Genomic DNA, 72089 nt, shown 5'->3' on the forward strand with positions numbered 1-72089 from the left:
AGGATGAAGCTAAAGGGCTTTGCCGATGATCATAGAACTTGAGTTAGAGCTAGCTAACGATTGTTTTTCCATCAGTTCACTGTCTGCAAATGCCCTTAAAAAACTATTATGCACACAAGCCTAATTTACTTGTCGCGGTGGTTGCCATGGCTCCAACCAGAACCATGACAACTTTACCCTGAAGTCCACAGAATCTGTTTCTGAGAATATCTGAGCTGAGAAATACACAATATGGTTGCAGGATCTTGAATTGTTTCAGATTGACAGCAGCTAATTCAAAAGTTAACTGTGTCCACTGACACGGACAATGGAGATCAATGATTGGATCTTTTTTTATTAATTCAATGCTCTTTGAGTTGAGACTCATAGTTGACTTATGTCCTGAAGCTGGAATGTACATATTCCTTTCAAAGAACCCTGATTGTTTTGTAAAGAGTTTTAATTCACCAGTCTGAGGCAAATGGAAATGCCCAAACACACCCATTCAAAGAGGATCGCTTATGGGGAAAAAATAATTGGATCTTTACTTCCAGAACCGAAATAACCGCCACTTTCACTTTTCACCCCTCTATTAACAGAAGCTAGCAAGAAAAGTTTGAAAGCAACACAACATCCAATGATTGTCATACCCCCCAAAAATGGGCAACATTTACATATCCACAGTTAAACTTGTTTTCCATAAAGTAGAAATGAGCTGCCGATTGAGTTGATTTGTTCCTCTGTGTGCCACAATTTGGTTATCTCAAGAAAAAACGCTTTGGAGTTGCTAATACATCAGCAGACAGGTGTTTGTCTGTGCCCCAGGGGCCCATCTACCATGTTAATGTCTCAGAAAACAAAGCCAAAGAGTCTTCCGGGGCCCGTCTGGTGCCTATTCATCCCGTGTCACTTTCAAAAATAACCCAGCCACGGCGCGATAATGGCTGCTATCAATAATTGACGTTCCCTCCCTCGCCGTGCGAGAGTCCCAGCCCGGTGACGCGCAAAAACAGGGCCCCCGCCCTGCGCTGCACCGCTTACGATGTTTACCACCCGGCTGCAAGCGAAAGTGGAGCAGACGGCTAATGAAGCCTACATCCCTGCGTGTCATGCTCTGCACTTTGCGTATTTAAACATTTTGCTGATGCATCAGCGTTACCTTAGCTGCTAATTGCTCTCGGTTCCAAGGGAAAAGGCCAGATCCAAGTGTTGTAAAATGCTATACTTTATATGGAGCTGAGTTAACTTGAACTCCTGAGTTATTAAATAAGATGTTTGCTGCGGGTGTCCTTGTTGTTGTGGATTAACAGTCCAGATGTAATAATTTCTTCTGAAATCTTCCCAACCAACAATGGATATCACCCAAAATATACGGTCGACTATATCGAGGCTCACACAATCGAAACAATATTTCTGAAGACCCGTCGAGTACCGAAATACTCCATCCAGGGCTTGGTTATAGAGGACTCGAATCCCAATTATTCTGGAATTTGGACGTCATGTCGGGTGAACGCATCCGGAGGAGAGATTCTCGCTCTCCCTCTCTCTCTCTCTAACCCGCTCTCTCCCTCTCTCTCCCTCTGGCTCTCGACATTAATGCTGCACTTGATGCGGCGCTGGTGTCGGAGGTGTCACTAATCTTGCCATTGACGACTTCCCAATTCTGAATGCGGCATTAATGGCCGTAAAATAATACAAGTCCTTAAAAGTCCAAATCGTGATACGGCTCAGTGAGTTTCTTCAAAGAGGTTGACGAATCTCACCTTACAATATTGATTTAGTCTCAGCTCTCCATCAAAACAACGTGCCTTTCAGTCTCGGATGTTCAGATCTTTTTTCAGAACCCCCGATGTTTTTACACACTCCGGCATCAGAGATGCTGTACCGAAATAAAAAGGAAGCCTGCCTGAACAAGCGAAAACCCCTCCCTGATCCTCTGATCCAAAATGAAAAGTTTTCAGCCCTTAATCCGGCCGAACCTTCAACTCAGCGACTATTAAAAAAACAGGATTTCACATTGAATTCCAGACTTGAAAAAGGTTTGTTTACGAGCTTGTTCGTGCCGTCGGAGCAGCAAAGTCAGTCACTACCGTGGCGCAGGCAAAAAAACCCAGAGCAGCGGAAGCTACCTCTCAAGAGCTTTTAATCCTGAATATTTGTCGCTCTTTCGACTTAGCATATCCCTGCCTGCCTGCCACCCCAACAAAGGTGGCGCAGCAAGTTGAGGAACATCCACCCGAACGTTTTTTTTTTTTTTTTTTCGACATTCACAGCCCGTTCAACAGAAGTGGGTCACAGTGTTTTAATACAAAAGTCCCCAAAGGGATTTAGTTGTTATCCTTGCAATGCCAATGTCAAGTGAATGCAAAATAACAACATTTGTTTATTTGGGTTATATTGGGTTTGAGGCTTGCCGATACAGAGTAGGCCACCAGGTGTGAAGTAAAAGAATATATATTCTAGGAAGGAACAAATAAATAAATAAAAGGAAAAAGGGTCAAGATGACGAGCTTGAGGTGGAGCTAGATTGCACAGCAAGAGGCAAAGCAGGGGGGAAAATATATATATATATAAAATAAAATAAAAACATGGTTGGAAGTGGGACAGGGAGATCCATTAAATGACAAGGCAAATAATATTATCTTGGAAAAATATGTAATACGGGAAGGGCGTGCTAGTAGATAGTGGTGTGTGTCTGTCTGTGTGTATGTGTGTGTGTGTGTGTGGGTGTGTGTGTGTGTGTGTGTGTGTGTCTCCAAGGTGGTAAGAAGAAGGAGGGTATATCGGGTATACCGTCCTATATATTGTATTTGAATGGATATTGGGCTGGTAGGTATACAGTAAACCAGCACATCCTCTCCCTGCACTTGAGGCAGAGGAATAGAAAATCCCCGCAGCGTCTATCTGATGTTACCAGAAAAGTGTCACGATCTTGCGGCTGTCTCTGAAAGTTTTGGGACAGCCTATTTGGGAGTGTTTTGGACCAGATCTCCGCCCGTCGCACCGACGCAGCGTCTCAAGGTGACGACAGCTGTTCCCACCCCAGCGATCTCTCCTGATCATTAATTATTACCCCGAGTTGATTCAAAGAGAGTGAACGAGATGGATGGAACGACATCGAGGAGTGACTCCAATGTCTCAAAAGACTATGTAGACTCCGCCACCAACAATAGAAACAACATATGATATACTGTATATAACACATGGGTAACACAAATACCTCAAACAGCTGTTTCTAATAAAGCGCAATTTAAAACCGGGTCAAATATTAGATTTCTCAACAAAATTGTAACCAAGCAGTCTTGTGTATTGCCACTTTAATTACTGAGAAATGATTCTAAGTGATAATTTTTCTAGGAGCGAGGGGAGGAAAGACCGGATATCAAAACTTTTTTTTTTTTTCTTTAACCAAGTCCATAACACGGTTTTTCCTGCAGAATCATCATCTGCATCCGCATTGGGGTTGGGGAATCCATCCTCCCCTGGTGCATATCAGATCAGCGCCACAAGCAACAATCTGGTCCCTGGGGGCTTTTGAGTCAGGTATTAAAGACCACCCCTGCAGGAATTTTTAAACGTGACTATTTTTTAACTCTCATGCCGATTTGCCTCAGTCTCCCCGGCTGATTACCACCAGAATAACTATGCTAATTGTTTAATAAGCGCACTTTGCTCTGCTTCAAAGGAGAGGTTTTTGCATAATATTTCCCATAAGTTCAAAGCTGTCTTTACGGCGAACAAATGGCTGAGAAGGCTGCTGCTGCTCCATAACCGGAGAGCTGTGATTGAAGGCGGTCGTGTAATATTGTCATTAAAACAAGGTCATCAAAGACGAAAAAAAAATTATATATATATATATATATATATATATATATATATATATATATATAAGAATCCATAGGCTTCCCGTTCGGTGCTTAGGGGGTTTATGGATTGCGATTTTCTTCTACGGACGCAAAAAAGGAACGGAACTTTTTCATCGTAGAAGGAGGGGAGAAAAAATCCCAGCACCAGTCGACTGAGTTTGGGTCCCCAATAAAAAATAGAAATCACAGAATCTAGGCACTAGACGGTCTCTCTTTAAGCAGAACGGTCTCCACCCGCGGCGTGGTCACTCCGGGGGGGTGGGGGCAGGGTTTTTTTTCGGCATGACGGGCAAGCCGGGCTCTTTGGTTAAAGGAAGCTGCACTAACCCCGTCGGAGGGCCACACGGAGTGGCAGGTCGTGACGGCAGAAGAGAATAAAAAAAAGAAAAAAACCTTGTCGCATCGGCCAGGATGCTTCTGTGTTAATCCCACTTCTTTGGCCTGATTTTCAGCCGCTGACATTTTCCGCCAGAGCAGCGGATTACATCATCACACCTGCCGTCGCTCAAAATAGAGGAGGGAAAAAAAGGAAGGCGCAGAATTACCTTCACCTTTGCCACCAGCCTGGGAAACGAGCATCCCGGTGAAGGCGGACGGAACTTAAAAGGGTCTTTTTCGTCATAATCATCAACCCCCCTGACGGTTGTTTTCATTGGAACGTCCATTTAGGGGGGAGCCAATCGCCCGACGGGCTGCATCAGATGGGGCCGAAGGAAGAGCGAAAGTAGACGTTTCATGAATGTTCCCAAATTTCTTCTTCTCCTTTCTCCTTGTTTTGTTTTGTTTTTTTTCCCCCTCCATTCCCATCAGCCGCCCCTTCACCATTCCCTCTCTTCTCATTTTCCCCCGCTGTTTAATGTTTAATTTAAGCCTCTGGGTGCTGAGCGGAATCAACAAGAGGGCGACACGATCGCCAGGCGGGAGGCATGGTTCCACAGTGCCCCCAAATGGATCTTTGGGGAATTTCTTTTTCTTTTTGGGGGGGGGGGGGGGGGGGGGTCCTAATGATTTAATTAATACGATCCCCTCCCCCTCCTCCTCCCACCACCCACCCTCCTCCCCTGTTTGCTAAGGAGGTGTAAGGCACAGCAGGCGCGGTTCAGCCGTAGCCCGCGGGGGCTTTACTATGTTTGGTCTCCGAGCCATTATGTAAGCCGTCATTACACACACCTCCACCCCGGCCCGCTTCAAACCATCCCCCCCCCCCCCCCCCCCCATTCTTCTCCTGTGACAGACAGCTGGCGTGAGTGTGCGCTACAGTCGGGGGGCCTGGGAAGAGGGATACAGCGAAGGGATGGAGAGATGGAGAGAGGGCCGGGGTGAGAAAAGGTAAATGTGCTTTAAAGCCATGGTTATGGGCACCCCGCCCCCCACCACACACATACACACACACACACACACACACACACACACACACACACACACACACACACACACCCAGTCCCGACAGTCTGAGGCATTCATCAGCCCTTTTTCATTAGGCCCATCAGTGTCATCCCTGGCTCCAAAAACCCTTCATTATCAAAATAAACAATGTTCAGCATTGCCACTGTGTCCGCAGTGGAGTTCCAGTTCCAGCACAGCCAGACATTTTTCAGGAGTTCTCCTCCTCCTCCTCCTCCTCCTCCTCCTCTTTCGTCTCCTCTCTGTCTGGCAGCTATATTGGATAAATCGTGATCATCGGCATCACTATCTTAATCATCGGCGGCGGGAGTCTGACAGCTTCCGGTGTCGAGAACCATTCTGCCGAATTAGCCCCACCACCCCAAACCGCCCATCCCAACCCCACATCGACCGGGATATCTTTATCTCCTCCGCCCGTCACAGGGGGAGCCCGGAGTTCCGCTGCTTCCTCCCGGGTCATCGTTGGGGATAGATTGTGGAAAATATTTTGCCTCATTACCTGGACTCATCCACGGGTGGCTGAGGAATTGTGCTGTCAAACCAGGCCTAAAAGCCTGGACTGGACAGTATAAATGGACTGGAGGGGGAAGCTTTTATCTGCTCCATGGTCTTTATAGACCTTGAATGTCTTGAGCCTCCTAGCCTTTAAAAAAAAAGGCCCTCTTTGTCGAGTCGTCATTACATTCAACCATGCAAAAAATAATCTCATTAAAATCATCTCTAAAATGTATGCAAATTTGGTGTAAGCGTGGATATAGAGTGTCGTTTAGAGGATCCCTCTTGTGTCTAGGTGTGACCCATTTCGCAGACAAAACTATACTGCCCTCCTTGAGATGTTCGTTTTTAACTATTTGAACTAGCTACTATCAATTTGTCTCTTCATGTGCATGAAGTAATGAATGATGAGTAAAACGGAAAGAGATAACAAACACTATACCTAGGATGTGTACATAATTACACAGGTAGACAACAAGTCCTGTCAGACAACTTGACGTGGCCACATGCTTCCACGCCCTTATGGGCCGACCCATTTCAGAAGCCGATCCCTCCTGCCCTATCTGCTTTGCTGCCTGATTGCTCGCTTGACTTTGGCATTAAACAGTCACAAGTTGCAGCACAGTTGCGTTATGAACAATCCCATCATGTCTGACGTGTTGTTTATTCTTACATTAGATTCTGCATGATTTAACCACATTGCCTCTAGCATTGTTTGTGAAACTGAGTGAAAGCTTTGTCTTGAAAATGCCGCGTATCTGCTTGACTACAGTGATCTGTGACAATGTTTTAAGGGGAAGTGCCAATCTCCACTTTTCACCGCAACATCATTCGAAAAAAAATAAATAAAAAGATTTTCAGTACCATAAACCCTAAATCCTAGTCCAAATTGGAATTGCTTGGGGAGACTTTTCAAATTTTCTTTGGGTATATTTTATATTGCTTCTATCTGAAGTCATGGTTAAAAAAAGACCTATTATGTGTTTGGAGTTTTCTCATTAACCCTTTTGATAACAAAGGGTTTTGCTCATTAACCTCTGTACAGCTTCTAATATTAATTTGATAATAAATCAAAGCAAACAAAGCATAGCTCATTTCTAAGGCACGGAATTACAGACAAATAATATGCAATTAATAGAGGCGACCAATGTCAAATATAGCATTCTATCTTACAGTGTAGGATATATTTTGGTTTAAAATTGTTGAAACTTACAATAGAGTTGAGGCGTACAATACAACACTTCTTGAAAAATAAACAAAATGCAGATACATTTTTTTCATGATTTACTAATATTTGAGTTGGGAAAACAGCATGGAAACTGCAAACTGGAACCTTTATTTAACCTTCATTTGAACTTTGCGACAATCAATGAGAATATGAATGTAGACTAGCAAGTTTTAAGAACAGATCCGCTTTTAATATGGAGCATTAACAACCGTAGTTCAGTAATTACATTGAGGGAACATAGGGCCCGGGAGCACAGAGAAGCTGCCGCCATTGCATTGAGCGTCGAAGGTCAGGGGTTCCCAATCTGGGGTCCGCAGCCCATTAGCGGTCCTGAGAAAACGGTATGAGGTCTGCAGAAAATTTAACCCAGGGATCCTTACATAGTTGCCCCTTACTGCTCCAATGGGATCCCACCAAGGGAAAAATCCTTTCTAGCTGCTAGCCCAAACGACCTCAGCCAGCCAGACTTCCTATGGTCTGGAGGGAAGAAATTGATATTAGGGCCATGTCAAACAATGTTGATTTAATGCCAAGAACACTTACACAGCCCCTACTTGTCCCTCCCTGCTTTTTAAAACATCACATGTGACTGCAGTAAATGTGTCCTCTGTTTTCGCTCCTCCCAAAATTCTGGACCTCCCTCTCTGATTGCTCTGAGATTTTATGACACACCCCTGGCTCCTACAAAAGGACACTTGGTACTGGGATTGTGATATTTGACGGATTAAGTGTGTTTGATGGCAAATCCGTAATCGCATCAGATAATCGGATCCTCCCCTTGTGGCCATCCGTTGAACTGTATCTGAGTTTGCATCACAAAAATGGGAGAGCCTGTTTTTTTCGGTTACAACATGTAGTAGTTTGATCAGCTGCACATTTACCATTTTTCCATAAACAAGAGTTCAGTATAAAACTTCCTTTATATACTGTGTGCAAAGTACACACAACTGACTTATATAAAAAGAGATTTATTGATAGTGAATATGGCAACATCCAACGTTAATAACATCATTATTTTAAATACGTGACTAATTTACTTCATTTTAAGCCCAATTCCAATAAAAGCCTTGACTGATGCCACTTCTGGTAGTATTCGCATGAGTTAAAAAAATTTAATGCATCCCGGCCAGACGCAAAATTTTTGCACTGCAGCATATCTTTTTCTTGGGCGGAATCCAGCTCTCCATAGGAATTAATGGACTCCGGTTTTTTTCTTGTTGTTTGTGGGGTTTGTCATAAACCAGGCTTAAGAGAGGCAAATAAACAGAGAGGTGATACCGGAGCACAGGGAAGGGAAGTTATGGAAAAACATCAATCAATTGCAAAACCAATACAGAGAACAATAATGAAAGCACATGGAATAACCTTGACAACCAGGGGCATGCTGTAGGTTTGGAGGTAAATCAAGTTATTGATTCTGCATTTAAAAGCCTGTGCAAAACCACACAAAAAAACCGCATGCATTACACTTGAAGTGACTTCATACCTTCTCACCTACCCTTGACCTCATTGCTGAGTCTGAGCCATTTTTATCTGGGTGGATGGTTGGCCGGCGTTGCGTCTTTCCTGCCACTCTGGGCTCTCTACACCTTATCGGCTTGTGTGGCAGACTAATGCTATGAAGAGAAAAAGAACCTTCTGTTTGAGATTGATAAAGTCAGGGAGACTCGCAACCCTCAAATACTCAGGTCTTATCTGAGGCGTTTTGTCTCAAGAGGATGTCACGAGAGTGGGGTGGGTGGTGGTACGCTCCCTCTGAAGAGTACGTGATGGCCCACTGGGCATCCAGGCAGTCTGTTTGAATGGTTTGGATCGAGGAAAAAGGAAAAGAGACCTCGCTTGTTTGACATGGGTAAAATTCTCCTACGTACCTGGGTCCCAGAGAACCCGGCCTTATTTATAAATCAGCACTTCTGGCGCCTCGGATAGTCGGCTCGCTTGCAGCGACAGATGGCTAGAAGACGTACGCTGCTTGGAGACAATACCAGCTTTCCCACACAGAGGCTGTGCCGGGCGCTGCCAGCACTTAAATACGTGTGGATGGAGCTGAATCACCAAGTCATTTGTGAAAGGAGGACGGGGTGTGAATTGGGAATTGAAGATGTAAAAATGTCGATTTGAATCGGTTGCATCATTGAAGCTACATGTCATAGTATACTGTATCATAATATTATTGGATAATGAAAAATGACACAGTGAGAAACACACTCGGACGTATACACAGCCTACTTTCTTGTTAAAGCTCAAACAAAATCAATTGAAATCAACTTAAAGAATCCTCAATGAATATCTGTTTGCTGATGCCACTGAATGCCACTAAAATCTTGGCCCATAACCGATGCGCCAGCGGCCACAAATATGCATGCTGGCTGGGTGTGTATAATTTTCCATTTGAAATGTTCTCGCTTGTATATGATTAGCTACGCTGTCCTCGCACATTCCCGTGTTCCGCACTGAGTGTGATGAACGAGGTCTGTTTTGTTTGTTTTCAGATTGCCCTGAAAATAAAAAGAGCCGCCCCCACAAAGTCTGAGAGAAAGAGAGTCAAAGGACTTCTCGTCTCTTTCACTAATGAACCTCGACGGTGTTGAGCAGCATCGTGTCGTGTGAAGTAAGCCCACTCAGAGGATTCTCACAGTTCCAACACGTTCCCCCCCCCCCCCCCCCCCCCCAAAAAAAAAAAAAAAAAAACTTGCGTTGCGCCCAAACATTCCAATCCAATGCCTCCTCCCTTAAAAATCAGAATTTTCTCGCCGAGGCGCCCGTTTTATCGTGGGTCTTTAAAGTCAACATCTGGATCTTGTGCAAACATCAAGTCCATCTGTAAACATTTGTTTCATTAACCTTGCCAACGGCCCCATTCCTAAAGTGAATATTTGCCTTTCAGCTTTACCTTCGTGCCGAGTTTGAACCATCACAGCCACATGACTTTAATATGCAAAGGGACCCATCTTGATGTTCAAGAGCTAAACACGCTGTGTGCAGGGGCAGACTTTATCATTAGGCAAGGCAAGCAACCGCCTGGGGCCCACAGCAGCCAGGGGACCCCTGAAAGGCCCATAGCACTTACGCAATACATTTTTAGCGGCATTCATTTTTTGACACCGTTAACTTTCAGAATTTGACCTAAACACACCAGTTTTACTTTGGTTGTGTTTGAACAATGTGTTTGAACAATGGAAAAAAGTAGCCGCAGCCTCTTCCAACCCTTCCTTTAGAAGCATTCGCTGACGTGCTCCCGTTCAGTAAGGTCTCCTGAAAACTCTACACATATTCAACCAATTACTGCAGGAAAATTATTATTTTTTAATTTTATGAAAAGAAATATATACTGTATATTGCCATGTTTTAATATAGCATTTCATACAAACAGGTTTACTTGAAAACACCCTTACAGAAGGTATTGGAGGCAGGTGATCCGCTGTGGTGACCCCTAACGGGAGCAGCTGAAAGAAGAAGAAGAAGAAGAAGACTTGAAAACACCCTTTAATACATTTTGAAGATTTTTAAGTATTTCTATTTTCAATAATCAAATCATAGTGTGGCTATAATTGAAAAGCAATACTTTTTAAATAGAAAAAATGTCTTGAGGGTAAAATTCTAGTAAACTTAAAAAGTGTGATTAATCACACAAATGTCCTGTGATTAATCACAATTTATTATTATAATTTTGTTTATTTTATTTTATTTTCATTGTTTGACAGCCCTTTAATATAATATATAAATTCACATTAAAAAACACATAAAAAAAACACAAAAAGATGATTTACAAGCTGTTGCCATTATTGTTTCTGGAAATCTCCTGGCAAAGGCAAGCTCTTTATTATCCATTTTCCTCTGGACTTTAGTATATTGATTAAATAACTACAAGTCATTAACATTGACCTCTGATACCTTTGGTCAAAATATCAATTGAAAAAAGCCAGAGCTGAGGGGGCCCTATACGTTTATTTGCTTTAGTCCCCCAAATCACCCCAAGTCCGCCCCTGCCTGTCTGGAGTGGGGAGTTAAACCAGTTATAAAAAGTAAAAACTTTTTTTAAGTATTTAGAAAATGCCGCTGTCTTAACTACACTCAAGATGCATCAAATTCCCTCTGAGATTCTGTGCAGAGTTTCATATGCGGTAATAAAAAAAAATTGTATTTTTATTAATTCCCTCCTGTATCCATCTGGTTTAATTTTATAGCTCCTTGGACACAAGGAAAAAAATAGAAAGCAAGAAGGCAACGTTCAAACGGGGACACGGAGGAACGCATATAGACAAGAGACGGAGCAAGCGAAGAGGAATTACAAACCGTCGGGGGGAGATTTTCTTTTGAAATTACCGGCATTATTTGGTTTGCTCAAAAGCGCCGTCACTTGATTATGAGCCCGAAGGAAGGAGACCTGTGTTTTTTTTTTTCTGTTTGTTTTTTTTTTCATATCAAACAGACTCAGCGGTTCTTCGTCTCCTCTGACCTTGTTCTCAGTTATGACATAGCCACCCCCCTCCCTCCGTCCCCACCCTCCTTCATTGTCTTGGACAGAAGACAGAGTGTCGCAGTGGTCCCCAACAACACCTGCTGGGAAGCATCGTTAACAACCGGAGGCGAGGAAGCGACATCAGACCACGGGGGGCTGGGCTGGGCGGGGTCAGCCGGTGAATTTGCAATGGCATTTGGAAAATTACACACTCGGTTGGCCATATTATGACAGAGGTCAACAGATGCGAGAGACCAGTCCGGTCCGGTCCTGTGGTACGCGTCCCTGTGCAAGAGGGGAATGTCACAAAATACTCTCCCAAGAACATCCCCCCATCTTTCCCCCTTGGATTGTAGTGGGAGAGAGCACTAAATATCAGCATCCACAGATTATTATTTCGGCCTCGACAACAACGTCCAATGGTGACCAAGGATGTTGTAAGGTAGGCATGTGCGCAACAGTGCGTAACAGGTATACTTCCTCACTCAGTCTCTTGCCCACCACTCCTCTTAACGTCTCTGCATGGGCCTGTTGTGAGGGAATATTTTCAATTTCAGAGAGTACGCCTTGATGATACAGTATGTCACAGCCTCACAAAGGCAACGCCGCCTTCATTGCCGATTGATCGATCATGTTCAGAGAGGTTAAGCCTCTGAGCCAGATCAAAGAGGACACTTTTGTCGACATCCACAGTAGAGCTTCATTGCCGATTGGACTCTCCTAGGCTATAAAAATCCATAGACCACATAATAAATGGGGGGGTGGGAGGAGATTACCTCATACCGAATGACGCGTGGATTTTTTTTTTTTATTATGAAAAGACTATTTACTGCTCTGTCCTCTGATTACTGTGCTTTCAGTTTTGCTTTGTTTTTTTCCTAACTTCGCTTTGACAGACAAGACTAATGAACTGAGCATGTGATGGAGTTAGCTGATATCGCTCTACGCGCCAATTGTTAACATAAGAATGGCCGAGAGGAAGATGAATGGATCATGATTAAATCGCATAAGTTGGAGAATTCAACAGAACCTTATCTTTTTGCTTTCTGCCTCCCGACCCACCCATCCATCCATCCATCCATCCATCCTTTCTTCTTCTTCTTCTTCTTCTTCTTCTGCTTCCCGCCGTCGTCACCTATTCACGCGGCTTGAGAGGAAGCTTAAGGAGAACCTCAATGGCATTGTGTCGGAGTGAGAAATTCTCTCACAGCTTTAGGACATGAGTGCAAATGTTAGGCTACCTCACTTTAAATATAATGCATATTTATTCCATTCAGGCCGTAGATTGCCTCAGAAAGCCGTGCCGTCCCATGAATACTAATATTGTCCACACTGATATGCATTGCTAATGCGGCCCAAAAAAAAGGGGGGGGGGGGATTTGTAGAAAGGAAATGGAACCCTTACTTATTGCCCTTGAGTGAGACTTTCGCTGTTGACAGAAGCCAGCTGAGGTGACTCCAGGCTCCAGAGCCACAAGCTCAAGATGAGTTCCAGAATACAAGCTTTTTTCAACGGGCGACGCCTCGTCTGTCGTCGCCTGTCTTCCGTGCTCTTTTTGTGAAAAGTCATCTGAGGCTTGAAGACAGCTGTGTGTTGAGTGTGGGTCAGTAGCATGATTGTCTTGAGCTTCCTTCAAATAACTCACCCCACCTACCCCCCTTCTCTTACAAGTCTAGCTTGTCGCAGTAGTGCGCTATTCAAAGACAGTTTTTTTTTTTCATCCTCTTCAACCAACCATCTTTAAATAGCTAGTTCAAGTCTATTTAGCCGAATATTCAATCTTTTTTCTTCCTTTTTTCCCCAGATTAGATAAGTAGCTAATGCTATTTGAAAGGACCTTTTTTCATCTTCGACAACCAACCATGTACAGTGTATATATTTCTTCTTCAAGTCTATTTTCGGCAATATTCATTCCTTTAATTTTTTTTATTACATTAGAAACGAATGCTTTTTGAAGACAATGTTTTCATCCCCTGCAACCAACCATCTACGACTATCTCGTTCAAGTATTTTTTTTCCTGAACATTCAATCATTTTACTTCCTTCATTTTAGATTTTATTTTAATCGAATTACGACAGCCCTTTTTCACCCTCTACAACCGACCATGTGTATGTATGTATGTATGTATGTATGTATGTGTGTGTGTGTGTGTGTGTGTATATATATATATTATTATTTTTTTTTTTTCTCTTTTCTCAAATATTCATTATTTTTACTTTACCTTTTTTACTTACCATTTATTTTTGTTTAGATACGATAAGAATCACGACATTGTGTTTTTCAACCTCTACAACTAACCACGGATATTCATTATTTTTACCTCAATTATATTGGATTCCATTAGATGAGCTAATCCTCGACAGCGATCAACAGTGTTAATATATTTTATATAATGCTATTTTTTTTTCCACAGTGGACCATGCAAAAATAGGTTTATATGTCCATACGAATTATTTTAACTTCCTTTGTTTTGTTTGTTTTTACACTTTCTATTCATTTGTTTTCATTTCCCTGTTTCAATTTTACTGGATCAATTTTCTACGTCCGCGGTTGTTGTGTCGCTTAACTGTCAGCCACGCCCTTCTCCTCATCCCATTGGTTAAAAACGCCGGGCATCTTAACATCGATTGGTCCGTTTTGTCAACACTGGAGCCGGCCGCTTCCTTGTTGATGTGGGCGCAGACAGGCAGACGGGACTGCAGCGGGACTGGGTGAGGCTGGCGGCGAACGAGGGGGAAGAATGGGAGAAAGCGGCGAACTCAACCCTGGAACGAATGGAAAATCACCCAGTTAGCCGGTGCTGGAAACGTCCCTTTGCTTTTTAAATCACAGTTATCTACTTGTCTTTGTCTCCACGTCTAATGCCGTATTGTGTAACTCGTGCTGGTTGGGTGCTAGCTAAACGGGCTAACGCTACGCGTTAACGCGCTATCGCAGTGCACCTGTCAACAGCCAGTGATGGTGGTCTCCGCTCCTTTTCCCATGTCAGAAAGTCATTTTTTTTAACTTGCCTTTTAGTTTTAACAGAGCCCAAAACACAAACAGTCAAAGACATGGCATCTTCCAAAGCAAAGGTTGGATTCAACACCGACCCCAACTCCCTGAGAGAATGTAAGAGTAACACCGGGGTGTCAGCGGAGGAAGCGTTGCTGAACACCCGGATGTACCGCCTGGATGACCTGGAGACCATGGCCACAGTGGGTGAGTTCACAACAAAACAGTTTGTTAAACCTCGGATCACATTTAAATCGCAGGGTTGAAGTAAGGCCAGGGCGGGCAGGACTTCATATGACAATGTATGAGTCACTAACACACTCATCATCATGTCATTTATTGTCGTACCCAAATGGTAAGATGTAAGAATTGGCCAATACCTCATTTTCACGGCTGATTTACAACAAGTCTTATCCTTCTAATGCTTTTAATAGAGTAAGTTATTATTTCGGGTTTGTTAGAACTTTATGATTGACCCTTGTGTTATTATTTTCACCCCAAATTAGGTGTTTATCATAATTAAAAGTCTGGTTAACATGTTTCAGCTTGAGGCCAGGTGGCTGCCTAATTTGGTGTCATGAACTTCTATACAGAATATTGACATCTTGATGTTTTTGTTTGTCTATATGTCTATCAGCACTTAGCACCCTATTTTGATGCCTTGACCGGTTTCGGCAACAAAGGAGAATAGCTCTTCATGGACTAGCAGCTAGTAATAATAACAGACACACACACACACACACACACACACACACACACACAGCTCACATAAAGACCATCCCTTTTTATTTGAACCAAAGGAACTAAATATATTTGATCTTCAGAAAGCTTATCAATGCCTCAGTCATGAAATGAGACAGGTGCAGATTATTATATATCACAAACTTATATATATGGGCATACATATACAGTATGTAGTGAAATGTAATTGCAACGCACCCGGAGATTATGCACAATAAGTACAAAGACACAATTGCTAAACAAATTAACTAACTAACTAAACTAACAGAACTGAACTAATGGATTCCTAAAAAGTAATTCAGTTAATAAATAGAGTAAAAGAGCATAAAAAGGTAGTATACTAAACAGGGATGCGGAATAGAAATAAGAGGAATAGACTATTATGTATATACAGATATGTACAGTAAAGTGGCATGTAAATAAAGTGAGGTAGTGTGTGTCGAGATATACAGTACAGTATACCACAGTATAAACCAGAGAAAAGTACAGTATGCAGTACAATGTGCAACATACATTCAAGTAATGCAGTGGGGGCTTATGTATGTGTCTCAGTGAGGGCACCTGGTGAGGTCAGCGTTGACAGACCTTATGGCTTTTGGGAAGAAACTCCGTCTCAGTCTCTCTGTTCTTACTGCGTGACTGCTGAAGCGCTTGCCCAACCGCAGCAGCTGGAACAGTCCGTTGTTGGGGTGGTGAGGATCCTTCATGATCCTGCGGGCTTTGCTGCTACACCTCCTGGTGTATAAGTCCTGCAGGGGGGGAGGGTAGTTCCAGTGGTACGTTCAGCTGAATGCACCACCCTCTGCAGGGCCCGCCTGTCCTGAGCAGTACAGTTCCCAAACCAGACAGAGATGCTCTCCACTGCTCAGATCAGATCAGCCACCTCCTTGCAGTAGGCCTTCTCGTCATTGTTGGTGATCAGGCTCATCACAACAGTGTTGTCAGCAAACTTGATCATGGTGTTGGAGCTGGACCTGGCCGCACAGTCCTGTGTGTACAGGGGGCTGAGGACGCAGCCTTCGGGGGATCCTGTGTTTAGGGTGAGGGAGCTGGATGTGTGCCTCCCCACCCTAATCACCTGGGGCCTGGCTGTGAGGAAGTCCAGGATGCAGGCACACAGCAGGTTCAGTCCTAGTTCCCTCAGCTTGACAGTCAGTCCGGTGGGGACTATGGTACTGAAAGCTGAACTGTAGTTGATGAACAGCAATCTCACATAGCCCCCCCTTCTGGCCATCAAGGTGCGTGAGCGTGGTTTGTAGTACCTGGGAGACTGCGTCGTCCATGGATCTGTTCGGCCGGTACACAAACTGCAGTTGGTCAATGGTGCGGGGGAGGGAGGTGCTGATGTAATCCTTAATCAGTCTCTTGAAGCACTTCATAACCACCAAGGTAAGGGGCCACCAGACGGTTGTCATTCAAGCAGGCTGGAGTGGCGATCTTTGGCACAGGGATGATGGTGGACCTCTAAAAGCAGGATAGGACCACCGACTCGGCCAGGGAGGCGTTGAATATCCGAGTGAGCACAGGGGCTAGCTGGTTAGCACAGGTCTTCAGTACCTGCCCAGATATGCCATCTGGGCCTGCAGCTTTCCTGGTGTTCACATGCATCAGAGCCTTTCTGATGTCATGCTCAGACACTGAGAGCACTGTCGCAAAGACAACCGGATCGCATTGCTTTTGCTCAGAGTGCTCTGCGTGAATGATCAACACCACTTTGGAAAATGAGAGAAGAAAGAAGCATGTTCACTGAAGAGGTAAATTGAAGTTGTCACAATTTTAGTTCAATTTTATTTTGTTGCGCAATCATAGACATACACTGTACATACAGTAGACACTGCATTGACTGCTTCGGCTCGTAGATGTGATACGTCAATGTCACCGCCATATTGGAATGGGCAAGACTGGCCTGTAAATAGGGAGCTGCAGTTTTTCTGGATACATTACATTTACATTTACATTACATTTAGTCATTTAGCAGACGCTTTTATCCAAAGCGGCTTAAAATTGTTCAAAGACCGACGGACGCAGCCATCAGGAGCAATTAGGGGTTAAGTGTCTTGCTCAAGGACACTACAGCATGCTAGCAGGAGGAGCCTGGGATCGAACCAGCAACCTTTGGATTACTAGACCACCAGCTCTACCTCCTGAGCTACCACCCCCACTTTAACATCTACATTTCTCAACCAATTGTGTATGATCTACCTGGAGTAGATTGTCCACCGTCCGCCATTTCTGCTAAAAGTTGCGGCTTGGTTGAGGCACTTCCTGTGACGCATTGCTGTATAATACAATCAATAATTTTGCCAGGAGTTCGTACCCGGTGGCATTCTGAATTGCATAGTGATATATATCGAGGATTATCGAGGAACCAATACAAACGCAGGTGGTGCCATTACACAGTGCAATCAACATAAACTTCATAATGATAAGAAAAAGCAAAAAAGTTGTCTATTGCTCCTTCAATATGGACAGCTCCCATTGAAGTGAAAACATTGGGATTTTATTCTAATCACTGAATTATGAATGCTGATCTCATGGCTCTTTGTGTCAGTCCACAAAACATTAGCAGACCTGCCAACCAGCACGCATTTTTTGTATCAACTACGCAATTCTAAGTCAAAATATGCAGGTATGAAATGCCAGCTGAAACAACGCAAAAAAAAAAAAATATATATATATATTTGTAATTTAATGATGGAAATCAATCAGGAAATCAATGAATGTATAAATACAAAACAATACTGTACATTTATTGGGTTTTTAAACTACATCCGTCAGATTGGACCACATGCTATGACCTGTGGTTCTACAGGCCCTCCCTCTCCTCTCACTCAACATACACAGCACACTGAGCAGTACTTTATTATCCACCAAGGTGAACCACTGCATTGCTGATGTAAAATGAGAACTGGCTGAGCTATACTTAAGTACAAAAATGTGACCGTAATGATAACATAAAAAATGAGATGCACCGATTGATTGAGATATGTAGTTGATGCTCAAAAAAAGACAGCAAAAGAAAGAAAGGTAAGCTGTTTGAAGATTCAAGACGTGTATCTGTCATGTAAATATACATACTAGCATACATATATGTAGTGAAATGACAATGCAACGCACCCATTGATTATGCACAATAAGTTCTAAGTGGCACAATAGCTAACTAAGTAACAAACTAAACAAACTGATTAGTAAATACAATAAAATATGAGTAAAAAAAAAAAGGGTAACAAAGTAGGAATACAAAATAGAAATTAAAGGAATACACTGTATATACAGATATGTGCAGTAAAGTGGCATGTGAATAAATTGAGGTAGTGTGTGGAATATACAGTACAGTATACAACAGTACGGCACAGCAATACAGTAACACAGAACAGCAATACAGCACGGTATACTATAACCCAGTACAGTGATACAGTATGCCACATACAGTATAGTAAGGCTGTACTGTAAGGCAGTGGGGGCCTATGTGTGTGTCTCAGTGGGGGGCCCCCGGTGACAGTTCTTATGGCTTGTGGGAAGGAACTCTGCTCAGTCTCTCTGTTCTCACTGCGTGACTGTGGAGGCGCTTACCTGACCACAGCAGCTGGAACAGTCCTTTGTTGTGGTGGTGAGGATCCTTCATGATTCTGTGGGCTCTGCTACTACACCTCCTGGCGTATAAGTCCTGCAGGGAAGGGAGGGTAGTTCATGTGGTACTTTGGGCTGAATGCCCCACCCTCTGCAGAGCCCACCTGCTAGGTACTTCAAGGTAAACAAAGAAGATTAGATAAATTATGAATTTATCTTATTAAAATAAATAATAATCTAATCACCTGACAATATTCTAACATTGTGCTGTCTGCGTATCTATCGCTGTCACAGTGGAGCTCCGCTCATGATGAAAAGTTTGACTCTTTTTTTAAGACTTGGTTCTTGAGGAGTCACTCAGTAAAACAAGTCGTTGGATTTGATTCAGTTGGTTTATTGCGCAGTGAGGGAAGGAAGACTTCCAGTAATGAATACTAAGAAGAGTCAGCCATTTATTTTATTTGTTTATTTTTTTGTAACGAATGCAATTTATTTGAAAAGTACTGTATAAATATAATATAAATGTATATTTGCACTTAAAGTGAAAGAGACCTTAATTTGCAGTTTGACCTGGACATTTCCATATTAGTTATGTGTTGGGTCCTACTAAAACTTGGTGAGTTAAATCATACTGAAACTTGGACAGTCCGATATTAAATGTTATTGGAACTCAGTGACATTCACATGTTCTACTATTGTTTCATGGTGAATAATGAACAATAATAAACAGTGTCAAAATCAGCCATCTCACTATTGTGGTAACTGAAAATTGCAGCGGTAGTCCATACAGTATGTGCTGCTGTCCAATCACGTGAATGTGATCAGATCACGGAAATGTATTTGTCATTGACGCACAGCAGATCGGAAATTGGAATCTGCAGGTTAGACTAAAAAATCTGAAATAGGAATTGGCCAAAAAATTTGCAATCGGTGCATCACCGGTTGGTAAACATGTTCGGTAACTTTACGAGATGAGGCATTTCAAGGGGTGTATCCTAATGCGATGAATTTGTAAACTGTATATGCTATTGTTGTATGTAATAGCTCGCATGGATGTGATTGAACTTGTTACGAGATGACTACGGTGTGAATAACGAATGTTTTTATAGTTTTTACTAAATTGCGTTCCAAAGCAACCGAAAGCAACGGGGAGACGTGCGTCCCGACAGTGGACGCACAGGTTTTTTTGAAACAGTACGGAGTAAGGACTTGGACGGTCCCCTCAGTTGTGTTTTAAAAAATGCAGTTTCATACATGCAGGAAATAAACGGCAATTAATAGATCTAAAATAAAAAGACAGGTACGGGAGCCGGCGCGCACTGCTGTCTGGAGGAGAAACAAATAAAAAAACATTCTGCTCCAATTCTGAGTTAGGTTATTGTTTTTCTGCCTACCTTACCCTGCCTACCCTACCACTAGGTCATCCTTGCATTATGTAACTTTGGTGTTCGGTTACGAAACCGCGGGAAAACTGCATTATGCTTTACGGCACAACGTCACTTCCTTGATGTTTGGCTCCGGTAATTCAATTATTTTTGCCTGGTAAAATGTATTAAAATAACAACCTATCAATTATAAACTTGCAGGGCAAAATATCCGGTTATAATTCCCATACAAAACGTAGCCACTTCACCTCCCCGACAGTGCGGATGAGATGGGCCAGTGGTGCGCCCTGCATCTCGGCCCAGCACTCGCTGGCACTCACTTTCATAACCGTTTGTTTCACTCTGTGATTTGGATGTGCAAGCTGATCTGCCAGGCCAAGCACATCTAGTACCTACACCAGTAGCAGGGGGGCAATCCCTGTGCAAGGATGAGAAAAATTAGCATTCTGATCGATAATTTACTTGCTTCCCTTTTCCAAATCCATCCACCTATTTTCAGCCCTACTACGTGCCAACAACAAGGCCTTGTTTGCAGCTAACAGGAGTTGCTCGTGCGTTGGCGTCGAAAGCAGCAGCAGGGTCTGCTGATGGATCCTGAAAGCCCTTTTTCATTAATCACACTGCCTTTTAACGCAATGTTTTGCAATGTGTATTCCTAATTTATGCCATTTCTTTTCATACTTTTATGGTTGACATCTAGCTGAACAATGTCCATCAGGCGCTACATGCAGGCAACACAGCACAAGCATAATATATCTGCCAGGGAGATGTGCCGCAGAAGCAAATGGCACTCATCCCACACTGTTGGGAGAAAGCTTGCGGCTTATGTGCCCGCATAAAAATCCAATTTGCCAAGCCATTTTGTCTGATGAGAGGGATTTGCTGTCTAAAACAAATCAGCTAAAGCTCTTTATCTGCTCACCGTTGTTTAATTGTCATTGAAATTATGAGGCAACTCTCTTGTGCCATTAGATTTATTTTACTGTCTCATGTAAACTACCGCAGTAGTTTACATGAGTGAGTAAAATATCACAGCGGGACTACCAGTGCATACAGCACTTTGAGAGCCATGTTCCTGTCGGAACAAATCAAAATTCCAATCATTCGAAGGAAGAAATGTATGTTTTTATTGTATTTGCTGCATGTACAGATTTTGAGGGATTTGTTGATTAGCACAGTATTGTCTCAGACATTACACACTGCAGGAATTTCAAGCCCCACAGATAGTAGGTAAAACCAGGGTGTCACAGATGACCCACTTTCTGGCGGTGCTACTTTTTGCCAAGTTACCTTTCAAAACCAACTCATATTCCTGGGAATTTTTTCCCCTTACCTTTTCCTGTCAGAGAACTTGGCACAAGAGTGCGCCTCTGTGTCTGTCTACCCTTGCATATGCCCGACACATCTTGTACAATTCACCTTGAGCAGCACTTCCACAACTTGGCGATGACAACTGGAAACGACAAAGGCCGCCTAAATTTCCTGTCCTGCCGTCCTACTCAATTTCTCCAAATGAAAATAGTAGTGTGCTTCGTAATTGAACTTCACGCATGAGCAAAAGCAGGGAACCAGTGATAAAAGAAGCAGATTCTCCCCAAAACCAGGCTACAAGCTGGCATCAATATTAGAGAGAGAAGTTGGCACTTGCAGCAGTGGGTGCCATATAGTCCTGGGTATTGTTTAAAAAATTACGATACCGGTACCAGTACCCTAAAAGTGATACCAATAGAGTACTTCATTCGATACATTTTTTTTCTACTATACCCATCATATGAATGTAAGCACTCAGTTGCCTAAAATGCCATCACTCTCCCCATCCAAGTTATTTTCACACAAATACATTTGAAACATTTTTCAGATTAATTAAATATCTATTTAATTACTATCCAAAACTGAACAATTAAGTATTGGGCAGTGTCCTTTTCAACAAATACCCAGTACAGGAGGAATTATTAAAGCTTGGCTGGCTTGTAGCTGTTGTGGTCCTGGGCCAATGATACGCTTGCAGTGAGGCAAAACTATACAGGCCGTTTTTTTATTTTTTCTAGATCTGGGTACAAACACAATCGAATGCCGGTATTGTTTGACTGGAGAAGTTTTGATACAACTTGGTATTATGTTATTTCAATTGATACCTTAAATGTATTGAGTACCAAAACTCTATTGCCCTATTGCTATAGGAAGAATTTTAAATGGCAAAAACAAGGTTCCCTTTAGAGATGTTCCGATACCATCTTTTCTTTATCGATACAGAGAATGAATGCCATAGAACTTTATTATCTATTTTGACAGGCAGTCGTCACTGAAAAAGAACATAAATAAATAACTCTAGGAATAAATAAACCTATTATAAACCAATAAACCTCTTGAATCTTGAAATAACAATGATAAATAACGATTCATAACATTCCTTTTAAAAAAACTATTGAAGTGCAGCCACAATTTAGTAAAATAATAGACATTTAAAATTTTAAATAGTAGAGTAACAATATAAAACACTGTAATAGCAACTTAAAAACTAAACTGTTTGCGACAGTGTAGTGGCTGATTTTCTGTTGTGAACTATGTTGATTTAATGGAATAAGCTGTGACTATGGCTCCGGTCTCATTATTCAACATAACAATCATCACTTGATAAATTTTGTGATATCGGATGGCTGCAAAGACTCACGCACTCTCGGATACCTGATCCAGCATTTTAGGCCGTATCGGAGGCATTTAAAAAACTGGTATCAGAACAACTCTAGTTGCCTTTGGCAATCCATTTCAGCAGATTTTCAAGGGTGTTAGGGGTGGGAACGATACCTGACAGACCTTTCTCATGTCTCCTCCTCATGAATAAATAATGGTTGGGAAACCAAAAACAACAAAAAATACACTTCCCCTGCTGTTTACCTTCCCTCCTGGTTGCCAAGGCAGTGCCCCGGGGTATTGTAGACAACAGGACCGTTGTAGGCAAAAGCCGAGTGCACGCAAGACAACCCGCATTCCACTGTGCAGTTGCGACATCGGATTGGGCTTTTGACTCTGACTCACACCACTGACGCAATCCCATGAGCCATTTCTTCTCAATCCCAATGTAGCTCATGATACAACATGACACAACCCCCGCCCTTCTCTTTTTGTATGTACATGACATGACAAGAAAAGTTGTAGGTGTAATGGTCGCCAGGGGAACTGCAGTGTTTACCCAACCTCAGCCGTTGTGAATTCCTGCCCACTACTCCTTCCCTGCCCACTACTCCTTCTTACTTGTATTGAAAATGAAAAACATTAACCTAACTCAAATAATTTAAAAAAATAACCTTATTGGAGGCATGCGCGCTGTCGATGAAAATCAGGGAATTGCCAGGAGAGGGCTGCAACTCTCCTGCAGCACTGTCGACTGGTATCTTGGTAAACAGGTTACAACACAGTGACAACAACATGTAAGGTTTCCAATGCAATGTTTCCCAGAGGAATGCTTTACATTCCATGAAGGAGAAAGTTCCAATGAGTGGAAAGGTGACCGTGGTGACGAGACTGCTGATATTTAAATTAGTTAAATCCTGTGTGATCTTTTAAAGAACATAATAACAATGGTGACGCTGACGCAGTTTACATGATGGAAAATGTTAGCCTAGATATGTTAGTGGGGGGGAATGAGAGCCTCCAAGGAAAGAGAACTCAATTTGTACGAAGGCGACACGCCCCCAACCCCCCCGTTGACAGTCCATGTCCCGACATCACCTCCACCCAGTAAGGGAACATTTCCACAGGACACGCTGAACTGGCTGTCGCCAAAATTCCCATCCCCATTTTAATGTGCACACCAAAGCAATAATTTCACCTTTTAATTCAAAATCAATTTTACTCCCTGTGCTTTTCTCTGTTCTAGGGTGAGGCAACATATCGATATTATATTATCGGGTGTTAAAGGCTGTAGTACAGAAGCGGTGTGCAATTTCTAACTGCAGCTTCTAGGCTGTTCTCTGTTGTAATCAACACATCACCTGCTAGGTCATAATATCCACATTTCTACTGATTGTTTCTCAAATATTTCTTATTAAAGCACCAATAGTCATACCCAAAATATTGCCAAATAATCAATTATGATGTTACAGTCAAAAATACTATGATAATATCATTTCACCCAGCCCTGCTTTCTTCTGTGTTTTATTTATTTTTTCTTTGTTTCTTTAAACCTGACAGCTTGTGTTTGTCTCGCCCATCGCGGCACTTTCCTGTCGCCCCGTTTAAATCACCCACTCCTCCGCTCTCCGCCGCCCCCTCAGGCACAGGGACCTTTGGTCGCGTCTTCCTGGTCAAGGACAAGAAGAGCAGGGCCTTCTTCGCACTGAAGCAGATGAAGATCCCCGACGTGATCCGGCTGAAGCAGGAGCAGCACGTCCACAACGAGAAGGAGGTGCTGACGGAGGTCAACCACCCCTTCCTCATTCGACTGTGAGTGCTTATTTCCTTCAGCGGACTATTCCTTTGAAGGCAATAGTTCGGATTTATTTTTATTTTTTTTATGTCTATCCTAGTTTCTACCTACGCCAATGGCCTTAAAATCAATTAAATATGATTTTAACGTTAATCTTAGCTTCAGAGCTTTGGCCTTGGTATTGTTTACCAATGCTTGATTTCAATACTGTTTCCTAAATGATGCTTGCTTCAATACCAATTTCCTTATTTTTTATACTGAAACTATCAACACTGTCTTGGTAATTTACGTCACGTACCGATGCCCATGAAAACCGGCAGATGAATGTCAAATAAAGGATGAGAGGTTATATTCCATCATATTTTATAATGACAGATTAAAGAATCTAAGTGTATATTTCTGTCACGAAAATCATGAATTCCCTTCCCATGAATTCAGTTCTCTGTAGCATTGAGTAGTGGGGGGGATGAGTAGACACCTTTATCCCACTCCTCTGGAGGAACAGCAGATAGCTCTTCCTTTTGCAGCAGCACAGACTAGACTTTTGTTTGTTTGTTTGTTTGTTTGTTTGCCTTCCCCTCAACCGGGTAATTAACGGCACCATTCCAGATCCTTGCCTTAAATTCACATTCCCTCATTGAACCACCGTCTCACCTCAGCAGCAGCTCTGAAATTGTCAACCCAAACACGTTTGAGTAATTCGCACACGGCCTTGGAAACATACTTTAAAGAGCCCCGTCTGATTTACCCCCCCCGACGGACGCTCCGTACCCTCTCCGCATCCCTGTCAGGTTCTGGACGCACCACGACGAGCAATTCCTGTACATGCTGATGGACTACGTGCCCGGCGGCGAGCTGTTCAGCTACCTGCGAAGCCGCGGGCGCTTCAGCAACACCACGGGTATCTTCTATACCACGGAGATCGTCTGCGCCATCGAGTACCTCCACTCCAAAGAGATCGTCTACCGCGACCTTAAGCCCGAGAACATTCTGCTGGACGGAGAGGGCCACATTCGCCTGACCGACTTCGGCTTCGCCAAAAAGCTCGCCGACAGGTAATTGTTTTCCTTTAAGTTTCATTACAACTAGAGTTGTCTTTTGTTTGTTTTGTGTGGGGAAATGCAGCCAAATTCTAGATTTTTTTTCTGTCATGGAGATTTGCAGGTAAACTGTGGTGTATCCTATGATGGCCATGTCCTAAACCGTTTTTGTCCTAAGCATTTCTGAGTGACAGAGCTGCTGTCAGCTCTTCTTCCTGTATGTTTCCATTTGCAGTGTATCCATCACGCGGTACTTGGTCAGCTAATTCTCTGACATATGTTGTCTAAAAATGCAGCCTTGTGACAGTTTTTCATTGTATGAGGTTTGGCTCAACTGGAGTTTACTTTCCATCCGTAAAGCACACTTATCTTTGGATTGTGCCCAATAACTTTGATGAGGAAAAATGAAAAACATGAACCTGTAAGGTTTCCATGGAGATGTTGGGTACTGCACTTTACGATCAAATCTGATCACATGCATGTTTTGTGAGTGAGACCAAGTTTCTTTTTCTTTTTTTGAACATACATTTTTAATGCTTGATCGCTGAGAGAGCATAGAGCCATAGTGACACGATGGCTTGGGCCCTGCCCTCCTCTCTGGTTTCACTTACAAGCCCTTATGCTTACTTTTCAAGAGGTGTTAGGTATTGACGTCTACTTAATAATACAATATTATATGAAGTTTAACAATTTATACTGTGGCTTGCAGAATAAAAAAATAATTGTCTCTGAAGTGCAGAATTCTCACGTCAATCACATAAAGATACGTCACTTCCCCCTCCGTAACTGTAGTTATTTTATCTTCACCCCCACCCCTCCAGCAGGCTGAACAGCCCCGTGGTCCCAGTGAAGTCAGGGATTTCTCAAACCAATGGGCTTTTTTCGGTTCAGCGTCCTTGAAAATCTCATGCTCCTGGGTCTAGTAGTCAACAATTTTATGGTGACTCAAGGACAAACTCCCCAGATCGATGCCATTTAGTTTGAATAAGATCTACGCCAAGGGAGACCTTAGCGGTGTGATTTTCTGACCCCAATTGAAGAGATACACGCACACACACACGCACACACACACACACACACACGACAGCCTACCTAACACGGCCCAATGTGCATGATGTGCGTGATCTTCCGTGTCGAACACCGCATTGACCCCCATCTGATATGTAAACATAATATAGTGAGATTACACTCCACCACCCCTCTCTGACCCCCCCTGCCCCACCCCCCAGTCTGACAGAGAGAGGAGAAACAAACAAAAGCATACATCCTATGCTGTGCAAGTGACCCACATATACTCTGTGCACACCCGCACGCAGACAGCTGCTGCTGCCACTGCCACAGTGCCCCCTGGTGCCAGAAGCTTATATCTCAGGAGTGTTCCTTTGCGGACTCACACATTCTTTGACAGACTCGTGTCTTTGCCACAAAATAAATAAATATCTATAAAATGACCCGTTGCTATGGCGACCGGCCGAGAAGGGGGTCATTACCCCAGGTGATACCAGCGATGCTGAAAGGATGCGACCGGCGCCGGGGACGGCCTCTCCATCAGAGGACAAGTGGCTTTTGCATAGAACCAGTGATTATTACGCACCCACTGGGCGCCAAATGAGCCGTGGCAATGTGATCCGCTGTCCAGCGCAGATACACAACAACTGAGAGGACAGAGATACGGGGTGTGTGTGTGTGTGTGTGTGTGTGTGTGTGTGTGTGTGTGTGTGTGTGTGTGTGTGTGTGTGTGTGTGTGTGTGTGTGTGTGTGTGTGTGTGTGTGTGTGTGTGTGTGTGTGTGTGCGCAGATTAACAATTAATGACAGCCTGATTGAAAGGGTGTAAGTGCAGCTACCGTTTACCGCATTCTGAAACTGATCCCTCAGAGCAGGATGGAGATGGGGCTGAGGGAGAGAGCCGCACTCTGCTCAGAGCAGTTTTGGATTTATTATTGGTTATTTGTAATGTTCATTGTATTAAAGTGTTCTTGTACTGCATGTAAAGAAATTACTGTGATATTTTCCCTCTCGTTGTTGTGACTTTAAGTGTTCTTCTAACCCTGATTGTGAAGTGTATTGTCTGAAAAAACTACGACCTCAGAAATTGAATTTATTTCATATTCTTTTATATGGAATTGATTTAATTTCCTTAGGTTCTTATTTGTAAACAAAATGAAAAACGTAAACCTGGTGTGTGTGTGTGTGTGTGTGTGTGTGTGTGTGTGTGTGTGCGCATCGGATGGGGAGTGGAGACGCTCCTCCGGTTCAGAGACTGGCTTGGGGCGGTTTTGGAGTGGCTCGGAGCCTGGTGGGGAGTGTGGTGCTTCTCTGCTGTGGTCCCCACACTCAAAATATTTCACAGTCCTGCATGCAGCAAAAAAGGCAATAACTTCAGATTTTTATTTTGAATTTTAAATCGGATATGAAATGATGGACTGATACATGGATATTCCTGTCTATTAATGTGCCAATGTCTGCAGTGGAATAGAGGTATCAGAGAATTGGAGTGGACTTTTTTTAATTTCTCCTAAAGCTGCTATCCTATCGGACAGGTCTGTTCAGACGCCCACACTGGTTCATTTACTTGTGTTCCTGCACAAGGAACTGCTGATCTGCTGCTAACCTAAGCTACAACAATAAAACCACTGACTGGTGAAATGAATAACATTGCTCATCATTGCTGGTGCGGCAGGGGCTGCGGACAATTATGAGCTATAATAGCAGCTCCTCCCCAGCCACAAGTGTGGACGCCTCCCTCGCCAACGAACTGAACTCCTTTTTATGCACGGTTTGAGTCGGGAAACAGCACCGCTAGCTCGCCGGCTAATTGGAGTTATACCTGCTGGGGAGGAGCGCACACTCTCAGTGTCGGAGCATGACGTCAGGAGGACTCTGATGAGAGTGAACACCAGGAAGCCTGCGAGTACTAAAGACCTGTGCTAACCAGCTAGCCCCGGTGTTCACTACAATATTCAACATCTCCCTGGCTGAATCAGTCCCGTCCTGCTTCAAGAAGTCCACCGTCCTTCCTGGCCCGAAGATCGCCTCTCCAGCCTGCCTGAATGACTACCGTCCGGACGGATTGCTGTTCATCGATTATAGTTCAGCTTTCAATACCATAGTCCCCTCCAGACTGGCTGTCAAGCTGAAGGAGCTTGGACTGAATATTCTGCTGTGTGCCTGGATCCTGGACTTCAGCCTGGCCCCAGGTGGTAAGGGTGGGGAAGCACATGTCCAGCTCCCTCACTCTGAACACAGGATCCCCCCCCAGGGCTGCGTACTCAGCCCCCTACTGTACTCCCTGTACACACATGACTGTGTGGCCAGGTTCAGCTCCAACACCATCATCAAGTTTGCTGACGACACCGTTGTCATGGGCCTGATCACCGACGGCGATGAGAAGGCCTACCGCGAGGAGGTGGCTGACCTGTCACTCTGGTGCCAGGACAACAGCCTACACCTGAACGTCAGCAAAACTAGGGAGATGATTGTGGACTTGAGGCGTGGTTTACAACTGAGGACGCACGCCCCCTTGGTTATTAATGGGACTTCTGTCGACAGGGTGAGCAGCTTCAAGTACCTCAGAGTCCACATCACAGAGGATTTAACATGGACTTTTCAAACAGACACTGGTAAAGACAGCGTCTTTACCACCTCAGACAGCTGAGGAAATTCCGGGTCTCGGTGAGCATCCTCAAGTCCTTCTACTGTGGAGCGGTGGAGAGCATCCTGACAGGCAACATCACTGCCTGGTTTGGGAGCTGTACTGCTCAGCACAGGCGGGCCCTGCAGAGGGTGGTGTGTCCAGCTGAACGTACCACTGGAACTACACTCCCCTCCCTGCAGGACCTATACACCAGGAGGTGTAGTAGCAGAACCCGCAGGATCATGAAGGATCCTCACCACTCCAACAACGGACTGTTCCAGCTGCTGCGGTCAAGCAAGCGCCTCCGCAGTCACACAGCGAGAACAGAGAGACTGAGACAGAGTTTTTTTCCGCAAGCCATAAGAACTGTCATGCTGAACTCACCAGGGGTCCTCACTGAGCCACACACATAGGCTCCACTACCTTTCTTGTACTGTATGTAGCATACTGTACCGCATACTGTGTCACTGTTCTGGGTTGTTCAGTGTTACCATATTGCTGCACCGTACTGTTGTATACTGTGCTGTATATCTCACACACACTACCTCACTTTATACACATGCCACTTTAATGCACATATCTGTATATACATAAATAGCCTATCCCATATACATAAGTTTATCCCATATACATAAGCCTATTCCCTTTATCTATTCTGTACCCCCACCCTGCATTACCCTTGAGTTCTTATTTTATTTAATTCTATATATTTTTCTTTTATTCTATAGCATTCGACTTACTGCATTACGTTTTAGGAATCAGTTAGTTGGTCAAGTAGAAATTATTTTCTAGGTAGCTACTGTGTTCAGTCTAGGACATATTATGTGTAATCACCGGGTGCGTTGTGTTGACATTTCACTGCATATATGTATGAAAGTATGTATATGTATGTGACAAATAAAACTCTTGAATCTTGAATCATCTGGTTACAATGGCACACCACAAAAGGTGGGATATAATTGGCAGCAAGTGAACAGTCGGTTCTTGAAGTTCATTTTTTTTTTTTTTTGGAAGCGAGAACAATCGGCAAGCGTAAGGATCTGAGCGACTTTGACACGGGCCAAATTGTAATGGCTCAACGACTGGGTTAGAGCATCAGGTCTTGTAGGCTGCTCCCGGTATGCTGTGCAGAGTTTCCGTTAGAAAAAAATTGTGCTGGTCCACATGCTTCCACGTCCTGGAAGATTTCAAAATCCTGGACAAATGAGGGAGATTCTGGTCAAATATTATCTGAATTTATTGAACTTAAAAACAATTGATAGGCAGGCTATATAAAGAATGACATCATAAAGGCATTTAGATGTATTATATTTTTGATCGAATATTCAAAATAAAATAATTCCCGTCAGTTAATGCTATTTTAACAAGAATATTCCTACTTACTTGAAATCAAATAATTTCCATTTGTGAACAATAACTAACATGTACAGTTGCTTTTTTTTTAAATAACATTTAATTTAAATAACATTTTAATCAAATCAAAAACTAAAATATGTTAAGTAGGTCGAAATAAATAATGATGTTTGTGGTGTTGATGTCTCGTAGACATATTTTAGGACACAATGGATATTTACCGTCTGCTTTAGGTCAGAACTTCAGTATCCAGAAAGCAAGGTGAAACTATGGATGTATGTGTCCCCGTTGACAACGATACATCATCGTTTTGCTTCTCCTCCAACTTTGGCTGCTGCCGCTGTCTCCGCTCCGTGTGTTTGCAAGCATAACCTGTCCACAAGGCACGGGGCTTGTTTCTAAATCATCAAACATAATTGGTTAAAGGTGAAAGGTCTGATGCAGTGGTTAGTATCTACCAAAAGTGGTGAACTGGAGACCAGGTCATGGGCACACATGGGCTCATTGATGCACGTGAGGAGCGTAGTCCAACCCGTCTGGTTCGATCCCACCGAAGAGCTGCTGTAGCACAAACTGCTGAAAAAGTAATGCTGCTATGACAGAAAGGTGTCAGAACACACAGTGCATCACAGCTTGCTGCATGTGGGGCTTCGTAGTCGCAGTCAGTGCCCATGCTGACTGACCCCTGTCCACCGCTGAAAGCCCCTACAATAGGCACTTGAGCGTCAGAACTGGACCTTGGAGCAATGTAAGAAGATGGCCTGGTCTGATGAATCACATTTTATTTTACATAATGTGGATGACCAGGTGCCTGTGAGTCATTTACCTGGGGAAGAGATGGCACCAGGATGCATTCTGGAAAGAAGGCAAGCCGTCAGAGGCAGTGTGACGCTGCTGTGTGATGAAACCTTGTATCCTGGCATTGATGTGGATGTTACTTTGACACGTACCACCTACCTGAACATTGTTGCAGACCAAGTTCACCCCTTCATGGAAACAGTATTCCCTGATGGCAGGTGGCCTCTTTCAGCAGGATAATATACCCTGTCACACTGCAAAAAATGTTCAGGAATGGTTTGAGGAACATGACAAAGAGTTCAAGGTGTTAACTTGGCCTCCAAATTCCCTAGATCTAAATCTGATCAAGCATCAGTGGGATGTGCTGGAACAATATGCTGGATCCATGGAGATTCCACCTCACAACTTCCAGGACTTAAAGGATCTGCTGCTAACGTCTTGGTGCTGAATATTCCTAAATGTCCTCTGCAATGTCCTCACATTTGGTCCCATTCATAAGAAAGTGTGCCGCACAGATCTGTGCTTAAGTCCTGCATACGCATGATTTTAGAAAGATCCTAGAGTTTGTTCTTACTTTAAGATAAAATGTAGAACTGCCTCGGACCGGTTATACGCACAATTTACGTCATAGTCCTCGTCATAAACGATAATGCCAAACTTTAACTCAATGTAAGTGGCATTTTAGAAAGAATGACAAGTAGTAATATAGGGCAAATATTTAATATTGCAAAAGAGGGCTGCAGGGTAACTTTTTCCACTAGAAGCACTGGTGCCCCCTACTGAAAATTTTAGGAGCACCAGCACAAAACATAAGAGCACCACCGAAATCGACTTGCAACGCAATACATTCATATTTTTTTCAGTCTTAACTGTATTACTGATAAATGCCTTGGTAATAACTTTACAATTTACAGAAATAACAATTTGCTGTTTTATTTGAAAGGAAAAAGTCACAATTTTGAAGTAGCGCTTTAACAGAAAAAAATCATTAAGTTAAATTGTGCTTTTTTAAACATAGACGACAAATAATAAATTAACAAATGTAAACATAACGTATGTGGTCAATACATTAGTCATTAACAACCATGATGAGAGCATAATCTCTCTCTCTCTCTCACACACACACATACACACACACACACACACACACACACACACACACACACACACACAGAATGTGTCCCCATGACACACGGTTTCATTCCATACCGTTCCATACATCACCCCCAGCCCCATTTTTATCTATACCTTTTTATTTAGACCTGGGAACACTGGCACTGGCATCTCCCTCTTTCACAGTATAGACAATGCCGCACCACAACAGTGTGTTTTTGTTTTGTGTAGGTTATTTAATTTTACATCTGCTTAAGGAACAAAACAAGCACCAAGTGTGATGGGAACCGTGTGTGTGTGTGTGTGTGTGTGTGTGTGTGTGTGTGTGTGTGTGTGTGTGTGTGTGTGTGGGTGTGGGTGTGTGTGTGCGCAAAAATAAAAACTGGCGCTCCCGGTTATGAAATTTTTTAGCACTGTCTCCAAAAATGGTCGTGAAATGCGACTAAATGGTCGCAGTCTGGAGCCCCGCACAATATTATACAATATCAAATTCAAAACTATTTACCACTAATAATAATAATCCGATATCGGTTATGTGTCTTTTTTGTTATTTTTTATAATTCTAGGATTAGATTAACTCTGTATGTGCAGTTGGTTAACTTTACACATGCAGGATATAAAAGATTCATGTTCATCTCCAACAAGGTGCGGCAATTGCATATTTCGCATTATGGATAGCTAATACTTAGCTAATACACGTTTTGGAACGTGTTGCAGGCATCAAATCAAAATGAGTCAATACTTGCCAAAAGACAAAGTTTGTCAGTTTGAACATTAAATATCTTGTCTTTGTAGTGTATTCAATTGAATATAGGTTGAAAAGAATTAGCAAATCATTGTCTTTTGTTTTTATTTACATTTTACACAACGCCCCAACTTCATTGGAATTGGGGTTTGTACAAGACAGGAATCTGCAGTGATCCATGCCCACCTACAATAGAACTATATTAAAATATAATTAACAAAAGACTAGTTTTTATTACCATCAACAAGAGAAATATGAAAATAAAAGTCATTAATCGAAATGTCAGAACTTCTTGCACCCTTAGTTATAAATCATGCATTCCCTGACAGCCTCTTACAAGGACTACTCAGTCTACGGTCAGAATGTAAAAGGCTAACTCACCTTTCTTTCGTTGGAGGAATACTTTGATTAAGGACTACCCTCACTTGCCTATATTTTTGACACTGAGATAAATTCTCTCTCTCTCTCTCTCTCTCTCTCTCTCTCTCTCTCTCTCTCTCTCTCTCTCTCTCTCTCTCTCTCTCTCTCTCTCTCTCTCTCTCTCTCTCTCTCTCTCTCTCTCTCTCTCTCTCTCTGCTGCCAGGACCTGGACGCTGTGTGGCACTCCGGAGTACCTGGCCCCCGAGGTGATCCAGAGTAAAGGTCATTGTCGCGCCGTGGACTGGTGGGCCCTGGGCATCCTGGTCTTTGAGATGCTCGCTGGGTAGGTCGACACTCCCCACCTATGCTTGCACACTTCCCCGCTCTCTGACACAGGGGGACGTGCCACCACTCGCAGCAGCTACAGTAGATCTGAAGGGACGAAAAAGAATTTGCGTCCATTGTGAATTTTTACTTCCATACAGTTAGTTCCGAAAAACAAGCGCGATGTGCTGTGTAAATGCACTCAATGATAATCATGTGGGCAATATGGCCAGGTATTGGACGGGATTTCACAATTTTAATATGATTTTTGATTCAAAAGGTCACGACTCGATTCAATATAACCTTAAATCCGGCTTTGTAATCAATATATTTACATAATATACAGTACATAATGAGAATTACCTGCAACTTTTCAGTACACAATCTGACGTTCATGACAAAAATATTTCACGTAACAAATTTTGCATAATAAAGAAATTAAAAACTCACGTCATTTGTGACTATGGTGGTATTTAATTCAAGCGGAAAATAGTTGAATTACTTCCAAGTAATCATATTGCAATTTTCAAATCAATTCAGAAACCGAAACAATAGAATTGAGTGGTATCAGGGGAAATTAATTTTGTCATATCTTTTTTTGTTAGTTTTATTCAACCCAGCCTTAGTGGATCTTATTCCGAATTCACCAAGGTCACTGCTGTTTCCTGCAGTTCGTGTTCTTTCAGGAATTGTCAGCCCAGGAGCTTTAGAAGGCCCAGACGTCAATTTGGGCCAAGCGTTCTGCTTGTGGGTGTCGAGCGTTGTTCCAGCTGTTGCCGTCCCTGCCGCCGCGGCGTTTTGAACACGGCCAGTTTACCACAGTGTCTGTATATTATGAAGATTGGGCCGTGATGGAATGTCTGACAGCATCAGTGCGTCTCTATCGCACATCTGCTCTGATCTGGTTGTTTTTGGGCCGATCTAGGGACCAGTAATCTGGTCTATTATCATCCCCGCGCAGCTGTCTCGCTGGGTAAACAGGTGTTTTTGTAATCTAGCCGCAGATGTAGGTAATCAAACCACCGCATCCAGTTATCTGTGTTTATGGCACCGGGAACCAGATTTATTTATTTATTTAGTTATTTAGTTATTTATTTATTTATTGCTAGAAAGCGATAGCAGCATTGTGAGAATGCCATAAATAGGGAGACAACTCTATTCTTTAACGTCTCTGAGGGAGACGCGGCACGGCAGTAGAATTACCCGTAGGGTTCAAATTGATTTCAACATGGATTCAGACACGATTATTGTGACAACTGTGTTGGTATGCAGTTATTTATTCAGCCAGTGTATCAGCGCAGATTGCAGCAGTCCTGAGGATAAAAGCCACCTAGCTAAACGCATAAATACTGAGAGTGATCTGGATGCTTTTACTTTCATGATGATTGGATGTTGGCAATAGTAGATAATGCCATTTATATCTGCTTATGTATTCCAAAGATCATATTAAAGTATTAAACGCATTTAACTATATGGTAATGGTATGGTAATCTTACAGATCTAACTTTGATTATTTGTAGTATCATGTAGTGAATTACACCATGTTAGATTGACAACATTTTTATCAGGGTTAGGTGATATCGTAATCTAATGATGATTCATGCTACTGAAGGACGATAACCGATGAGTGATTTATCATCCTGGCCCGAGGTGAAGTATGGCTGTGTATGTTTGTGGCTGCAACACCACCGCACCAAACACTGCACCCACTCTATCATTTCATATACAATTTTTTTTATCGTGCTTTATTTTTTCATTTCACGCCCCACTAGAAAAGTGTGTGTGTGTGTGTGTGTGTGTGTGTGTGTGTGTGTGTGTGTGTGTGTGTGTGTGTGTGTGTGTGTGTGTGTGTGTGTGTGTGTGTGTGTGTGTGTGTGTGTGTGTGTGTGTGTGTGTGTGTGTCCCTCTGTAAGCCCTTATAGAGGAAAGGCGTTTGAACTGTCGCTGGTGCCCTGGCAAGGGCAACAGCAGCAGGCCAGACACGGGCTCACGGAGGGGCTCCACGCTAAGCCTCCAGACAAAGAGCTCCCTTCATTGGGACTTTTTATTTTTTCTGTGCTGTCGCATGCCTCTTTAAAGTCCCGTTGCTGCCGAAATGTGACGGCCATCCCAAAAAGTTAGCGTGGGTTCCTTCCTCCCTCCTGGCCCGAGTAGAGCACAAGGTGGACTGACATCCACCAGAGGGGCCCATGGCCCCCAGCTAGGAGTCATGATGTGTGTGTGAGAAAAAGAGGGAGCCGGTTTTCTCCTGTCTATAATCCTAGTTTAAGATACACATTTATTTTTCTCTAAATGAAAACCAGAGAAGCAGATGTTGTAACTGACATCATTAGCCCACCCACCTTCTGATGGCGACAGTGCAATGGGCAGCTCTACCTAGTTAGCAGGCAGCTTTACCTTGTAAAGCTAGGGCCACATTACGTGATTTTCAAGGTCAATTTGGCAACGATTTGAGATTGGGGTATTTACACTGTAGAATTGTAGCTGTCAACAATATGTGTGTCTGATGCCAATGGCAATGGCGAAGTATGAGTTAGTGTACAATGTCAGCGCTGAAAATCTGCTGCACAAACAACCCCAGCAGTGAGTTGAATGACATCCATGTTTGTTTTGGTGTCAAAATATGTCAAGGTTTTCTGCATCTTTTCATATTTTAGAAGATACAGTGGGGCAAAAAAGTATTTAGTCAGCCACCAATTGTGCAAGTTCTCCCACTTAAAAAGATGAGAGAGGCCTGTAATTTTCATCATAGCTACACTTCGACTATGAGAGACAGAATGGGGGGAAAGAATCCAGGAAATCACATTGTAGGATTTTTAATGAATTAATTGGTAAATTCCACTGTAAAACAAGTATTTGGTCACCTACAAACAAGCAAGATTTCTGGCTTTCACAGACCTGTAACTTTTTCTTTAAGACTCGTTACCTGTATTAATGGCACCTGTTTGAACTCGTTATCAGTATAAAAGACACCTGTCCACAACCTCAAACAGTCACACTCCAAACTCCACTATGGCCAAGACCAAAGAGCTGTCAAAGGACACCAGAAACAAAATTGTAGACCTGCACCAGGCTGGGAAGACTGAATCTGCAATAGGTAGGCAACTTGTTGTGAAGAAATCAACTGTGGGAGCAATTATTATAAAATGGAAGACATACAAGACCACTGATAATCTCCCTCGATCTGGGGCTCCACGCAAGATCTCACCCCGTGGGGTCAAAATGATCACAAGTACGATGAGCAAACATCCCAGAAGCACACAGGGGGACCTAGTGAATGACCTGCAGAGAGCTGGGACCAAAGTAACAAAGGCTACCATCAGTAACACACTACGCCGCCAGGGACTCAAATCCTGCACTGCCAGACGTGTCCCCCTGCTTAAGCCAGTACATGTCCAGGCCCGTCTGAAGTTTGCTAGAGAGCATTTGGATGATCCAGAAGAGGATTGGGAGAATGTCATATGGTCAGATGAAACCAAAATATAACTTTTTGGTAAAAACTCAACTTGTCGTGTTTGGAGGAGAAAGAAAGCTGAGTTGCATCCAAAGAACACCATACCTACTGTGAAGCATGGGGGTGGAAACATCATGCTTTGGGGCTGGTTTTCTGCAAAGGGACCAGGACGACTGATCCGTATAAAGGAAAGAATGAATGGGGCCATGTATCGTGAGATTTTGAGTGAAAACCTCCTTCCATCAGCAAGGGCAGTGAAGATGAAACGTGGCTGGGTCTTTCAGCATGACAATGATCCCAAACACACCGCCCGGGCAACGAAGGAGTAGCTTCGTAAGAAGCATTTCAAGGTCCTGGAGTGGCCTAGCCAGTCTCCAGATCTCAACCCCATAGAAAATCTTTAGAGGTAGTTAAAAGTCCGTGTTGCCCAGCGACAGCCCCAAAACATCACTGTTCTAGAGGAGATCTGCATGGAGGAATGGGCCAAAATACCAGCAACAGTGTGTGAAAACCTTGTGAAGACTTACAGAAAATGTTTGACCTCTGTCATGGCAAACAAAGGGTATATAAAAAAGTATTGAGATTAACTTTTGTTTTTGACCAAATACTTATTTTCCACCATAATTTGCATATAAATTCTTTAAAAATCAGACAATGTGAATTTCTAGATTTTTTTTTTTCTCATTTTGTCTCTCATAGTTGAGGTATACCTATGATGAAAATTACAGGCCTCTCTCATCTTTTTAAGTGGGAGAACTTGCACTGTACATTCTTGTGAGTGATGGAGTACCACAAAACTCTGTCCGTTTGTTCGCCGTCTTTAGATTTGTGATCCTGAAAGACAGCAATTGTATTGTGTGTGTGCAAAAGTGACAGAAAATCTCAGAATTTCAGTTGTTAAATGCGCGCTCCTCAATCCTTTCACTGTCCCTTAATGTGGATGAGGCTTAAGCAGACAGGTTTACCTAGTTAGCAATTAACAGTTAGTAAGGGAGTGATTTTACATGGTGATCCAGCAAACCATGCTTAGCAAATTGCCGCTGTTAGAAATAAGAAATATAATAAAAGAACAGAGTTGGATTACTCTCAGGACTAGGAAAATGGTAAAAAGGCGTTGGGGGACTTGTGACACCGACACATGCTATCCTGGCCGTCTGGAAGGCAAATTTATTATTTGGTGGGGATTATACAGTAATTAGGGGAGGCAGGGCTGGCAATTAATTCACAGTCAATTTCCTCCTCTTTCTGGGAGTGATCTGACTATCAAATACTATCCGAGGCCCCACACCCCCGTCTCCTCTCCAGCCATTTTTAGTGCCGCTTTACCTGCAGCTGCCCCTCCCATCTACACCCACAGACCCGATAGGACTATAGTGACACGTCACTCTCATGTCACTGTTGCATAAACCTTTTTTGTTATTTTGTTATATAACCTGAAGAGTGGGGGTCTCTCTTTTTTTTTTTACCGCTCTCTCTCTATCCTCTCTACTATGCACATTTGGAATCAGATGTGTACGTGATTAAGTGAAATTCCATTCCAAATCTTTCATACCACAGTAAAGTGAAAGGAAATCCCATTTAGTTCTGCGTACATTCCTCTATTAAAGATTCAGTTGCATATAGAATTAAACTCTTTAAGAGTAAATTTTTCAAAATGGTGATGTAATGTATATATCCGACACAGTCAACCAACCTAGGGTTGGCATGCAGTAGAATTTATTTCAGGAGAAACATACTATATTTTTTGACAATTTTAAATTTTTTCCTGATTCTTATCAAAGTCCAGTACGTCTGTTGTCAAATGCATATTGAATAATGTGACTCCTTGTTAACACACCGGACAGGATTCTTCATGCAAGTCACACTTAAAGTCTGTTTTGAGTTCCGTGAATTGATTTTCCGCTCATAGATCAACTGTGAGAAAATAAGGCAGAATATTCAAATGTTTGTTTATACCATGAATATGGCTGGTTATTGTTTGAAAAATAAATTACGATACCAATACTGTACCAATGCCAGTACCCTTAAAGTAATACCGATACCAATAGAGTACTTAATTTGATACGTTTTTGTTTTCTAGTCTACCCATCAAGTAAATGGGTACATTCTGTTGCATAAAATGCCACCACTCCTCTCCATCCAAATGATTTTTACACTAATACATTTTGAAAGTGTTTTATTATTGAAATATTTATTATTATTATATAATATTTATTAAATAACTGTAAACCTATCCTTTAGTAGACTGTTGTAGCTGCTACTGCGGTAGTGAGCCAATCACAGGTCGCATTCAATCGAAAGCCGTTTGCATGATTGGCTGGCTTGTAGCTCATATGGTAGTGGGCCGATCAGACATTGCATTAAATCGACAAACACTTGCCTTGATTGACTGCAAGCAAAACCATACAAATAGTCATTTTCTATGTCTGGGTACAAAAAAGGATTGAATACAGGTATTGTTTGACCATAGAAGTTGTTGTTTCAACTTTTTGGTTGATACCTTAAAGGTATTGAGCACCAAAACCCAGCCTTAACAATATACTCTGAGGGCGAATTCACAAAGAAATGGATTGCGTCGATATCTGCTTCGTTTTAGCATGTGATTCATAAAATATATTGCGCTAATGATATTCCAGCACAAACCCAGCCATAAAGTTTTTTTCAAAATCCAGACAGGGAGATTTGGAAAAAAGTATTTGTATGTGTGGGAGTCTTCACCCACATGTACAGGTCTAGGGAGGAAGACAGTCATTCGGGCAATGGAGCGAGGACTTTATTCATACGAGTAACAGAAAAGCTCACTGGCACACAGAAAGATAAACTACAAAAGGATTGACAGAGTTTGTTTTCTTGTGGACGTGCTCCACGACCACAGTCGTTTCCACCTCACGCACCTCAGTTCCCCACTGAAAGACAGCAACAAATAAGAAGACTCTCTTAGTGCAAATTGTCTGAGTCCCGGTGCAAATTGTCTGAGTCCGGTGCCTCTGTCGTATAACCGGCGCTGAGTGTCATGGCTCAATCGATACAACCTGTCCCTAATCAGCGAAAAATTCAGGTAAGTGTGTCTGGGCGCATCAACACACCATCGATTTTAACTACCCCCTCAAAGGCCCCGCGAAGGGTATTGTCCCGTGAATACTCCAGCAGGAAATCATCCGTGGAAGAGACCACTGGGACCGGGGAAGACCCCAGTGGGGACTCCTCTGCTCAGCGTCACCATGCGCCGCGCAAGACTCACATCTCCCTACCGACTGTGAGCGCACTCCCCCGGCCTACTTCATTAACGTGTCAAACCCTGGCCAATACATACCCAAAATCAGGGAGTGCGACATGCGGGAGCTAACTGCAGCCTTCACCTTGTGCATTTTACCATGGTAACAAATTTCAAGCCACACCACAGGATACGTGTGAATTATCCCCATGCACACACCGAATCTCCACCTGTGATGCCTCCAACAGGGGTTGGAGGCATGGGGGCTGGGGAGCCAGCCAATCCCGTGTGGGTCCTGAGGGCGGACTCAGCGGTTCACCAGAAGTCCTTCCCTGGGGTGCTGGGACGGGCAGGGGGCCCAGCCAATCTGGTGGGTCATGGGGGCGTGCGCAGGGGCCTCCCGGCATTCTCCTCCTGGGCGCCGGGACGAGCTGGGGGCGAGGCGGAGCCCACATGGGTCCTGGGGCCGGGGTTGGGGCTGGTCCTTGGGCTGGCGGCAATGGGCCAGCTACATGTTGCGGCGTGCTTGCACCATTCCTTGTGAAAATGACCTCGGCAAAGTATATAGAGTTTGTGACTGACCACTTTCTTCCATGGTACAAAAAGAAGAACCGTGCCTTCCGTAGCAAAATCATCTTCATGCATGACAATGCACCATCTCATGCTCCAAAAAATACGTCTGTGTCATTGGCTGCTATGGGCATAAAAGGAGATAAACTTATGGTGTGGCTCCCATCCTCCTATGAACTCAACCCTATTGAGAACCTTTGGAGCATCCTCATGCAAAAGACCTATGAGGGTGGGACGCAGTTCACATCAAAACAGCAGCTCTGGGAGGCTATTCTGACATCCTGCAAAGAAATTCAAGCAGAAACTCTCCAAAAACTCACAAATTCAATGGATGCAAGAATTATGAAGGTGATATCAAAGAAGGGTCCTATGTTAGCATGTAACTTGATCTGTTAAGATGTTTTTGATTGAAATAGCTTTTGATTTCAGTAAATATGACCTCCTAATGCTGCAAATTCAACAAATGACCATTTTCAGTTCTTTACAACCTATAAAATGTTTTGAAACTCTTTTGTGTATAATAATTTGGAACAGTGCATTTTGAGTTTTTTATTTTTGAAAAAAATACTGTTATCATTGGGAGGTTTGTTCAATAACATTTGAATTATTCCCTAACGGTTGATGACTTGAAAATTATACTGACTGTCATTTGCATCGACTATTTAGGAAAATCAGAGAAAAATATCACTTGCATAATAATTTGGAACGCAATGTATACAGGTACTCCTCACTTAATGACCTCCCTGTTTAACGACCATTCGGACTTACGACCAGCTCTCTGACCAGTCTGTATTGTACACTGCATACAATACTGCAGCGTGCGCAGCGTCTCAATGTCAAGCATCTCATCGTGCATCACCGTTGTCAGTCTGTGTCGTTCCTGCAGCCTGTCAGTATTCACTACACTAGTGTTGGCAATCACCACGGCCCCTTACCATGAAGTAACATGGGTCCTCGCTTATCAACCAATTCGCTTAACGACTTGGTCCTAGGAACGAAACTCGGTCGTTAAGGGTGTGTGTGTGTGTGTGTGTGTGTGTGTGTGTGTGTGTGTGTGTGTGTGTGTGTGTGTGTGTGTGTGTGTGTGTGTGTGTGTGTGTGTGTGTGTGTGTGTGTGTGTGTGTGTGTGTGTGTGTGTGTGTGTACACAGACGTGGACAAATATGTTGGTTCCCTTACAGCTCATTGAAACAATGCTTCATTCCTCCTTAAATGTGATGAAATTAAAACCAATGTTCTCGTGTATACTGTACCTACATGCCCTTGGTATGTCATAGAGTAAAGCAAAGAAACTGTGAAAAGAGAAATTATTGCTAAAGAGATCAATTATATTCTGAAATGGCCTGGACAGATTTGTTGGTACCCCTTAGAAAAGATTATCAATAATTATAATAAATATAGTGATATTTCAAACTAACTGTTAGTATCACATATGTCTTCAATCTTATATTCAGTCATTCAGCCTATTTAAATGGAGAAAAGTAGTCACTGCTGTTTGGTATCATCGTGTGCACCACACTGAACATGGACCAGAGAAAGCAAAGGAGAGAGTTGTCTGAGGAGATCAGAAAGAAAATTATAGACAAGCATGTTAAAGGTAAAGGCTATAAGACCATCTCCAAGCAGCTTATTTTTCCTGTGACTACAGTTGCAAATATTATATATAAAGGTCCATGGGACTGTAGCCATCTCCCTGGACACGCCCGCAAGAGTAAAAATCGACCCCAGATTGAACAGAAGGATAGTGCGAATGGTAGAAAAAGGACGACTTCCAAAGAGGTACAAGCTGAACTCCGAGGTCAAGATTCATCAGTGTCTGATCGCACCAACCATCACTTTTTGAGTGACATTGGGCTCCATGAAAGAAGACCCATTAGGACTCCACTTTTGAAAGAAAAACATAAAAAAGCCAGACTGGAATTTGCTAAAATGCATATTGACAAGCCACAATGCTTCTGGGAGAATGTCCTTTGGACAGATGAGTCAAAACTGGAGCTTTTGGGCAAGTCACATCAGCTTTATGTTCACAGACGAAAATTAAGCTTTCGTAGAAAAGAACCCCATACCTACTGTGAAACATGGAGGAGGCTCGGTTATGTTTTGGGGCTGCTTTGCTGCATCTCGTACCTCTCGCCTTGAATCTGTGCAGAGCACAATGAAATCTCAAGACTATCAAGGCATTCTGGAGCAAAACGTACTGCCCAGTGTCAGAAAGCTCTGTCTCAGTCGCAGGTTATGGGTCCTCCAACAGGTTAATGACCCAAAACACACGGCTAAAAGCACCCAGAATGGATAAGAACAAAACATTGGACTATTCTGAAGTGGCCCTCTATGAGCCCTGATCTCACTCTTATCGAAAATCTATGGACAGGGCTGAAACATGCAGTCTGGAAAAGGCACCCTTCAAACCTGAGACAGCTGGAGCAGTTTGCTCATGAAGAGTGGGCCAAACGACCTGTTGACAGGTGCAGAAGTCTCATTGAGAGCCAAAGAAATCGCTTGATTACAGTGATTGCCTCTAAAGGTTGTGCAACAAGATATTAGATTCAGGGTCCCATCATTTTTGTCCATGCCATTTTCATTTGTTTTAGTATGTAAAATATTCTGTTAAATCAAAAATAAAAAGCAAAGTCTGTTTTCTATTAAATATGGAAGAAACAATGATTGATGCCAATTACTTTTATGAGTTTCAAGTTATTTCAGAGGAACTTGTGGGTTCTTCTTTTTTCGTCGAAGGGAACCAACAAATTTGTCCACGTCTGTATACTGTATATGTGTATATATGTACATATGTATGTATGTACAGTATGTATATATACTGTATATATACATGTTTACTGTAGTTTTAGGACTGTCTGGCCTGTCTTTAGCTGAGTAACTTGAGGCCTGTGAAGTGAACACTGAACAGGCTCTCCAACACATGGCTACAATAGCAGGTCTACTTTATCTTCAGATTTTTGTTTAGGAACAGAATTTGACCAACTTGGTCTGAGGTAAGTGAGCTCCTCTGTGCTGTGATTATCCCCAGCGGTAGGGAGGATCTCTGAGGAGACACTCATTCCCACGATACACAGGTATCTCTTTGCAAGGTGTGACGAGTGGATACTCAATGTGGTGCTCCTTCCATCAGTCTAGTGGATGGCTGCAAGTGTCATGGGAGCTGCCTCCTTGTATTTTGTCATCTCCTCCTCTTCCTGTTCCCGTGTGGTTTTCTTGCAGTTGGCTGTCCTCTTGCACAAGACGTTGATTGCCCTCCTCCTCTGGCACCACATCCGCATCAGTATCTCCTAACTCCACCCCACTCTCTCCTGCGGAAAAACAGCGACAGATGAAATTAGCTTTTGGTCCTCTAGGAATTAGTGAATCGAGTAAATAAGCCCGAATACAATAAGTGAGAATTCAATAGGCCAACATTATGTATTAAATGTTTTCATGTAATATAAATGTTTTACTATCATTTGCCAGTATTTATGCTTTTTAAACTTTTACTTGCCAATTTTAGTATTTATGCTTTTCCAACTTTAACTATAATTCTTTGTATTGTACCTTGTTTCTATGTGAAAATGTGGAATTTTTTTATATCTTGTATTGATAAAGCAGTCCAATATTTAATGGCATAGCTTGCCCGAAATGGCCACTGCCTTCCGCTCCTTGCAGCTTCTGCTCTACCATAGATGTCCTGGCATTCGTCTTCAGACAGGAAGGGCAAAGCCTTAAATCTTGGCTCCTGTTGGAGAAATTCTCCTGTGTGGTCAGTGAGGTTAATCTGCCCGCTACATGAATACAAAACCTAGAGTACTAAAGATATTTATTCTGCATATTATAGAGAAAGATACAGTGCTGCTCCAAAGCAGTATTCAGATCAGTCTACCCCTATTGCTGACAAAGAGGGCTATATACCAAAGAGAAGTTGTGTGCCATTGGTCAGGTGTCATTTACACCTGAAACACTGTTTCCCCTCAACCATCTCCTCTGATGTTACCCTCAAACAGTTTAACAGTTAAGCACAATGCTACTATGCCATAAAACAAATACACAACGCTCTTTTAAAACCCCCTTGGGGTTATCCTCATCTTCACACAAGGTTGGTAGAGGATGGAATGTGATCTGGTTCTTCAATACTACAATTTTCATTGTTAAGAAAGAACAGCCTCTTTACAGAACTCTGGGAGGCTCCGTAGAAACCCAGAGGCAATGTTTTAAAACCACGTAACATACAAAAGGCTATTGTCCTATATTAAACAGGTAAAACATTCAAATAGATGATCAAGTGCATTTTTCTCTCACTCTCCATAGCTGAGGACACATAAAGAGTCCTTCTGGTCCGTGTACCTCTTCTTAAGAATCAGGCATATGAGAGAGTTTTATTTCCTTTGTCATGCTAGAATGACTTGGGCTCTCTTGTAGATCATGGATAAGCTGTGGATGCATTGTTGCCACAACTAATAGTGTTGGGGTGCTCTCCTCTGTAGCTATCTGTGTAGCTACCTTCATCGGCCTCATAGCGTTGACAGTTTCTTCTTCAGATGTTATGTCTGACTCGCTGAGGGCGCAGACCTCCTTCTCAGTCTTCCTCACCTCACCTGAAAGGAAGGCTGTACAGATGGCTGGCTGCTGCTCCAGAAATCACTGCAGCAGGTCATAAGCACTGTTCCATCTGGTAACAACATCAGACATCAGTTTGTGTTTGGGCAGCTGTAGTAGCTTTTGTCGCAGTACTTGGCTGGCTGTAGCGCTGCGTCTGAAAAAACTGGTTATGCGTCTCACTCTTTCCATCAAGCGTGTGAGTGTTGGGAACTTCTCCGTGTGCCAAATTGAGGGTATGAGCGAGTAATTTCAAATGCAACATCTCGGCTAGCTGCGCTGCGATGGTCATGTTCAATACGTTGTCCCCTACAATGGCTGGGTCCTTCCCGTTTATGTCCCATTCCTCCAGTGCCGTTTTCAGTAACTCTACAAAGTAACTGCCAGTATGGATCTCGGTATTGCTCTTGTCTGGAAAACATGTGAAATAAGTTAACTCCTCAGGACTATGGTGGGACGTAATCGTAACATACGATTTGGTGGCTCTTGACCTGACCTGCAACGAATCAATCAGCAGGTCAAAGAGTCACGACTTGTTCAATATCGATTAAATTGTTGTGATGGTTTACAATACTTATTCTATATATATATATATATATATCGACATTTTATACATAATGAGAATTATGGGACAAATTCAGTCCCAATACAGAAATTAACTATATCAATTAATTTGTGGCAATGGCAGAAGCCTCCCTTCCAAACTGTCAGTACGGTTCTCCACTCCCTCAGCCTAGCGTCGCTCTGTCAGCTCTCACAGCGGATCTTCAGACTCCAGCCTCATCTCCTCTCAATGACTCATCCGCTGGCTCAGTGCGTCACTCCCCTCTTTTCACCTCTCTTTTCGTCCCCCTCTGGTCCTCTGTACATAACACTCTAATGTGCTGCGTGTCCCACTTTTTTCTGGCTTGTTGTTGAATGAGGCTGACTGGCGACCACTTGTGGGTTGTTTTGAGTTCGGTTTCTGACTCTCACCCTGCACACACACACACACACACACACAAAAACCAATTCACTGCCGACATCTTTGTTCCCGGGGGTCTCAGTTTGAATAAGTCCGCGGCGGCCTCTTTGTCTGTAAACCACCCCATCGTGCCCTTATCTCCTCTCCTAAAAGACAGAACAAACCAACCCAGACCCAGATTCCCCAGCTTTGACCACATCTGCCTATAGCCACACTGGACACGTGGACTGAGAGGTGGGTGTGGGGGGTTTGCCCCCCCATCTCAATATGAGGAGTCCAATGGGATTTTAACCAGCAAGCACTCTGTGACAAACTGGTTGCGATTATACGCCTGTCTGCTTCATGGGTAATGCATTAAGGAGCCAAAGCCATTATGTAATTTGAGGGTAATGACTTGTCCAGGATATTAGAGAGAGAGAGAGAATATAGGGGACCTCTGCAGAACAGCTAAGCATGCACACATGCGCCGACAGTGTACGAAGGGAAAAAAAAAGTAATTTAAGGTTGTTGTGTACACATACAAATTTGTTCTCACGCTCAGCCGGAGGGGACAGTGAATGGGTGCACTCAAGTCAAATACACACACACACACACACACTCACAAAACACACCTTCCAGACCTTCACAAACAGAAGTGAATATTCCATCTGACCTAAACAGTTGACCTCTCCATGTGAGGGGAGAGGGCACTCAGGTGTGTTGTTGAGACACGCCCCCTTTTATCTTGGATGTCTCAACAAACTGTACACATAGCCCCACAAGAAAATGAGACATTTTATTTCTTCCCTCTCCCTCTCCGCCAGGTACCCCCCATTTTTCGATGACAATCCTTTCGGCATCTACCAGAAGATCCTGGCTGGGAAGCTCGAGTTCCCGCGACACCTTGACTTCTATGTCAAGTAAGCTGTGTGTTTGTGTGTGTCTGTGTGTGTGTGTGTGTGTCTGTGTGTGTGTGTCTGTGTGTGTGTGTGTGTGTGTGTGTGTGTGTGTGTGTGTGTGTGTGTGTGTGTGTGTGTGTGTGTGTGTGTGTGTGTGTGGTTCCCATTAATTAACAAGAAAAGGGCAAAGCGTTGCCAGCGCTTCGACATTCTAAGCGTGTGTGTGTGTGTGAGCTCACCGACAGACACACGGCGTGGATTGGACTTTTAAGTGTGGCGTGGGGATCAATTAGCTCCCCGGCGCTAAAGCGGCGCCACAGGTGGACACGCGAGCAATAGCAACACCCAGCCGTTCCCCTGACGACTAGCACTGACTGTTTTTAAAACTGTGTGTGTGTGTGTGTGTGTGTGTGTGTGTGTGTGTGTGTGTGTGTGTGTGTGTGTGTGTGTGTGTGTGTGTGTGTGTGTGTGTGTGTGTGTGTGTGTGTGTGTGTGCCCTGTTCAGTGTGCATACTCACTCGTTCAATCAGCCCTGACATAGTGGCCCCAGAGAGCCCAGACACACTCTCTCTCTGTCCCACACTCACACATGTCCGTGCACTTCCTCCACTGAAAGTTGGCAGCTTGGAGCTTCCCCACTGTTAAGCCATCTATCTTCTGGCCAGCCGACAGAAGGCCTGTTTAATATTTCCACCATTTATTTCACCCGTATGTGCTCCCACATCACACGGCCCCATCCATCACCACTGAAAGCCCCCGTGCCACAGGCGTGTGCGTGCGTGCGCGTGCGTGCGTGCGCGTGCGTGTGTGTGAGTCAACAGCGGCAGAAACTTTCGAAAAAATAAGGCGGGGATTGGAGAAAGGGTCCCGACCCAGACGTTGGACTCAGGAGATAAGAGGGGGCTCTGTTTGTTTGGGTGCTATCAGCGTTCGATAGCGACAGACACTACCTGCCTTCAGAAGAGACTGCGTTGTGGAGTCCGTTGGATATCCACGAATGTGTCGTTTTTACTGGTAGCAACGCAGAGGTGATCAACCTGTACCCCATAGAGCCTGCCAAATGAAATAAAGATTAAAAATTTTAATATATAAAATATTATAATTTAATATGTCAAGTCTAATATATGTGTGTGGTAGTGGGCAGTGCTTTTGGTGCCATCTGCAGGTGGGGAGACCCAGCACTGGCAACCGGCAGGGGGCGCAGCAGCAGGTAATTGAGATAATTTGCAGAATCTTTAAAAGCTGCGGTACATTGGGCACCACTGTAAAATGCCTCATGTCGTGAGGAGTAGAGAGATGGACGAGGAGGCAGGTGCGAATGAAACCTGACCGTGCTAGGCGTTTATTTAACAGAAGAAAAGACTTGTCTTTTCAGACGACGTCACACAGCTCTTCAATGGGGGCCCAGTCTTGCTGTGAGAGAGAGAGCGAGAGAAAGGTGAAACCACCGCAGCATTTAAAGACTCTGCTAATTACCTCAATCCCCTGTGGCTGCGTACCCTGCCGGTGACCAATGCTGGCTCTCCCCTCCTGCAGATGGTGGCAAAACCACTCCCCACTTCCACAATGTGATATTGTGTGTGTGTGTGTGTGTGGGGTAGGGTTGCCGATGTTACCGGTGTTACACAGCATTTGGGCATACACCGATTACATTACTCGCCTGCACCCTTGTTTTTTTTTTTGTTTTTTTTTATAAAAATAAAACCCATTTAGTTTGTTTTTGTGTATTAGCACTGACATTCATAAAGTAAAAAAAAAAACTAATTTGTAAAAGTACTAAGCAATGCTTATCAATACTTATTCTGACGCTACAAAAGTGAAAGTAACTGCTACATGCACACACAATAATAGTCTGCTGAGTCACATTTCACTTATCACAGGAGTAGAGGAGAGAAAGAAGGCTATAGAAGGCCTTAGATCAAGTCTAGATCGGGACCCGTCTCCCTCCATGTTTTATTAGTGCTCGTGCATTATCAGGGTACACTGAGGACTTATCTGCCGCAAAAAATGTTCAGTAGTTCTTTATGCCGTATTATAGACTGAATATGACAACGCCTAGTTTAAGCACTAATTTTGGTATGAAAACAGTATTAATGTCCCTGTAAAGAATTCAGTGATTTTGTCTGTAAACACATTATAGATGTTAGACTTAATTGCCGAAAACATGTGAAATGACTGTGAACGATGTAGTACTGAATTGTGGAGTTAAAACGTAAACTGTTTCTCACCATTTTTGTGGTCCGGATTTTTGGGATAGAACACTGTTTTGGGAATAAACACCTGGAGTAAAAAGCGTCCTCAAGGAGACCGGGAACTCGTGCCACAGATGTCCGGATCAAAAAAAGTACCATCCCGTTGGTTGACCGCTGGTTTGGTAACATTAGCATTAGCCGCATTGTAGCAGGCAGCGGAGCCCCGACCCGGCGGGGGACCAGCAGGGGGCACACCCCACTGTTTTAGAGCAGAGGGAACTGCCTTTTTTTTCAGGTTTTTGAAACCTAATTTTAGATACTTGGCAATTTTTTTTATTATTATTTTTATTATTTTGTTATTTAACATATTTTTCTGTGTGACAAACTCAGAGCTTTTACTTAAAGTCCCTGTAACGCTAAAATAAATGTGTTCTGAGTACTTGGGGTGTGTGTGTGTGTGTGTGTGTGTGTGTGTGTGTGTGTGTGTGTGTGTGTGTGTGTGTGTGTGTGTGTGTGTGTGTGTGTGTGTGTGTGTGTGTGTGTGTGTGTGTGTGTGCGCTTTCTTTTCTCAAATTAAGCGTTTCTGACTTTTTTTTTTTTTTTATCATATCGGTAACATAGATCAATTAAATAACTTGAACTGAATATCTTCAACCTGTCGCCCACTGCGATGGACCGGCCTCCTCACAAGGAAAAAGCAGGTCCTGTAAATGGCCGGAGAGGAATGGTATTTATTTTTACTTTGAAAAGGGACGGACTCGAAACAACCAAAGAACACAATTTCCCTTTTTTTATTTCTTTTATTTTTATTTTTTATTTTTATAGTTTTGAGTGTAATCTGGAGAGACGTTCAAGATTAAAATAAATAAATAAATAAATGCCACTTTTGAGCCGATGTATTTATGAGCCTGTCACTTTTTTGTCCAATGTGAGATACGGCGCCTTTATCCACGGCGTGCGCTCTCCTCCGTCAGCAGGGTATCGACCCTCTCATCAGAGGGCTTACGCTCTGTCGTTTTTTTTTTTAACGCCTTTGTGAATCATCTTTATTCCCTCTACCTCCTTAACCCGCCGTAAGTACAGACGCTTCTTTATAGTCATGGAGTGTTCCCGTCCGCAAAGATAGAAGAGCCTTGCCTTGACTTTTTTTTTTTTTCTTTCTTTTTTCAATTAAAAGATTGTCAAAGGCACACAACTCACTTAGCCGGCCCTGCGTCACCTTATTTTTTTATGGGCTGCCGGACGAGCGGTGGGCGCCTTGCGAGACCATTCGTCATCCTGACAGTTTCTGGAAGGAACTTTTTTGGAGCTCCCCCCCCCCGCCCCACACACACACACACACACACACACCCTTCCCAGATATACAGTTTGGATACGCTGAAAGTTTCTCTCACCCCCCACCCACCCTCCCTTCTCCAGAGACCTCATCAAGAAGTTTCTTGTCATTGACCGAGCCAGGCGACTGGGCAACATGAAGGTGAGTTGACAGGACTCAGTGTTCCTACCCCTCCCCCCATTCCCCACCCCCGTTCTATGCACTCTCCCCCACTCGCCTCAACCTCTGTGGCAGCTCGCCATCTTTCCTAACGTAAAAAGTCCAGAGACAGACAAGAGGAGCAGCCGCAGTTGTTTTTGAATTAGCGGCGCACAGCTGGAAAGGTAACAACACCGCACTGAGATTTTTAACCCCCTACATGAAGCCGGAATGTCTGACCTTTATAGGGCACATTCACTTGTGTTTGTTCCCATTGCATGTCGATCGCTGGGGAAACTTGTTGCCATCAAAGGCACGACATGTTTTGAGAAACTTAAGATATGACTTTTGAGGGATGTCACTTAAAATCAAATTGTTGACATATTTGACCAGGCATACCTTTTTGGCATAAATGAATGTAATAAATGAGTGAATGAAAAACACTGGCATTTTATAAGCCATGGAAGAAGGCAACATTGTAGAGTTGTAACCACCAATTTAACCCAGATAAAGCTACTATGATATTCAATATTGACTCAATATACAACTAAATATTGTTGTACGCCATGCAAATCATGCTTCTGCTGATATTTGTTTGTTTGTGTATTTATTTATTTGCATCTGTGGAGCCTCCCTTAAATCTCATCTCAACAGTCATAACTAACACCCGATATGCATGTGCAACCTAGCACCAATATGGCTCCCTTTGGAGCAATCACCCATTACGATCCCCTTCCCCCGCGATTATGACAAGGGGGTGAGGAAGAATTATAGTAGGTTCACATAAATCTCCTATTCAGGAATCCAAAAGTAACAACCCCCCCCCCAGGGACGGACACACACACCTAAAACGCAACAGGAGCGTTGAATCTGAAATGTGGACGCAAAGCACTTTCCTGACTAATTTGACTCTTCACAGTCCCGGGAATTAATTTCCAGCAGCCGTCTCAAAGAATTAGAGAGTGGAAAATTACAAGTGTGTCCATTCATGATGTCTGCCAGCCTGCTATTTCTTCATTCACCAAAGGCATTCAAACTGAAGGACAGGGGTGTTTCAATGAACACTCTACAAAAGGTGGAGTGGGAGTGCTACCACCCCTACCAGTTATGTAAATACTATTCTAAACCCACTTAATGACTGAACATAATGCCAAGCAGGCTGGTATTGATTTGTGGCTGCCAGTCTTTCCTCCACAGAAGGGCTTTGTCGTCAGTTGCCACTATGACAGTGCTGTGTATTTCCTGTTGAAACAGTCTTTCCCCCCTTCCCTGTTTTTTAAACGTTCAAGGGGTAATAGAAAATTAGACCAGAGGCAAGGAGCAAAACCCTTAATTTGGATCGAGCTAGTTAGCGAATACTAGATACAATGTCAACTGACCATCAAATCATTACGACAACAATTACTTATTAATATAAATAACTACAATTAATACTGGCGATCAATGTTACGTCAGTATCAACTCTATACATGGCTTTGGATCAACTAGACACTAAATCTTTGGTATTTGGATGGATTTTGCTCCAGTGATCACCCTTCCATACGCTTAACCTGACATTTCACACTCGTGGTCCAACTGCTGACAGCAGGTTTTCTGACAGTGGTACTATTACAAGGCAGAGAAGTCATCTTAAAGTAGTGCAACTTGGCTCGGAGACACTGAGCCGTCGCTTAAATGGCTCGAACAGGATGACAGGGAATTGAAGATAAACGAACACAAGTTGTCCAAACGACACCAGCATGCCTTGTCGTCTATAACTATCGCTCAGTTAATTTAAATGGATGAATGCAGCACTGAAATCCTTGTTATTCCGAGTTGGTTATTATAATTCCCTTTAGATTTCCAGGCGTTTTGCCTCTCCTTTTTTGAAACTTCGCTTTAGGGACTGAATCTGAGAACTGGCAGTGTCTGCTGCCATAGTAACCCTCTCCTTGATATTTCTCACACCAGCGAGAGTAAACCGCATCACTTCCCGGCTGACTGAGATCTGGTATAACATGAGGCGTTCACTGTCTCATCTTATATTGACTGTTTAATTCCGCCTTCAATCAGAATTGTACACGCTCAAATCCAAAGTTGTGCCAAAGAAGATCTGGTACAGACTCCTGAACGTCAGAGATGCTTGATCTGTCCGCACTCAAGCCGATGTATTTCAAGCTTTTTCATTTCATGCATTAATCAGTATCAGCTTGCGTGGCATTTTTTTTTAGTGTGGACACGTTGTTACTTTGCTGCTACTCTATGTTAAAAGATTTAAATATATCTTTGAGTGTAGATTATCAAGTGTTTCATTTGATAGTAAGGACATTTATATTACCGATGGCAATTAAAAATCATTTAATCTAAGGAGGCAAGTTGTATCTTAACGACTCTATGATAATGGTGTTTAATGATCACTAACAACAATAGAATGGATCGGATCAAAACCTGCATTGTTCTGGCTAAAGCTTCCAAGCAGCGGCCTTCTTTAAGGACAGGATTATAATAGAGGAGACTGAAGACTGGAGATGGCAACAGAGTTAAAACCAGGGCCATTGGTTGTCTTGAACATCGTAATGCCATTCTTTTGTAGAGCACGGGATAAGTTCAAGTTCAAGAGATTATTTGTCACATACATACACATACGGTCGTACATATATGCAGTGAAATGTCATGACACCCGGTGATTACGCACGAGCTCTATAAGCTTGAAAAATACTCAAATGTGCGTAATCGACATGTGGTGCTCGCGCAGGCGGCCTCAAGGGGCGGCGCCGCAGTCGCGATTCTGGGTTCTATAATTATATAATAGGATTAATTAATAACTTACCTCCAGTACTTACCTCACAGAGTAGAAACAACACAACACAGGGAAATAAAAATGTAATTATTATTATTATATATACTGTTATATTTTATAATTATATATATACACTGTTACATATTGGTTAAAAGAGCAGATAGCCTTGTTGAAATAGAAGGAAAAGCTGGGTTTTGGATGCAAGAAAAGAGGTTTTGTGTTTCGGCTGCTGAGTGAAAGAAACCAGCTCTGATTTATGACTCTGTGCATAACTGCATTGGGCTGGGCTAATGCAAAGTAGCGTTGATTTAAAAAAATAAAATAAAATAAAAAAATAAAATTCTGTGGCAACAGTGTCTGCTGATTAGCACTTCTAAATATGAAATGTAAATGTATAAATGTACAACCAAACTTCAGATGTAGATGACTCCACCTTCAAAGACATAGGGGGTGGCCTGTCAGAGCGTTGCCAAGATGCCAAGAGTCCCTTTACTCAAAATCACCTTTAGCCAGCAATTTATGGTTGCTCACTATCATTTTCTAGCAATATTATCAAAACACTTTTAAAAAATAGAAACGGTTCAATTGACAAGGGATGTCTTCCGCGATCCACAGCCACACCCACTCAGCAGCACCGCGCCCACTTTCTAAGCATTTTTCATAAAAGACTAACTGAAAGTTCCATCTTTAGCGCGAGGCTCTTTAAAGTGACGTTGCCTTCGTCTTCAAGCCGCGTCTGATTCCTGACTGATTCCTTCCCACTCATGATTGTTTCCGTGCCTCTCGATTCAGAACGGTGCCGAGGACATAAAGAAGCACAGGTGGTTCAAGACGATTGACTGGGAGGCCGTACCTCTGAGGAAACTCAAGGTAAGCGGCGTCTGGCCGTTCAAGCGTCAGCATTCTGCCGTCGTCCGCCTGGCTCAACCCTCGCAGACTGCTGCCCTCCGCGGGGCAGAGGCCACTCGGCATCACTAAAGTGAAATATTGCAAGCTGGTTATTATTCTGTCTTGTCTGATTTTACAGTGGCTTATCTTAAGGTTTAACCTCAATCACCCACCCCATCTCCCTATTCATGCCTTATGCACAATTAAATAGAATTGTAATAACTTTGTGTAATTTATGCCACTTGGTGGAGGGGAAACTTTTTGTTTTGTTTTTGTTATAGATATCCAAAGCAGCCAGCTATGGTTTGAGTAGTACTCATGCTTTAAAAAAAAAACTAAAAAAAACCCATGTGTTCAAGAAGTGATCCCACAGCTAACCCTGACACAGCGCCGGCGCCGGCATCCAGCCATCAAACCACACGGAGAATTCAAGGCCTTAACGGCTGTATTTGCGCTGTGCTCCGGTGATTCAGAGCCAGCGGAGCATGGCCCTTTCAATGAGGGATCAGGGCTCCCGTCCTGGCAGCGTGTTTCATGTGTACAGAGGACGTCGCAAATAATGCTGTATCATCAGCACATAGCGGCAAACATGCTATATTGCGAAAATGACTTTTAAACCTTTTTCGCGATCTCTAAAAAGCCAGATGTGTCTTCGAATTGATGTATCAGTCAAAGGTGCAGGGGAAAAAAATGTGGCTCTGAACAAAACAACGAAATGTCTAAACCAAAATGTTTCTTTATGTGGAGTTATTGTCGTCAGCATTCCTTAAATGTGTCTTGTAACTTATATTCAAATGATACAAGGTTGTCTTTTTCTTGCGAAAGCCAAATTTCAGGAAATACTGCTATTTTAATTGTATTTTATTTCATTTGCCAAATGTGTCCACGATTTGGTGCAAAGACTAATCATGTTCTCATTGGCAGTTATTCTCCCCGTTAAAAGATTAGTGTGATGAGCGCGATTAAGCACCGTGACCTAATCATGCAGGACCGACGGCACGGCAATCAGATACGTGAGCTTCCAAATGACGATTGGAATTGTAATGTTTTTGAAGTGGCAGACTTCAAGGTCAGAACAACCAAGCTCACTGCTGAAAAGAGCAACCGTGTTATATCCGCTCAATACCGGCCGAACCTTCCGAAACGTCCCTGGTTTCATCTTTTTGCCTCCCGGAGCCGGACGTTATATTTGCCCCAAAATTGGAGCCTTGAAAGTGTTCCTCTCTGTCCGCAGCCTCCCATAGTCCCCAAGGTTTCCCACGACGGCGACACCTCCAACTTTGACGTGTACCCAGAGGACGACTGGAAGAAGGAAGCCCCCGTGCCTCAGAAGGACTTGGAGCTGTTCAAGAACTTTTGAAAGACATGACAACCCCCCCCCCACCCCTCCACACACACCCCCTACACCACCACCTCCCTGAGGTTAATTACCGGAGCATTAGCGTCTGAACCCATCTTAAGGTGATTTTCATGAGACTGTTACAAGTACCCAACATGAAGAAAATTAGGATTTGGGGGGTGCGGCGCGAAACCTAAAAATCCTTTAGAAGAGAGAGGCTCCCTTGGAGAATGATGAATTGATGCTTTGATATCACATATCTTACCAGAAAGAGGTCAAAAAGTCTTTGTGTTGATTTTTTCGATTATTTCTCTTTCCAAATGCAAACCATTTTTTTTTTTTGTTGTTGTTTTTCTGTTTTTGATTTGTTTAGGGTGTATGTTTTTAATTCTGAGCCTTGCAAAATGATGCAAAAAAAAAAAAAAAAAAGGTTTGTTTCAAACCAAAAGACTGTTAGTTTCAATGTTTAAAAAAAAAAAATGGGGGGGTACTATATTTATCAGGTCTTTTTTTATATATATTAGCGCATTTTATATTTTTGTCTTGACTGAGACATTTTTTGGTACATTTTTGAGAATTTATATTATTGCTTACAATCCAAAAGGAAACTGTATTTGTTCTTTTTTTTTGTTCTTTTTTTTTATACTATTTAAATGTGGCTACATCACAATCTTCCTTTTTATACGGTCTTCTTGGTCAACAGTCGCAGAATGGGAGTTTTTTTGCACTCACCACAACTGAACTATGTACTCATCACTTTGCTGTTTTATTTGATACATCAAGACCAGTAGCACTTGTGAAAAGGTGCCTTAGGTTATAGTTTGAGGGGCGCGGTGTCGTCCACTTGCAGACAAATATCTTGAAAGCTTTGAAATATGCTGTCGCGGAGACGGGGGCGGCGAGCTTGGCATCCTCAACATACTCACATCTCTTATCTTAAAGTGTTAATCTGTAACATTATTTCAGTCCGAAAACAAAAAATCCAATATTTGATTCTTCTGTGCCTGGGATTTTTTTAAAAAGCCCAATTCGATACATTTGCATTATTCACGTGCTCCTCTTTATGCCATCTCCATTGTTGGCGGCGTGGTCCGCCTTACCCGCCGAGAATTGTGAGAAAGACGCGGTGAATTCGATTAACGCGCGGATGGAAAAAAAACACCTCAAGTGACCAAGAAAACCTGAAAACAAATCAGTGATCAGAAGGAAGAAAACTCGGGAGTACAGGAAGTGACCGCCTGCAATTTCGAATGGAATTCTGGGATTGGGAGTTGTAGTAATTCACAGTCAATCTTATGGATGACCACTTACACGTGAAGTTATTTGGATTGTTTTTTTTCTGCCTCACCTCTGTCATTTGCCGTTCCACATCTGTGTACAGGTTTTCTCTGTATCATTTGGCAGCCAAAGCACTTTGTTATTTACGCAGGCTGCCCGAACAGTCATCCTGAAAATGACTTGTTTTCGCCGAAGGGCGATCGATCATAGTCATTTGAAAAGATGTGCACATTTGGGGGAGGGAAAAAAAAAAAAAAGACAAGTAAACAAGTCCTGGTAATTATGGATTTGCAGGGTAAGTTGTGGTTTTCACACAGCAGGATTAGCGTGTTCATTAGACTTTTTACCTACAGCCCTGTTTTACTGCTCGTGGTGCAAGGTAAGGCGTTGTGGCATTATTGAGGCCTCCCCACACGCAGGGGTGTGCAGCTCACTTCCAAGGTCTCCAGCGCAGTGTGAAATTCGCACCCCTAACCTCCATCCATCTCCCCCTTCTGCCGTAGAGCCGATTATTAAATATGAACAAGCGCTGGACACTTTAGCAAACCGTGTTATCATTGTTATCTCACCCAGTAGCAGTTCTTGGCCTTCCTCTTCAGATCTAGTTTTTAGTAGAGCAAACACAAACACTACTCTTAACAGTGGCTGTACAGACAGGTTTATTTTATTTTGTTATTTTTATTTAATGCTTTGTGGCACAGAGGAAAATTGGACTGTGTTCAGTATCAAGCTTTTCCAGGAGCGGGTTATTTGTACAATGCATGTGTTGTCTGTAATCCCCTCTGTTTGTGGTGTTAAGTGTCTCAGTAAGGACTGTTTGTGTTGTTTGTTTTTGTCTGCCTTTTTTAATGATGTTTTCTCAATTTACTTTTGTTGGCCGGAGGCTCAAACTGACATCATGTTTCTAATTCAAACAATGCAGTCGTTTTTCAATATCAATTGATATCGCTTAATAACTTTAAAGAATCAAAAAGTTTACAAAAAGTGTTTGTAAACAATTTTTTTTTTTTTTTTGGGGAGGCAGGGGGGTTCCACACAAAAATAACACACCCTCTGTTATCCACTGTTTTTGCCCTTCTATTTGTCTATCCTTCAAAATAAAAGCGCCACAAAACAAGAGCTTTTCAGCCAGTTTATCAGCCATGTGGTCAGAGTTCAACTTTCTTTCTTGTCCATTCCCTCATTGTATGGTGGTGAATACACTACATATTTAGTATGCAGACTTGTTCTTTTTTTGCAGTGCATAAAATGTAATCTAAATGTACTTTCAAATCACATTTTGTATACAACCGAACAATATTGGCAAATCTATTTCCAGTTATTTGATATACCACTGCAATGTGATCATTACCGCAATTAGTTTTTCCATTGGAAAAAACTTGTGTATATGTATACAGTATGTACAGTATATGTGTATATGTAAGTATTCATATATACTGTGTAAATATATATATGCTAAATATACATATATACACTGTATACACATATGTGTCTATATATGTATATACTGTATATACATATATGTTTGTGTATATATGTATATACTGTATTTATATGTGTATATATGTGTGTGTATGTATATAAATATGTATATACAGTATATATATATTGTATGTTTGTGTATATATGTGTGTGTGTGTGTGTATATATATATGTGTGTATATTTATGTATATATTTATGTGTGTGTGTGTGTGTGTGTCATGTCAATGTTGCACCTACCTGTTTCCAGTGCAATTTAATGCAGCCTCTGCAATTTCCACAACATTAATTTGCCTGTGGTTGATAGAAGAAAAGTTGAATCACAATTTCATGGCAATATTCATTGACCAATTGCCAAATGTTTGATTGACCAAACATTGTCAAGAAGGTTTAGAATTTGGATTTTTGAAGAAAAGTCCTATTCAACAAACTGTTTTGTATTTATATATTTTTATTCCTTTTATCCGGTGCCTTCACGCTTTTACACGCAGGTTTTCCTTACCTTCCCCCCTCCGCCCCTATCTCAAAGGAGTCAATAGGTATAATTCTGCCACAACAGTACCTTTAATGTGCTAAGAGCTGTGTTGGAGGGAAGGCCATTATGTTTATAGTGGAAAAGTGCGTCATGTTTTGTCCCGAGCACCCCGCTAGCTTCCCAGTCTGCATGTTGAAATTCAGGGCTGCGGTGTTGGTGCCAAGCCCCCGGGTTAATGAATTGGCGTGAACATCACGACCCCAGTAAAGTATACATTCAACGGTGTGATAAACGTATTTCTTTCTGCAAAGTTCTAGATACTCCGCTGAATGGTCAGCCAACAGATTTTGGTTGAGGTTGAATCTGATGGGTCATTCTCCTTCAATTAATTGCACCTTCCCTGGAATGGCTCGGACTTAAACATAGAACAAAACCGCTTTTGCAGCCCCCCCATCCACATACTGGGGTGGCGGCTAAACACATAGACTGTGTTGAGGTTGACTAACTGTACTCTCCCCCAGGTCATATCACCTCCAACAAACCAACCCCCTCCACCTTCACGGCATGTGTGGAAGTGCAGTGACCGCAATGTCTGTACATGAGGTAACCGCTCCGGAATGGTGTGTCGCTTGAATACCTGAAGTGATTTCTTCCAAGTCATAAGCAGGATAAATAATTCTGGATGGGCTAAATTTAGGCTTAACCTTAACATGTCAGTAATTTAAATGCCAGTTTACTTGTCTCCCTCAATTCCTGGTTAACTGCCCACCCAGAGGAGATGCAAAATGTCAAAGTCAATTCTGATGTTAAACAACACTCTCTGCCCCAGGGTAAGTGCCATCGGACCAGCTTGAACTCAGCCTGAACCCCCCTTGACATCAGTAGTAATTATAGATGGTGTCGATAAGAATGAGAGTTCTGGCAATGAGTTCTACAGTATGCGTTATAAACAAATAATCCCTGCTGCTCAGTGAGCAGTGCATATGACAAGGTTGACTTAATAGAATGATAATAAACTTTATTTCAACAGCGCTTTTCAAAATAAATGAAATCTATCTTTACACAATGAAAGTAAAATAATACAAATTAAAAGAACAAATCTTTAAGAACTCTCCAACTGACTTCCCCTTCTGTGGTCACCGGAGAAAAAACACAGTACTACTGGTCAGCACCTCAGATTTGTGTGTCAAAGTTAGAAAGAAATGTTGAACTCTAAGCAACACATTTGGTTTCTTACTGGAAGTGAATCCAGTTATCGCCACAAACGCATTGAAATATATTTTTGGTAAATATTTTGCAGTCGTAATTGCTAGTGTGCGAGGAACGTAAGATGAGCCGGCACTTTTAGTCGAGTGATTTTCAACTGTTTTTGGTGCATTTCCTCCCTCTTTTTAAGACACATACACCATTGACACAAAGCCTCACAATTTTTTCCATTCAGTTTTCTAAATTTCCTGTAATATAACAAGCCCGCCAGGCGTCCAACCCCCCCAGCAATGTAGGGAGAATATTGCTGGGAATAAGTAATTAGCTGCTGAAATCACTGAACGAACCAGAAATTTCAGAAGACAGAGTTACAACCATTTCTGCTCTTTAGACTTGGAAGGATCTGTTCGCAAAAAAAATGACTGGGAATCATTTGCACTGACACGTGTACAATTACTTGGACATTCTTGTCATTCTTGCCTTCTGACGCTCTATTGTCTATTCTATTGCCAATCGGATGTCTTGAATTCCAAGCGAAGGATAGAGGTCAATTTCAAAGCCCTCCAAAGCGGCCATGAAGTAAACCTTTGCATTGCCATGCTCTCTTAATCTCAAAGCGAAGCTGTTCCTGAAAAAGTATCCAAGTGTTGTTATAAAAGGACTTTCTCCCTCGAGTAATGAATATATGTGGACAATTATAGACAAAAGATGAATGACGTGTATGAATGCAAGGCGTGTATGAATGCAGTAAGTCCATGTACATGTACATGGACTTACTGTATATTGAGCCTCCGTATATAGAGCCAAAACCTTCCTAGTCCCGGGGCTTCAACACCCTCACCATTAACTGAGGCTTCTGCTGTGTGGCCATCTGAGAGTCGCTTGACGGTCTGATGGCTGTTGGATTGAATAATCCCCTATTTCTCTTCCCTGGAGCAGCATGCAGGAGTCAGTCTTTCTTTTAAACACTCATCTGGCTGAATCGAGTCATAGGGGGTGCATTGTCCTTGATTGGCAGTCATATGGTCATCTTCTTTTTCCACGATTGCTTCGAGAGACCCAAGGCTGACTCCAATGACGGCGCCAGGATTCTGGATTGAAAAATTCTGCTTGTTATCTTCCATCTTGATGCTCCAGTCCCAGCAAAGAACAGCATAAAAGATGACACATTGATGGGACATGTGCGGAAGACTTCTGCACACGGCAAAGGCAAAATAAATTGAGGCCAAAGGGTGAAGTGCACATACTGTAACTACTGCCATAACCATAATCCTGCTTTGTCATTTCTTTCCCAGAAATACATTTGTCAAATGCAGGTGACAAAACTTTTATATTAGGAGGTGGATGCTTAGCCACAAATCATTCGAATCACCAGAGACATTCTGCAGGTGAAGCGTAGAAGAGTTACACCTGAACTGGCGTCTTTAATGCTACCTGTCTGCCGTCCTTTAGGATGAAGCCGAACCCCTTTATTTGGGACAGGCATCGCGCAAAAGGTTTATCCATAGCACCAAGACTCTTTTCATGTTCATGCCAAAAGTGTACAGAAGGGACTCGACTAGAGAGGTCTAGAGAAGTCCAAATTGGATGGAGGGCTGGTATGGCTGCAGGCAGTGTGTGTATAGGGATATGGAGAGTTGCACAGCAGTTTGAGGATAGTTTTGGGGGGCATAGGTGGGAGTAGGAGAAGACTTTTACAATTACTTATCTCTCGTCTAACGCTATTTACCTACATCAGGTATAGATGTTGCCTTAAGTTGCATTGGCCCCCCTGGTTGTGCATCGTTGTGCCTCTTTTAAAGCCCCACCTAAGCCAAACAACAGGACATGGTTGTTAACAGACCCTTCCCCTCCTGTGATGCCACCGCACCCACTCTGTAATAACAAGCCGTCTGTCAACAATGCCGTGTCATCCGTAAGGGTGGGGACACTCACCTGGACATCCACCCCCCCCCCCACCTACGCTACCATGCGACGAGCAGGGCCAATGGCTTGTTTGTAATTATCCGACCTCTTACCTTCCTCTACAGCATGGCATTAGCGAGCCGATGGGGAGCGTTCAAACGCTGCGACGAGTCACACACCCGTATTGTCAAACCTGGCTCCCGGTGCACCAAAACAAGCAGAGCGCGCCAATGTAAGCAGTAGCGTTAGCCAACTTAGAAATACTGAGGTTCAGGAACTTTATTTGCATTCGGTATGGTTTGATCCGTTCACTGACCGGAGTTTTGAGAGAAAGATCATAGCAGGCAGAGAGCCGGGGAAGCTTGACACAAATCCAGCCAACGACTTTAATTAGAGGGTTTGGGCTCGGCGTCAGCATTAAGCGTAGACCGCTTTGATTTCGGGGGGGTGTCTTAGGCCTATCCGACCAGCACTCCAAAAAAAGGGGTGTCGCTGAAAGCTGTACTTTGTTGCATCGTGTCTATGTTATTCTCTGGAGAGTGTGTGTGAGGGAGTCACGTTGATGGATTGAGTCCAGTGTGATTCACAGGGCGAAGTGATTGTTCATCGTTGTCTCGTCTCGTCTGAGTCTGACTTCAACGGCGTGAGATAATTCCACTTGATCACACTTGACAAGGAGCTACAGTCGTAAAAGAAAACAGCCCACTGGAACCCAATGGAAGTCTGCTGTTCTCATTCAGAATTGGTTTGTCTTTGGCTCAGAGAAATCCCTAGAATTAGACTTTGTTTTTGGGGTCGTTTTCTGAGTAAAATACCTGAAGGCGTATTCTCACAAGACGAGCTGAATAATCTCAAACACGCAATTGTAAACCGGTCAATTTATCTCAAGAAGAAAAATAAAATATGCCTTTTTTTTTTCTTTTTTTTCAAGTTGGCCTGGCTTGTTTCTCCACTGTGTGTACTGCATGCCCTTGGCTCTTTGCCGCAGTGTGTTTGGCTGCCGAGATATGGATGTGTTGCTGCCTCTAGGTCGAACGTTGTCGGTCGCTGCCGGAGTCGTGCACGTTGTGCTTAGAGAGAGAGAGGCAGACGAGGCTATGAGCGCAGCGCTTTCGGAAACGCTCTCCGTAAACGGACACACATGGTTGATGGCCAGCCATCTATCACCATAACAGCTCAACAGCTGGATGTGATCGAGTGCTTTACAATGAACTGTCGCCCGCTCCTCTGGGGATGGGTGAGGTCTCGAATGAACACACACACACACACACACACACACACACACACACACACACACACACACACACACACACAAACACACACACACGGTAAAAGTGAGAGAGACTGATGGACAGAGACGAATCTTTCTTTCTCCTCTCATTCCAGTTGCACCTCGCTCACTCACTCTTTCTCTGTCTCTCCTTCTGTCTGTTTTGTTTTTTATTTTTTTTGGTTTGTTTTTTGTCTTTTTTCAGGCACATCAAACCCAACACTCCTCGGCAAAATCCCCTACCCTGGCAGGCGCTGCCGTGAACGCAATCGTTTAAGCTCTCCCGAAATACCTCCAATGTGTTTTTAAGATGCGCAAGCACACGTGAGATGGTTTGATTTTGGTTTGTTTTGAAAAAATGCAGGATAAAAAATGGAAAGCGCCTCCGCACACTCTGATTTGTGTAAAAAAAAAAATAGTTTAGCGGGAGCTTTTGGGCAGGGATCTTCTCGGAGGCGTACTGGGGTGAAAATGTGCAATATTAAAGGACCGGTCTCGGCGTCCACCCTCTGTCCAGAGAGCTGAAGCTTTTCTGTGGCAAGTTAAACGATGCTCATGTTCGTTACGTCATTTCATTGAATGAGTTTATAGTTATTTGCCCCTCTTGTTCTGAGTCAAATGCTCATGGTGTCGGACTACAGACGCCTTTTGAGGAAATCATGCCACCGTAGGACAAACAACTACACACCGTGCTGCCATGAATGATCAGAAGTCTGTGCATTTACAGGCGAGTGATGTCACGTTTTCTTTGGGGTTTCTGCTCGTCAGTCTCGTAAATGAATTGTTGAACGCCATGATCCGTGGGTTATTTGCTCAGGAAATACCTGCAGGGCCGCAGACATGCGGGGCAAAGCATGGATAATGGACTCAAAAAGTAGGCGAGAGAGCCCTTGTAGACTTGCCGATTTTACAGTGGGGACGGTCCAGAGACCTAGCGGACATAAGGAGCTTGAGTCGTAATGCATTCGTCCTTGGGTGTGGACATTGAGATTGGGCCACGGGCTGTTTCTTGATTCGCCCTAATGTGGAACACCTGCATCAATCCAGTGTGTTCTGGAACTGGACTGTATCTGTTTCTTACCTCAATAGAAGTCCTTGTACTGCCACTGACTTACCGGAAGCTTCTATGGTTGCTGTGTGATGAGGGAAGATTCTGTCGCTTCAGCAACCCGCCGAAGGTAAGACGGGTAAAAACAGCGACGGGAGATGGCTGTTTTAGCAGCCAAATTCCACACGCCGGTTACTCTGGAGTTTGGCGGTTCTTTTTTCTAACCACTGGCCTTTTGTGATTGAGACACAAAGCCTCGCACACAAAATGAAAGCTCAGCCTTTGCCGACGGGGAGTGAACTCGTATCCTTACAATTCTGTCCGACCTGGGCAGACAGTCATCCTCGGTCTCTGTGAGTCATGGATGCCTCACTGAAAAGCGTCTGAGAGAATTAATTCCACGGGGGGGGCGCCCGGGGGAGAGAGAGTTATTAACACTGAAATGTACTCACTGAATGCACTATTTAGGTCGTCTACGTCAGCCTTACCCCCCACTTCCAGAATCCAGTTCTTAAAAAAAAAGAGACTGTTTCGTCTTCCTGTCGACACATTAGTTATAACTGGCCTTATTCTGTGTGTATTGGGCACGTGATGTATTTCATGCCGTGTCCTAATGACGGCATTTGCTGTCTTTACGCCTTCATCAGCGCTGAGGGGACCTGAGGTGAATGGAGGGAGGGAGGGGTGCGGGTGTCGTTGGAGTCCGAGGCCTCTGGACTCTTCAGATCAGGATATTGCGGAATACTCAACGGCAGTCTGCAGTGCAGAGTCCACCTTCTCCAGGTTCTACATTTCTTTGGCCACCTGGTGGGATTTGTACAGTATGCGGGTGTTCTGGGTAAGGGAGAATGAGCTCTGATAGTGCATTTTTTAAAGTCCACCGCCATCATTTGACAAAATGAAAAGTGTGGTTAGTTTAGATGGCGCAGAGTAACGCTGACGTCTCCAAACGACCGTTAACAAGATGGATGGAGAGCGCATCGACATCTGTCTGAGGGTTAGTGGCAGTGGTTCCCAACCTCCTTTCATAGGGAGTGATTCCTCCGACTGAAATATATGGCTATGCCAGAGATGTCTCCAAATGTCTTTCCATGGCTTGACATTGCTTGGACGTGTTATTCCACTAAAAAGGTTTTCTAAAATGCAATAACTGCACCTTTTATGAATCTGTTTTTGACAACCCCAGAAGAGGAGCCCCAAGTTGGGAATCACTGGTCATAGGCGACCTGAGGTGATACCATTACCTGTCCACTCTTTCTTTCCTCCCTCTCTTCTCTTGTCCCTCTTGTTTCATCTTTGTATTTTATCTTTGTTTTTTGGGGGGTTTTTTTGGCTTGAGCTTTGAGTCTTGGGTTTATTTAAAATTTAACACAGCATCCTTATTTTACACCAAAACTGTCATTCCCTTATTGCCAGTCGCTCACTCTGTTACGATTACCGATTTACCATTCTGTCCGAAAAGGGCATTTGTCCCTTGTTTGCATTTTGTCTGTGATGGGGAATTTCCTAAAGCATTAAACTCACTGAGCCGAAAAAGGGTGGGCACTGCTCCATCCCTACACCTTACAGCGCCCGACATACTGTATTGTTTACCCTCTCTCCCGTGTCTCTGTTTTCCCGTCCTCAGAAACCCTCCGACTGTCGTAAGATCCACATCTTTGCTCCCCTAACATCATCTCCACTGAACACTGCGCGTGTATGCGTTGCCAAGTGGACCGTTTTTGTTTTGGTTTTTTTTCAGATGACCATTTAGAAATAAAGAACTTAATAATGAGGTCTCGTCACTCTCAGTCCCGTTCGATGGAAAGGGAGTCGTATATCAAAAAAGGCAGCAGGACATATGGTTTCCATCAGCTCCTTGGTATTTGTTACCCAGGTGTGTGTCTCGCTCGCTCGCTCTCTCTGTCCTCCGCCGGGGCGCCGCCTGTCAATTCATTAGCAGTCGAGAGGCGATCGCCAGGCCACATGGCGCCACGCCGCTACGTCGACTGTGTGGCGCCCGGGGGAGAGGCGAAGGCCAGATCTGGCCTCCTGGCCCCGAGGCGACTTGCCCCTCTTCAGGCGTTGTTCTGGACAGGAAGTTAAACCGAAAGGGTCGCCGCGTTTAGGGAAAACCGAACGGCTGTAAAGCCACTCCGGGCCTCCCTACCGCCCCATTCAGGCACTAAGTAACGTTGGCTTTTTTTTTTTTTTTTTTTTTGACAGTTGACCTCCTTCCCTCGAAGGTGTAATCACATTAAACACAGGCTTGGAACGCAGAATCCACTGGCTTTGGGCAAAGCATGTCTCTTTGAGCCCTCAGCTGCGTGAGCTGTTCTGGAACGTTAAGCATTATTCTCCGGAGAAGGATTCTTCCCCTGATGGAGACAAATGGCCCTGGCTCTGTTTCCCTCTTCCACAGCTGAGGAAACAGAGTAGCTGGCGTAAGCCCAGGGGAAAGAGCGGCTGAGGGGGCAGATTTGCAGTCTAAGCAGACGCTGCTGTTGATTTGAAAATTGTTCTCTCCAGGTACTGATAGCAGGTGTGGAGCGCAAGGGCCAGAAATGTCCTTATCAAAGTGTAGTGCATCTCCATGATCTTCGCCCATGTGCTACTGCAAAAATGTGCCAGCACTTTTTTTAGGTCAGTGGTCCGGTGATGAGACGAGATTCTACTTCTAACTTGAACTGGAAAAAGATCATCCCCCCCGATCCGGTTTTCAGATGAAGATTTGGACACCTTGCTGAAATGTCATTACTTTACTCCTGAAGGTTCTTGCAAATGTGAAGACGTGCAAAAAGTGTCCATCCATGTCATCCCTTTTCAGGAACAGCCAGCTGCCACACACTCAGTGAAACATTAGCATGTGCACCGTCCTTCACTTACATAGCTTTCCCATGATCAAACTTCCTTTGTCATGTGAATGAGATATATATATATATAATCTGTGTGCATGTGTGAATATATAAGTGTGTGTGCTACAAACTTGTGTCTGCAACCCCATCATCTATCACTGCGTCGGAGGGCACTGAAAACGCCACTTCGATTGTGTGTGTGTGTGTGTGTGTGTCTGTGTGTGTATGTGTGTGTGTGTGTGTGTGTGTGGGTGCCCCCCCGGTCTACAGGCCACAGCTAGACCCTTCTCAGCTGCCCACAAGACAGACTTCTGGCGGTGTTGTGGAGGGCTGCAAACATCTGCACCACAGCAGGCAGGAGGAAGCAGTTTACACGCTGCCGAGAACCCTGCGACGAGCAGCAACAGCTCCAGGCCACGAAGAAGATTACCAAAAAATATATATATATATATAAAAATAAAATGAACTAAGGGGCTAACAGAGACTTTATTTGAGCAATGACACCGACCTACAAATCAACGACACAGTCATTGAGCAGAGCAGGAGTAAAAAATAAACAAAGTTGTCGCCGTGAGCGTTGCTTGTCTGAATCTCATCCCTGGGTAGCTATGCTACATTCTTGCTTCAATGTATGTTTCTTTTTTTTTTTTTTTTGTTTAATTATTATTATTTTTTAAATTGCTGAATATTTGATTACACAGGGTCACAACCACTTGTAATTGGTCCAATGTGCGCATGTATATGTGGGGGGTGGGTTTCTATTGCTGACTGGCATTGAGGCCGAGTGAGTGAGTCGGACCATAGGAACAGATGTTATTCCCTTGGGACTGTGTGTGTGTGTGTGTGTGTGTGTGTGTGTGTGTGTGTGTGTGTGTGTGTGTGTGTGTGTGTGTGTGTGTGTGTGTGTGTGTGTGTGTGTGTGTGTGTGTGTGTGTGTGTGTGTGTGTGTGTGTCCGCATGGTGTCTGGCGGAGAGCGTCTGGGCCGGTTAAATCGCAGAGCATGGAAACTTCACCACTGTCTGGTATATGGTGGTGGGCTGGTTTTGGGAAGGGGGAGCCGGGCTGAATGGAGCACATATTGAAAGGATCAGTAATAGACTGTGCAGGAAATGGGATTACAATCAGTGGGTAACCCCTCCCCGCCATCCCGTCGTCAATTATTCAACGGTAGCGACATTTTTCCAGGTCTATGTGCACTCACTCGAAGTCAACTGAATTCTCAGACGCTCTCTCCACTTATGCTCGGGTCACACCACCGGCGACGGGGCTGCAGCGTGGAGTCAAACTGCTGCTCAACTTTTTTTTGGCTGTTGTGTGTGTGTGTGTGTGTGCACGCGCCTTGCAGCGCCCCGTCGCCGGCGGTGGGACCGCACCGTCTGAGGGTTGGCGGGGTAAATTGCGGGAGGTAAAATGGCGCCCCCCCCGCTATATGAGGAAGGGATTTGAAATGCTCCTTTTTCTTGACCTTTTGTTCTCCGTCAGAAACCACAACAGCTCCCGCCGTCTGCCTCCTTTAGTCAAGCTGAGGAATGAGTGACGACATTTAGTTTGTGCTGGCCTGCGTGATGAATCGCAAAACTCCCCACCGTCCCCACCCCCACACCCCAAATTACTTCATCCCGACGTTCAAGTTCCCGCATGAGTTATGACCCATGAACCCTCCTCCCCCAGGTTGAGAACGATGCCGCCAGAGACAGCGAGACCTGCTTTATGTACAGTGGGGCAAAAAAGTATTTAGTCAGCCACCAATTGTGCAAGTTCTCCCACTTAAAAAGATGAGAGAGGCCTGTTATTTTCATCAAAGGTACACCTCAACTATGAGAGGCAAAATGAGAAAAAAAAATCCAGATAATCACATTGTCTGATTTTTAAAGAATTTATTTGCAAATTATGGTGGAAAATAAGTATTTGGTCAATAACAAAAGTTCATCTCAATACTTTGTTATATACCCTTTGTTTGCAATGACAGAGGTCAAACGTTTTCTGTAAGTCTTAACAAGGTTTTCACACACTGTTGCTGGTATTTTGGCCCATTCCTCCATGCAGATCTCCTCTAGAGCAGTGATGTTTTGGGGCTGTCGCTGGGCAACACGGACTTTCAACTCCATCCAAAGATTTTCTATGGGGTTGAGATCTGGAGACTGGCTAGGCCACTCCAGGACCTTGAAATGCTTCTTACGAAGCTACTCCTTTGTTGCCCGGGCGGTGTGTTTGGGATCATTGTCATGCTGAAAGACCCAGCCACGTTTCATCTTCACTGCCCTTGCTGATGGAAGGAGGTTTTCACTCAAAATCCCACGATACATGGCCCCATTCATTCTTTCCTTTACACGGATCAGTCGTCCTGGTCTCTTTGCAGAATAACAGCCCCAAAGCATGATGTTTCCACCCCCATGCTTCACAGTAGGTATGGTGTTCTTTGGCTGCAACTCAGCTTTCTTTCTCCTCCAAACACGACAAGTTGAGTTTTTACCAAAAAGTTCTATTTTGGTTTCATCTGACCATATGACATTCTCCCAATCCTCTTCTGGATCATCCAAATGCTCTCTAGCAAACTTCAGACGGGCCTGGACATGTACTGGCTTAAGCAGGGGGACACGTCTGGCACTGCAGGATTTGAGTCCCTGGCGGCGTAGTGTGTTACTGATGGTAGCCTTTGTTACTTTGGTCCCAGCTCTCTGCAGGTCATTCACTAGGTCCCCCCGTGTGCTTCTGGGATGTTTGCTCATCGTTCTTGTGATCATTTTGACCCCACGGGGTGAGATCTTGCGTGGAGCCCCAGATCGAGGGAGATTATCAGTGGTCTTGTATGTCTTCCATTTTCTAATAATTACTCCCACAGTTGATTTATTCACAACAAGCTGCTAACCTATGCAGATTCAGTCTTCCCAGCCTGGTGCAGGTCTACAATTTTGTTTCTGGTGTCCTTTGACAGCTCTTTGGTCTTGGCCATAGTGGAGTTTGGAGTGTGACTGTTTGAGGTTGTGGACAGGTGTCTTTTATACTGACAACGAGTTCAAACAGGTGCCAATAATACAGGTAACGAGTGGAGGACAGAGGAGCCCCTTAAAGAAAAAGTTACAGGTCTGTGAAAGCCAGAAATCTTGCTTGTTTGTAGGTGACCAAATTGGAATTTACCAATTAATTCATTAAAAATCCTACAATGTGATTTCCTGGATTCTTTCCCCCCATTCTGTCTCTCATAGTCGAAGTGTACATATGATGAAAATTACAGGCCTCTCTCATCTTTTTAAGTGAGAGAACTTGCACAATTGGTGGCTGACTAAATACTTTTTTGCCCCACTGTATGTACTGTATGTCCGAAAACATGTCCACAGGGTAAAGAGGTAACAGTGGATTTTCCATTCCGCAAATCAGTTATCCCAACACAGCTACGTTGGCGGCAGTGCAACTTGAGCCCTAACAAATCACCACAAAGCGTCCGTCTCCATAAACATGTTGACGCATCGGGAGGATCCGTTTCATCTGGATGCCTGTGCTGCTTGAAATGTGTGACTAGGAGTAAATATCACTCCAGTTCAGATCTTTATCGGGATTTGACTTGGGAGCCGAGCTCGCCTCGACTTGACCCCCGTCCCCGCCCTAAACCCCGCCCCACCCTACCTACGCCCCTCACACTCAAGACATTTCAAAGCAGCGGTTGTCAAGAAGGATGGAACGCTCGTCCCTCTGCCTTCTGTTGCCTCATCAACCTCCAACGCTTGAGTCCAGGACGCATCCGGAGGCGCCGCTCGTATCTCACCTCCCGACTCCCAGGGAAGCAGGCTTCCCCCGGCGTTTACGTAAACGTACCGAACCGTGTCCTCAACGGGACTCAAACGGGGGATATTTCTCGCCATTTTTATTTTTTTTCCCCCCACCTCTTGGACCCTTCTAGCGTTTTTTTCTCTGCGTCGTTCCGTTGCGTCTACATTCATGAGGAACACATACACAGGTTTATGAATACCGCATGCAGACTGTATCTGATGTCCGGCAATGGTTTCTTTTGAGGCGCTCTGTGGTCATTTGATGAACGCAGTATACCTTTCATCTCCATCCCATTGGAGTCTCACATGGAACGATCTTTTTTGGGTTAGTTATTTTCGGTGGTTTGTTTTTAGCCTAGTCCACTCCAATGGATGGTGTTCATCCCTGCGGAAGAACACCATCTTCTTACAGCTCGGGCTGCCTCGCAGCAAGAAGTTCCCGGGTTCGAACCCCAACCGTCCCGAGTCCTTTCTCTGCGGAGTTTGCATGTTCTCCTCATGTGTGCACGGGTTGCACCTCCGGGTGCTCCAGATTCCTCCCACCTACCACCACCACCTAACTCGGACTCA

General features: G+C 43.5%; 1 protein-coding gene across 1 annotated transcript; it reads left to right on the top strand.

The window, feature by feature from the left end:
• The first annotated feature begins 14164 nt into the window (after positions 1-14164).
• Positions 14165-56666, top strand: prkx (protein kinase X-linked). Its single transcript, XM_079996551.1, has 8 exons — positions 14165-14637; positions 24401-24569; positions 25344-25607; positions 33820-33939; positions 47509-47604; positions 51195-51252; positions 54821-54898; positions 56151-56666. Exons 1-8 carry the CDS (start codon positions 14490-14492, stop codon positions 56274-56276), a joined length of 1059 nt encoding a protein of 352 aa, XP_079852677.1. The 5' UTR covers positions 14165-14489; the 3' UTR covers positions 56277-56666.
• Positions 56667-72089: the final 15423 nt, after the last annotated feature.

The sequence above is a fragment of the Zeus faber genome, assembly GCF_960531495.2.
Source record: "Zeus faber genome assembly, chromosome: 2".
In the NCBI taxonomy this organism is placed as follows: Eukaryota; Metazoa; Chordata; class Actinopteri; order Zeiformes; family Zeidae; genus Zeus; species Zeus faber.

Excerpts from the sequence above, each read along its gene's own strand:
- prkx (XM_079996551.1), top strand. The coding sequence starts at position 14,490 with ATGGCATCTTCCAAAGCAAAGGTTGGATTCAACACCGACCCCAACTCC. Across the intron at positions 25,608-33,819 it reads GCCAAAAAGCTCGCCGACAG|GACCTGGACGCTGTGTGGCA; the intron begins GTAATTGTTTTC and ends CTCTGCTGCCAG. Across the intron at positions 54,899-56,150 it reads TACCTCTGAGGAAACTCAAG|CCTCCCATAGTCCCCAAGGT; the intron begins GTAAGCGGCGTC and ends CTCTGTCCGCAG.